General features: G+C 36.9%; 3 protein-coding genes and 1 long non-coding RNA gene across 6 annotated transcripts; 1 reads left to right on the forward strand and 3 right to left on the reverse strand.

The window, feature by feature from the left end:
* Positions 1-33,283: 33,283 nt before the first annotated feature.
* LOC103435418 (molybdenum cofactor sulfurase) lies at positions 33,284-41,520 on the reverse strand. 2 transcript variants are annotated; one of them, XM_029102783.2, is made up of 22 exons: positions 41,229-41,520; positions 40,915-41,013; positions 40,680-40,738; positions 40,276-40,436; positions 39,843-39,997; positions 39,175-39,301; positions 38,573-38,675; positions 38,449-38,494; positions 38,320-38,358; positions 38,089-38,245; positions 37,798-37,894; positions 37,227-37,343; positions 37,006-37,083; positions 36,787-36,888; positions 36,397-36,472; positions 36,087-36,197; positions 35,899-35,963; positions 35,198-35,349; positions 34,468-34,700; positions 34,059-34,195; positions 33,871-33,981; positions 33,284-33,788 (listed from the first exon to the last, which is right to left on the reverse strand). In XM_029102783.2, the coding sequence occupies exons 1-22, from the start codon at positions 41,338-41,340 to the stop codon at positions 33,678-33,680; spliced, it is 2,448 nt and encodes an 815-aa protein (XP_028958616.1). In that variant the 5' UTR covers positions 41,341-41,520; the 3' UTR covers positions 33,284-33,677. The 2 variants fall into 2 exon arrangements, with proteins under 2 accessions (XP_028958616.1, XP_008372033.2); XM_008373811.4 differs by having other exon boundaries at positions 34,059-34,198.
* A 1,935-nt stretch (positions 41,521-43,455) lies between these two features.
* Positions 43,456-45,490, reverse strand: LOC103435419 (scopoletin 8-hydroxylase). Its single transcript, XM_008373812.4, has 3 exons — positions 44,882-45,490; positions 44,286-44,631; positions 43,456-43,813 (listed from the first exon to the last, which is right to left on the reverse strand). Exons 1-3 carry the CDS (start codon positions 45,379-45,381, stop codon positions 43,571-43,573), a joined length of 1,089 nt encoding a protein of 362 aa, XP_008372034.2. The 5' UTR covers positions 45,382-45,490; the 3' UTR covers positions 43,456-43,570.
* A 5,043-nt stretch (positions 45,491-50,533) lies between these two features.
* LOC139196520 (uncharacterized) lies at positions 50,534-52,720 on the reverse strand. Of its 2 annotated transcripts, none has more exons than XR_011581524.1 (4): positions 52,489-52,720; positions 51,957-52,072; positions 51,395-51,494; positions 50,534-50,697 (listed from the first exon to the last, which is right to left on the reverse strand). It is a non-coding gene; the product is annotated as an uncharacterized lncRNA (long non-coding RNA). The 2 variants fall into 2 exon arrangements; XR_011581525.1 differs by having other exon boundaries at positions 51,658-52,072; positions 52,489-52,718.
* Positions 52,721-60,111: 7,391 nt separating this feature from the next.
* On the forward strand, positions 60,112-60,764 carry LOC103427389 (small ribosomal subunit protein eS17w-like). Its single transcript, XM_029103526.2, has one exon. It carries the CDS (start codon positions 60,287-60,289, stop codon positions 60,635-60,637), a length of 351 nt encoding a protein of 116 aa, XP_028959359.2. The 5' UTR covers positions 60,112-60,286; the 3' UTR covers positions 60,638-60,764.
* Positions 60,765-72,089: the final 11,325 nt, after the last annotated feature.

Genomic DNA, 72,089 nt, shown 5'->3' on the forward strand with positions numbered 1-72,089 from the left:
ATTTTAATTTTTGAGTTATTAACCTTTTAACACATATAACCCACCATTTATATAGGGACACGTGGTGTACCACCTCGTGTGACGATCACACTGAAAAATCTCTCCTTGAATGATGAGTTTGATACTTATTATAATGAACATACTGGGCAGATTACATTTTTCACATTAAAAGTATCTTTTTTAACTTAATTGTATTTAAATAAATGTATATAAGGTTTGAGTGTGCACTAAGCACTGGTAGATCCAAAACTTAAAGCCTGTGAGGGTCATATGACCCTTCTCACAATTTGGAAATTTTGTATTTATTTGTGTTATGTTAATGTAGATTGGCTTTTAAATTTATGGTTGACCCTCCTCACAAATGTAATTTGTTCATACTTGAGGGTCCAACACTTCAATTTCACAAAGTCATTCTTTGCCTCTTAATCAAATAAAAGATATTTAATTTCATGTCCTCATACTCATATCCAATTAATTTTATTTCATTCGCACCAAGGTGTATAAACATGAGTGATTTTTTCTATTGTTGTAAATTGTCATCTGCTATAATGTCAAGGTCGGAATCTTAGAATATCTTTTATGCTAAATAAGTTGATACTTATGATTGTTTCTTAAGTAATTTTCATATATAAGCCCAATTTATCATAATTTTATAGTCACTTAAAATTGACTCTCCTTAACAGAATTTCTTACTCCGTCACTAGTGCTAAGCACGGGTCATTTGAGTGTGGGATTAGAGTGGTATTTTTGGCGGGCATAGGTACGCACGGACTTCTAAGGTTCTCTTCATTTAACCTGAAAGTTGTTTTCGTCGCGATTTTCTACATTAATTATTTTTGGGAGATTTTGGATGTGGTCTCTAGTTATGAACAGTCTTTGACTGAAACCTTGTTGGTTTTCAATTTTTGATCCAAGTCCCTGAAATTAATTGATAATTTATTTCTATGTACGTTACTATATTTTTTAAATTAAAAATTAAAATTTATAGTTGTTTATAGTAATGAGATTTTAAATAAAAAACCATAATTTGTGGGATTAAAAATATTAAAATATAAATATACTATTGTGTGTGTGTGTGTGTAAACATGGGTACATTCATAAAAAATAACCAAAAAATTATTGTATCAAAACATGGGTACATTCTTCAAAATGGGTACATTTAGCAAAAATAAAAATGGGTACAAATAAATAAAAAAATATGGGTACAATACAAATAAACTTTAAAAAATATGGGCACAAAAAGAAATTAATATATGGGTACAAATTAAAACTGAAAGGAAAATTGGTACAAATTAAAAAAGGGTTGCAAATTAAAAATGGGTACAAAGTAAAAATAAAAATATATGATAAAAAATTTAGCCATAAATATAAATATACTAATTGTAACATTTTTAATATTAAATGAATATATTTAGAAATAAAAAATATTTTATTATTGAAATAATTAATGATATTATTAATACAAAGGACCTTGATCAAAAATTGAAAAGTAATAAGGTTTTAATCAATAGAGTAGTAAAAATAAGGATGAAAACCTAATTACTCCATTATTTTTTCATTTAGCTGGCCATTTGCATAGGTAAATGATACCCATATATATAGGATCAAGGGACAAATATTTTTACAAATACCTTTAGACTCTTTTTAAGCCTTTTGAGTACATGACATCTAATGGTTCTTATTTATTCATTAAATGACATGGATGCTTATGTGGATTTTAACTAATATTAAAGATAAATAAAACTGAAAATTAAATAAAATCTAGAAAATTAAAAATATAATTAAAAAATGAAGATAATTTATCTGAAATTGGTTCTCCCATTCTGAGATCAAGACTTGGATTCAGACTTTGAACCCTAATAAAAATATCATGAAACTTATTCTTTGCTGATGGGGAAGCTTGATAGAATCTCTTCTTTCATTTTATAAAAAATAAACCCTAATAATAACAAAACAAGACACTTTTTAAATTTAAAAAAAAACATGATACCAGGCATAGGTAATACCCAACGTAAACAAGGATTGAGTTTTTATTTTATAAAAAATAAACCTAATAATAACAAAACAACATACTCTTTTCCTTCCTTGGAGCTTTTATCATATTTATCATCTTGTTTTTGAATTGGTCTGATAAAAACATGCTCAAGTTTATATTTATAGATAGTTTTTTAGACAAGTAATTTTGAAAAATAATCATTCAAATATTCAAGTACCTTCAAAGAAAACAAAACTGAATCCCCATCGTTCAACAACCGAAACACAATTCAAACTGAAATAACATGAACAAGGGTAATATATTCAACTTCATGTAATTGCCATAGGATCATGTATTACCCTTGACAAATAATTGTACCTTGTATGACGAATATATGAAGTCGAAAGCTTCACGTAAACTGTTCATGTTACCCTTGTATGACGAGTATCTGATAATAATTGTGCCTTCTTTTCTTCAAGGGTATTATATTCAACTTCACATCAATCTAGGGTTTCTTCCCTCTTTTAATTATATTTTTAATTTTCCAGATTTTTTTTTCAGTTTATTTTATCTTTAATATTAATTAAAATCCACATAAGTATCCATGTCATTTAATGAATAAATAAGAACTATTGGATGCCATGTAATCAATGTTAGAGTATATAGGATATGGAGGGTGTGGATCATGACACATGTAAATAACCAAATACATAAGGCAGTTAAGAGTGTGGTTGTTAGAATGATTAGTTAGGATTGTTGGTAATAGACTGAGTTAGTTAAGGCAGTTAGCTAAAGACTCATCTATATAGCAACTATCTCTTGTAACCATTCAACTAATCAAGAAAATAGAATTGTGATCTCTCTCTCTCTCTCTCTCTCTCTCTAAACCTCTTTTGTTATCTTCTTCACTGTGATCACTCGGTTCTCCTTATGTTGATTAACATGGTATCATCGTCTTGAAATCCATTCGTGATTTCTCGATCCTTGGTCTGCTTCCGCTACTATCTTCTTCCTCAATATACTGATTTTCTGTTTTGTTCTGAAAATTTTGGGCATCTCTCTTGTCCCAATTCTGTGATTTGTTCTTGGTGAATTCTTGCACACCAGGTGTTTGATTTTTTCTCACTCAGATTCTATCAAGATGATCACTGCAAATCAATTGCAAATATTGCAATCCCCGATTACCAATCTGATTGCATCAGTCTCTAATTCAGTTACTGTGAAGTTGGATGATTCCAATTATCTTCAATGACATTTTCAGTTGCAATTAATGCTTGAAGGATATGGAATCATGGGGTTTGTCGATGGCACTAATGTGTGTCCTCCTCAGTTTTCTTCATCTGGGTCTCCTAATTCGGATCTAACCTCTACATCTTCAACTCCACAAACTGAAACTGATGAGTATAAGATTTGGAAGATGCATGATAGGGCTCTCATGCAACTTCTTACTGCAACTCTGTCATCCTCAGCCATTTCTTGTGCCATAGGCAGCACTAGCTCCAGGGATCTTTGGATTCGGCTTCAAGAACAATTCTCTACTATTAGTCGTACATCCATCTTTAAGATGAAAGTTGACCTTCAGAACATAAAAAAAGGTTCTGATTCTGTGTCCATGTATCTTCAACGTATTAAAACAGCTCAAGATTTTCTTGCAGATGCAGGGGTTATCTTTGCCGATGAAGATGTTGTGATATTGGCCCTCAATGGTCTTCCTGCCGAATATAACACGTTCAGATGTGTTATTCGTGGAAGGGAAAATGTTATATCTCTTAAGGAGTTTCGTTCTCAATTACTTGCAGAGGAAGTCACTGTTGAGAACATTGCCTCAATGCCATTTATGTCTGCAATGATGGCCAAGAACAATAGTCAAGGATCACAGAGTTATGCTGTTGGGAATTCTTCAAATGGTCTTCATAGTCATTCTTCGCCAATCAACAATGGTGGTAATTTTGGATTTACTGGTCAACCTGGACAATCCAATTTTTTCAATGGTGGAAATCAGTCAAAGTATAAAGGGAAAGGGAAGTTTAACAACAATCAAGGACAGAGATATTATAAGCCTGTGGTCCATGATTTTGCACTTGGAATTCTTGGGACTCCATCTTCCTATCATAATGGTGCTTCTTCTTCAAATGTTATCTATCATATTTGCTCTAAACATGGTCATTCTGCTGCCACTTGTAACTATAGAGATGCTGAACCTGTTGAGCCTTGTCAAATCTATGACAAGAAAAATCATACTGCCATAACCTGTTTCTTCAGGAATAAATCTCCCAATCAAGTCCCACACATGGCTGCCATGAATACTACTCACATGTTGTCTTCTCAAATGTCCAACTCTGTTCCTTTGGCCACCATAACACAATATTCACCTGAAGTTTGGCTCACGGATTCTGGGGCCACAAACCATATGACTACTGATATGAGGAATCTAAGCTTGGCGTCACCATATCCAATCACTGAAACTGTTTAGACTGCAAATGGGGAAGGTTTGCAAGTGTCTCACGTTGGCACATCTCTCTTAAGGACTTCTCCTTATCCTTTGAAATAGAACTCAGTTCTTTATGTGCCCAAACTGTCTCATAATCTTTTATCTGTGCATCGATTATGTTTAGACAATAATTGTTGGCTAATATTCGATTCATTCTCTTTTTGGATCCAGGACAAGGCCACAGGGAGAGTTCTATTCCGAGGAGCTTGCAATAATGGACTCTACCTCATTTCATCCCTTCAACCACACCAATCTGCATCCAATTCTAAACTCATGGCTTGCTTGGGAAAATTAGTCAATTCAACTATTTGGCACAATCGACTAGGTCATCCTTCCAACTCAGTTTCTTCTACAATGCTTAAGAAGTCGAACATAGTCACTGTCCATGATACACCTTCCACATTGTGTCAACACTGTTTAGAAGGGAAATTTAGCAAGTTACCTTTTCAGTCTGTTCAATCAAAATATGTGGTTCCGTTTGAGGTGATCCATAGTGATTTGTGGGGTCCAGCACCTTGTCAATCTGTAGATGGTTATAAATACTATGTTCTGTTCACAGATGAATGTACTAGATTCAGTTGGATTTTTTCCTTAATCAATAAATCTGATTTTTTCCCTACATTTGTCTCCTTCTATCATTATGTTTTCACTCAATTAACAACCAAAATTAAAACTTTTCAAAGTGATGGATGAGGAGAATTTATAAGCAAAAAGTTTCAAGCTTTTCTTACTGCACAAGGTGTGTTTCATCAGCTTTCATGCCCCTATACACCTGAACAAAATGGGTTGGCTGAACTAAAACATAGACATATTGTAGAGACTGCCCTTACTTTGTTGCAAACTGCTCATTTATCCCATCATTTTGGACCTATGCCTGTCATACAGCAACCTATTTGATCAATCGAATGCCAACCACTGTCCTTCACAACAAATCACCATTTGAACTTCTATATAACGATGTCCCTGACCTTTCTCACTTAAGGGTGTTCGATTGTTCGTGTTATCCTCTCCTTAAATCATATAACATCTCCAAACTGCAACCTAAAACCTCTCGATGCTTATTTTTTGGATATGCTTCTCATTATAAAGGTTATATCTGTTATCATTTACAAACCAAAACAACCTACATTTCGAGACATGTCCTGTTTAATGAACTTGAATTTCCATTCTCATCACTACCAATTTACCCAACCTCTAAGGTCATTGCTCCCACTCCATCACTTGCTACTGCACCATTACCAACTCCAACCTTTCAAAATATCCTTGTCTCACCAATTTCAACCTCTAGAGTGCAAACTTCATCTTCGGGTAGGGATACTTCATATTCATCACCTCAAGGGCATGCACAATCACCTTCATCCAATTGTCAATCACCTCTCTTGCATACAGGGTCACTTCACAGATCTATTGAGTCCACAGATTTGTCCCACTCTTCTAGCTCATATAAGACTAATACCCCACCCACCTCACAGTCCATTATTGCTGCTCCATCCTCCTCTACACCATCTCTTGTGGCCCTTGATTTCTGTCCTGAGACACTGCAAGTTGTTCTTGAGATTCCACCTATGAATCTCCATCCGATGCAGACTCGATCCAAAAGTGGCATTGTGAAGCATAAAGCCTTATATGCATCAGTTTGTGATTCTGAAGGGGTTGATCTTACTGTAACCGAGCCTGCCACATATAAGTCAGCTTTGAAAGAACCAGTGTGGCTTAAGGCTATGACTGAAGAGATTGAAGCCTTGCATTCTCAAGGAACCTGGAGTATAGTCGATCTTCCTTATAACAAAAATCTTGTTGGCTGCAAGTGGGTCTTTAAAATCAAGAGGAATTCTGATGGGACAATTGCGCGGTACAAGGTGAGACTGGTTGCAAAAGGATTTAATCAGGAGCATGAACTTGATTATGGTGAAACCTTCAGTTCGGTTGTTAAACCAACCACTGTCAGGTTAGTCTTAGCTTTGGCAGCTCATCATGATTGGCCCCTTCATCAATTAGATGTCAAAAATGCTTTTCTTCATGGTTTTCTTCAAGAAGAAGTTTATATGTCCCAACCTCCTGGCTTTGAAGATCATCATCATCCTCTTAAAGTTTATCGGTTACACAAGTCTCTCTATAGCCTCAAGCAAGCCCCAAGGGCTTGGAATGACAGGTTCACGAGCTTTCTGCCTACATTGGGGTTCCATAATACATATGTTGATTCATCACACTTTGTCAAGAGCTCTGGTTCTTCACTTGTGATTTTGTTGCTATACGTTGATGACATAATCCTCACTGACAATGACCCTAAGTTGATTGCACAGGTTATTACAGATTTAACAAAGGAATTTGATCTCAAAGATCTGGGGTCTCTTCATTATTTTCTTGGGATACAAATCACAAGAACAGCTGACGGGTTATTCTTATCTCAAGAGAAGTATGTGCACGATTTGTTGAAGAAAACTGAAATGCTTGAATCTAAACCATGTGCCACTCCCTGTTTACCTTATAATAGGTTATTGAAGGATGATGGGGACCCATTTAATCATCCAACCCTCTATAGAAGTATTGTTGGTGCCTTACAATACTTGGTTTTTACCCGACCTAACGTAGCCTTTCCAGTTCATCAAGTTTGTCAGTTTATGCAGTCTCCAATGGCTTCTCATTACTTGGCTGTGAAGAGGATCTTGAGGTATCTCAAAGGGACTATGACACATGGAATTCGATATACAAAAGGCAGTTTAACAATTCGATCATTTAGTGATGCAGATTGGGCTGGAGACCCTAATGATAGGCGGTCTACAACAGGTTTGGTGGTGTTTCTTGGTAGCAATCCTATCTCTTGGGCTTCAAAGAAACAACAAACCGTCTCAAGGTCATCAACTGAAGCTGAATATCGCGCCCTTTCATCCACTGCTGCTGAATTGGATTGGCTGCAACAATTGTTTCAAGTTCTACAAGTTCATATTCCTTACCCCCTAGTTCTTTTTTGTGACAATCTTTCGGCAATCGCACTATCCTTTAATCCAGTTCAACATCAGCGCACCAAACATATTGAAGTTGATGTTCACTTTGTGAGAGAACGGGTTGCAAGTAAGAAGCTCTTGGTTCAGTTTGTCTCTTCTTCTGAGCAGTTTGCTGATATTCTTACCAAGGTCTGAGTTCGCCATTGTTCAAGACTCACTGCAACAATCTCATGCTTGGGCCACCATGTGCTTGCGGGGGGGATGTTAGAGTATATAGGATATGGAGGGTGTGGATCATGACACATGTAAATAACCAAATACATAAGGCAGTTAAGAGTGTGGCTGTTAGAATGATTAGTTAGGATTGTTGGTAATAGACTGAGTTAGTTAAGGCAGTTAGCTAAAGACTCATCTATATATATAGCAACTATCTCTTGTAACCATTCAACTAATCAAGAAAATAGAATTGTGATCTCTCTCTCTCTCTCTCTAAACCTCTTCTGTTATCTTCTTCACTGTGATCACTCGGTTCTCCTTATGTTGATTAACAATCAAAAGGTTTAAAAAGAGTGTAAAAGTAGTTGTAAAAATATTTATCCCTTGATCCTATACCCATATATATATATATATATCATACTTTATTAATGTACTAAATGATTATTTTTTGAATGAAAGTTTTGTTAGACAAAATCTCAGGCGACGAAATGTGAGTTTAAGCAACAAAATTAGTTTTTCAGAAAAATATTATATTTTTTTAGTGATATAACCTGATTTCCTTTTCGATGCATGATATTAGGATAATAATACATCACACTTATCAAATTTAACAACAGAAACTTCGTTTGACCCTCTTTATCCCGCCTTAATTGAGGTGAGAAGTGGGAATGGAAAATATAAGAGACTGTTGTAGATCATATATAATAGAAATAAAACTGACTTGTATTGTGAACTCTACTTTTATTAGAGAGATATTTAGATGTGGTCTAGAAAATTATTAAGAATATTCGCTTAGGTATATATTATTTAAGTCCTAAGTTTCCAAGTTGTTGATAAACAAGTGGAAAAAAGAAGGAAAATGACAAAATAAATGGACTCTCCCAACTCACCACGTGCTTTTGAATTAGGACAAAGAGATTATCATATTTTACTAATTATATGCTAATTTAAAGTCTACAAATAAAAGTATCTATGATAATTAGTTCCCTTGTCATCAGGGTATTGAATAATTTGAATGGACCTTTTTTCTTTTCGTTTTCCTCTTCAAATAAACGCATGCAGTATTGATTGCATTTTCTTGTGAAATTATAACCAAATAGAAACATGGAGAAGGCATTCTAGAAGAGTAGAAGGTCATTTACATATGAACAATAGAAGAAAAGAAGTCCTTATCAAGCGGCCATTATTTGTAGGGAGGTACTATTCATGCATCCTTTTTTATCTCTCAAACATCACTTTCAATTAAGCTGTCGGATCAAATAATTTAAAAAATATCAAATAACAAAAATTAACAAGAATGTATAAGAGGTAACAATAGGTGAATAAAAAACTCGCCCCATGGCGTGCCTTGGAGGCGGGAAGGGAGAAAAATCACCTCTGTTTTGTGGAAGTCGGCGAAAACTCATCTAACTTTGTCTTAAGCAACAGAGACGCGCCTCAAGGCATTTGATTGGGCGTCGGTTTTGTTTAAAAGTTGCCGAAATTTGAAAAAATTTGATTGAAATCTGGGCTTTTTTTTGTTTATTTTTTCTTCGGTTGCAAAGCAGATTGAAACTTTGAAGAAGATAAAAATGACGCGACTTTTGAGCTGATTTTTCATTTTTTCTTTAACATTTTTTTCTCTTTACTGACAACTGTTATCAACATATTCTTTTTCGTAAGTTTTTGTTTTTTAATTATTTTGTAGATATTAAAAAACTAAAAGATAAGTTGAAAGAAAACGTTTTTATACTTTCTATACGTTTTGATGTATTTTATAGACCTAAAAAAACTCAAAAGACATCTATATGTTTTAATATTATTTATAGATTAAAAAAAGCATGTGACCGGCATAAAAAAAATAGCATAATTTTGTTTTTATTATTTTTTCGTGCCGATATGTATTACTCTTTGTTTTTCTCTTTAAACTCTACATATCCCATCAAATAATATATATTTATATATAATTATACAAATATGTATTAAAAATTCTAAGTTCCGTGAAGGTTCGCTTCATGCCTTAAGCTTTTTGCTTAGGTGGGACTATTTATGAAACGTCTCACATACGCCTTCACCTTTTAAAACATTGGTGCATAGCACCACCCAATTTGTAAAAAAAAAAAAAAAAAAACCGTTTCAGACGGATAAAATACCAAGAATATCCTATGTTCTAGTCCAAAATCATACTAAAAGTAATGTTGAAAACCTACTGCCGGTTAGTGAGTTAATAATAAGGCGCCATTTACCATGTTCGATTGATGAAAATACCAAACTCCGCCTATGTCTTACATGGCCGGTCCCAAGCCCGGATAAAGGAGGAGGGGGAGGGCGTCAGGTAGTCGACAGCCGGCACTCCATGATCACGTCGAATCCTTATGAAAATGAATCCAGAACAAAATCGCGCTAAAGCTAGGGCGTCACCCGTAAGTGGCGCGCTGTGTGGCCTGAGCACAGTGATAAGTGAGCAAGGGTCGCTGCATCTCCATCGGCACCCGGATGCAGTGTTAAATGAGCAAGGGGGCCATAGAAACTTCTTTTCGAACGACTCCACTCAAAGTTGTTTGGGAGCATATGCTCCTATCAATTTTACCCGGGACACACAAAAGAAGTACTTTGATCCTATTAGACGGGGGAGGGTGAAGAAGCTAGGACAGAAGGGTAGAGTTCAAGAGAGCAAAATGCGTTTAGGAACGTGGAATATAGGAACCTTAACGGGAAAATCTATGGAAATAGTGGAAGTTATGGTGAGGAGAAGGATAAATATTATGTGCCTACAAGAAACTAAGTGGGTTGGTAGTAAGGCAAAGGATCTAGAAAACTCAGGGTTTAAACTTTGGTATTCGGGCACAAATAGAACGAGAAACGGTGTTGGCATCATCGTGGACAAGACCTTGGTACAAGATGTTGTAGATGTCAAGAGGGTAGGAGATAGAATCATGGCAATCAAGATTGTAATAGGACAAGAACTTATCAATGTGATTAGTGCGTACGCACCTCAAGTAGGGTTGGATACGAGTTCGAAGGAGAAATTTTGGGAAGATCTTGGAGACTTGGTGCAAGGAATTGCTCAGACGGAGAAGTTATTTATAGGAGGAGATTTAAATGGACACGTGGGCAGGGAGACAGGCAACTATGGAGGTTTTCATGGTGGCCATGGTTTTGGGGAGAGAAACGAGGATGGGGAAGCTATCTTGGATTTTGCAATGGCATATGATCTCTTCTTAGCCAACACCTTCTTTAAGAAGAGAGAAGAACATGTGATCACCTACAAGAGTGGGTCGTCAAAAACACAAATAGATTTTCTTCTAATGAGGAAAGGGGATCGTATAACTTGTAAGGATTGCAAAGTTATACCAGGAGAGAGCGTGGCTAATCAACATCGCTTGTTGGTGATGGATGTACATATCAAAAGAGTAAGACAAAAGAACAAGACTTGGAAGTGCCCAAGGACTAGATGGTGGAATCTAAAAGAAGAAAAACAAGTCATTTTCAAAGAGAAGGTAATCACCCAATGTGTGTGGGATAGAGAGGGGGAAGCTAGCCAAATGTGGGATTCCATGGCTAGTTGTATCCGAAAAGTAGCAAAAGAGGTATTAGGAGAGTCCAAGGGCTTTGCCCCACACCAAAAGGAATCTTGGTGGTGGAATGAGGAGGTACAAACAAAGGTGAAGGCTAAGAAGGAATGTTGTAAAGCCTTATACAAGGAGAGGACCGATGAAAATGGTGAAAAGTATAGAACAGCGAAGCAAGAGGCGAAAAAAGCTGTCAGAGAAGCTAAGTTAGCGGCCTACGACGATATGTATAAACGACTAGATACCAAAGAAGGAGAGTTGGATATCTATAAACTATCTAGAGCAAGGGAAAAGAAGACAAGGGATCTAAACCAAGTGAGGTGCATCAAGGATGAGGATGGAAAGGTTCTTGCTACAGAGAACGCGGTTAAAGACAGATGGAGAGGTTATTTTCATAATCTTTTCAATGAAGGACATGAAATGAGCGATTCTTTAGGGGAGTTGAGTAACTCAGAAGAGTGTAGAAACTACTCTTTTTATCGTCGAATCCGGAAGGAAGAAGTGGTTGTAGCTTTGAAGAAGATGAAGCATAAAAAAGCAATAGGCCCAGACAATATACCAATCGAAGTGTGGAAACTTTTGGGAGAGACAGGTATAACATGGCTCACTGACCTTTTCAATAGGATTTTGAAAACGAAGAAGATGCCAAATGAGTGGCGAACGAGCACTTTGGTGCCTATCTACAAGAACAAGGGCGACGTACAAAATTGCATGAACTATAGGGGTATTAAGCTAATGAGTCATACAATGAAGCTCTGGGAGAGAGTCATTGAGCATAGATTGAGGCAAGAGACACGGGTTTCGGACAACCAATTCGGGTTCATGCCAGGGCGCTCAACCATGGAGGCAATCTATCTCTTACGAAGATTGATGGAAAGATATAGAGATGGGAAAAAGGATTTACACATGGTCTTTATAGATTTGGAAAAAGCGTATGATAGGGTCCCAAGAGACATTCTTTGGAGGATTTTAGAGAAGAAAGGAGTACGAGTAGCATATATCCAAGCTATAAAGGATATGTATGAAGGAGCAAAGACTGCCGTAAGAACTCATGAAGGACAAACCGAAAGCTTCCCCATAACTGTAGGATTACATCAAGGCTCATCCTTAAGTCCTTACCTTTTTGCGTTGGTAATGGATGAGTTAACAGGACATATTCAAGATGATATTCCTTGGTGTATGTTTTTCGCAGACGATATAGTGTTGATAGATGAAACTCAGGAAGGGGTAAATGCAAAGCTTAACCTTTGGAGAGAAGTGTTGGAATCTAAAGGTCTTCGCCTAAGCCGATCAAAGACAGAATATATGGAGTGCAAGTTCAGTGCAAATGGAGGCCAAAACGAGTTAGGGGTGAGGATCGGAGATCAAGAAATACCAAAAAGCGACCGTTTTCGTTACCTAGGATCTATCTTGCAAAAGAACGGAGAATTAGATGGAGATCTCAACCATAGAATACAAGCTGGATGGATGAAGTGGAAGAGTGCATCCGGTGTGTTGTGTGACCGCCGTATGCCATTGAAGCTCAAGGGAAAATTTTATAGGACGGCAATAAGGCCGGCGATGCTGTATGGCACAGAATGTTGGGCGGTGAAACATCAACACGTACACAAAATGGGTGTAGCGGAGATGAGGATGCTTCGTTGGATGTGTGGGCACACGAGAAAGGATAAGATTAGGAATGAGGATATCCGGGGTAAAGTAGGAGTAGCCGAAATTGAAGGAAAGATGAGAGAAAATCGGTTACGGTGGTTTGGACATGTGCAAAGAAGGCCTACTGACGCTCCGATTAGAAGATGCGACTATGGGACAGAGGTTCAGGGCCGAAGGGGTAGAGGAAGACCTAGGAAAACTTTGGAAGAGACTCTAAGAAAAGACTTAGAGTACTTGGATCTAACGGAGGACATGACACAGGATCGAGCACAATGGCGTTCTAAGATTCATATAGCCGATCCCACTCAGTGACTTGGATTTTCCAAGTCTCCAATCGAGAAGTTTTCCTCACTCGGGAAATTAAGGGAACACTACCCCAACCTACATGCTCCACTCAGAAAGCTTCAACATACAAGCTTCAACAAAAGAAAATTCAAAGAACTTAGCGAAGAAGGCTTTGGTGTATTTAACACAATACGTTGAAATGAAGGAAAGCTTATTTATTGATATCCCCGATCAGCTACAAATATGTACATATACATGAGTCAAAATAAACACACAAGACGGAGCCTTCACAAAGGTTGCTTAGGAGAAGTCTCAGCAGTCGGTAGAGCCCCAGAAAGAGAAGGCACCGGAGGGGGATCATTTGGAGCCTCAGTACTGGACAGAACCCTAGAAGGAGGAGGCATCAGAGGTTGATCATTCGGAGCTTCATTACGCGGTACAGCCCCAGAAGACGAAGGCAATAAATGCCTTTGGAACAAACCCACAAATCTCTGATGATCAAGTAAAACCTGACCATCAGTTTCCTTCATCTGGTCAAGCTTCCTCTTCATGTTTGTAGCATAGTCATGTGCGAGCCGGTGCAACTGTTTATTCTCATGCTTGAGCCCTCTAATCTCCTGTTTGAGACTCATCACTTCAGCCGCCAAGGATTCAACTTGGCGGGTTCGAGCAAATAGGCGTTGGGCCATATTAGACACAGAACCTGCACACTGAACACTGAGAGCCAACGAATCCTTAACAGCTAACTCATCAGACCGTTTGGAAAGTAGTCTGTTATCTTTGGGAGTGAGAAGGTTCCTGGCCACCACCGCAGCGGTCATATCATTCTTCATCACGGAATCCCCAACGGTAAGAGGACCAGTAGGGGAAACGAAGGATGGGCGCCATATGTTGTCTGGAGAAGGCGGGGCTGCCTCTTCAACAAGGTTCAAGTCAAAACGACGGTCGGAGGGGCCAGACATTTTCAAAGGTGTTGAAGAGAGAAGAGGTCGGACAAATCAAGATCTTAGAAGTGCAAGAATGAAGCTTCTACTGGTGGAGATTCAAGTGTGCTTTGGAACTTAATGTCAGCCTCTATAAAAATCTGCACTCGACGGAGCTTCGGAAATCGAAGAGGCGCCTGCTCAGAAATCGAAGAGGCGTTTGCTTTCTCAAAAGCTGGGCTGCTTAGAGATCACGAGGGTTGATCTCAGAAATCGAAGAGGCGTTTGCTTTCTCAAAAGTTGGGCTTCTCAAAGACCACGAAGGCCGATCTCAGAAATCGAAGAGGCGCTCGCTTTCTCAAAAGCTGGGCTCCCCAGAGACCACGAGGGCCGATCTCAGAAATCGAAGAGGCACCTACTTTTCCAGCCTTGTCAGCACCCGTCACACGCACACTCAGCTTTGCAGAAATTATGGGCATTCTGTCGAAGACTTCTAGGGAAGTAGAAAACACATGAATCTTACTGTTCAATCACCCACTTCCCACACGCAACAATAGCTCATGGGTACCACAGATAACTTTGCCAAAGTTCTCTGCCAAAGTTGAGCACGTGAAGCTTGCAGCTCCCACTACATCGCTCTGACCAAGAAGGGTAAAAGAATAGCAAAGAAACAGCACTAACAAAGTTTAGACCCATAAATTTTGAAGGTCTAGCTACCATATTATTACCCACAAGGGTAAAGGAACAGTACTATTGCTGGATAATTGGAAAGTCCCTGTGTGTCAACCTCTGTGCTTCGTGGCAAGGTAGACTAGCAAACATGCCCAACCTTTACTCACATTCGAGAAAACACTCCCAATAAGATTGCTTGCTCCAAAATCGAAGAGGCACCGTCCTCCGAATCTCGAGAGCCAGACTCCCAACATGACTACTTTCTTAAAAATCGAAGAGAGGGTAAAGGAACAGTACCATTGCTGGATAATTGGAAAGTCCCTGTGTGTCAACCTCTGTGCTTCGTGGCAAGGTAGACTAGCAAACATGCCCAACCTTTACTCACATTCGAGAAAACACTTCCAACAAGATTGCTTGCTCCAAAATCGAAGAGGCACCGCCCTCCGAATCTCGAGAGCCAGACTCCCAACGTGATTACTTTCTCAAAAATTGAAGAGACACTGCTCCCCGAATCCTCGAGAGCCAGACCCCCAGCATGATTGCTTTCTCAAAAATCGATGAGGCATCGTTCTCCGAATCAATCGAAGAGGCGCTCGCTTTCTCAAAAGCTGGGCTGCTCAGAGACCACGAGGGCCGATCTCAGAAATCGAAGAGGCACCTACTTTTCTAGCCTTGTCAGCACCTGTCACACGCACACTCAGCTTTGCAGAAATTATGGGCATTCTGTCGAAGACTTCTGGTGAAGTAGAAAGCACATGAATCTTACTGTTCAATCACCCACTTCCCACACGCAACAATAGCTCATGGGTACCACAGATAACTTTGCCAAAGTTCTCTGCCAAAGTTGAGCACGTGAAGCTTGCAGCTCCCACTACATCGCTCTGACCAAGAAAGGTAAAAGAATAGCAAAGAAACAACACTAACAAAGTTTAGACACATAAATTTTGAAGGTCTAGCTACCATATTATTACCCACAAGGGTAAAGGAACAGTACCACTGCTGGATAATTGGAAAGTCCCTGTGTGTCAACCTCTGTGCTTCGTGGCAAGGTAGACTAGCAAACATGCCCAACCTTTACTCACTTTCGAGAAAACACTCCCAACAAGATTGCTTGCTCCAAAATCGAAGAGGCACCGTCCTCCGAATCTCGAGAGCCAGACTCCCAACATGACTACTTTCTCAAAAGCGAAGAGAGGGTAAAGGAACAGTACCATTGCTGGATAATTGGAAAGTCTCTGTGTGTCAACCTTTGTGCTTCGTGGCAAGGTAGACTAGCAAACATGCCCAACCTTTACTCACATTCGAGACAACACTCCCAACAGGATTGCTTGCTCCAAAATCGAAGAGGCACCGCCCTCCGAATCTCGAGAGCCAGACTCCCAACATGATTACTTCCTCAAAAATCGAAGAGACACTGCTCTACGAATCTCGAGAGCCAGACCCCCAGCATGATTGCTTTCTCAAAAATCGAAAAGGCATCGTTCTCCGAATCTCGAGAGCCAGATACCACAGACCACTTTTTCAAAGTGTTCTGACAGAGTTAAAACATGTGAAACTGGCAGCTCCCACTACCGTGCTATGACCAAGCAGGGTAAAGGAATAGCATTACTACTTGTTGTTAGGGAGACTCCTATATATGTCGACCTCCATCCCCAACGGACAGGCAGACCTGCAAAAATGCTCAACCTTTCATCATATCTGAGAGGGCACTCCCAACGAAGCCTTTCGAAATATTCAGCTTTCTTTCCCCCCGATAATACCTCTGCAAACAAGCTATACTAGAGCAAGAATATCTCATATCATCAGGGTTAAAAGCAAGAGTATCCCATATCATGCTTTTTCCCTGTCTTTTCCTTTGGCCTTGTTTTTACCTGCAAGACAAGGAGAAAGAGAGCAATCAGTCAGCACTTGGATCAAGCTTCCAGCCAGGAACTGACTGCCTGGAACCCCTTACCTGATTACTTACCTGGCATTGCTCTCGAGTACTCATCTTCAACATCTTATGTTTCCAGGGAAGATTCCGCATCTGCTTGAGGAACAGATAGGGCAAGTGCGAAGGATACAAGGAAGCATGTGGAGACAAGCGTAACAGCACACGTGCCGATACACCCATTACTCTGTCAAAAGCAAAAGTATCCCATATCAGCAGGGTGGAACGTACTCTAGATTTGATGGACTTGTTTTGACCCTCAAATTTTTCAGTCGGCCTTATACTCTGGAGGAAACCAGAAAACCCTCCAGCTCAGTTCAAGAATAAGCCTGTGGAAAGTTACTTCTTCAAAAGCAAAAGTATCTCATATCATCTCTTCTCATTTTTCTTCTCTTTATCCTTCATGCTGCTGCAAGATGGGGAGAAGGTGAACAATCAGTCGGAGCTCTGATTGCTTACCTTGTCTGTCACCTCTTTCAGCAGACCCCCTAGCTCGGCGACTTGGGGGACTCCTACTACATGGTTTGTATCGCGCTTGACCAAGCCTGAGACTACAAGTAAGCTTCAAGTGAAATTGATACATTACCTTGTGCATCTCCACCAGTTAAAGATACCACCCCTGGATGGAGGAAGAGTACTTCCAGAGAAGATGCCACATCTACCTATGAGACAGATAAGGCAAGTCAAGACGACACCACACTCCGATACTTAGAAGTTTCGTGATTACGAGATCATTCTCCCACAATATTTCCTAATGTCATTTGTACTAAATCATTCACTTGTACTCACTAAAGGAGAGCTTGAACCTATGTACTTGTGTAAACCCTTCACAATTAATGAGAACTCTTCTATTCCGTGGACGTAGCCAATCTGGGTGAACCACGTACATCTTGTGTTTGCTTTCCTATCTCTATCCATTTATATACTTATCCACACTAATGACCGGAGCAATCTAGCGAAGATCACAAAAAGCGATCGTTTTCGCTACCTAGGATCTATCTTGCAAGAGAACGGAGAATTAGATGGAGATCTCAACCATAGAATACGAGCTGGATGGATGAAGTGTAAGAGTGCATCCGGCGTGTTGTGTGACCGTCGTAGGCCACTGAAGCTCAAGGGAAAATTTTATAGGACGGCAATAAGGCCAGCGATGTTGTATGGCACAGAATGTTGGGCGGTGAAGCATCAACACGTACACAAAATGGGTGTAGCGGAGATGAGGATGCTTCGTGGGATGTGTGGGCACACGAGAAATGATAAGATTGGGAATGAGGATATCCGAGGTAAAGTAGGAGTAGCCGAAATTGTAGGAAAGATGAGAGAAAATCGGCTCCGATGATTTGGACATGTGCAAAGAAGGCCGACTGACGCTCCGGTTCGAAGATGTGACTACGGGACAGAGGTTCAGGGCCAAAGGGGTAGAGGAAGACCTAGGAAAACTTTGGAAGAGACTCTAAGAAAAGACTTAGAGTACTTGGATCTAACGGAGGACATGACACAAAACCGAGCGCAATGGCGTTCTAGGATTCATATAGCCGACCCCACTTAGTGGGAAAAGGCTTTGTTGTTGTTGTTGTTGTTGTTGATTGATGAAAATACCAATTGATGATAATACGACAAACAAATGCTTAATTAAAAATTATAGGCTAATGTCATGTGTTCTATTGGTTGTATACTTGAATAACTAGCTCCTGGTTTAGGAGAAAATCTCATTGGTGGCTGATAATCTATGGCCTTCTCTGTTGGAAGAAATCTCCAGCTCGAATCTCCTTTATTCGCTGATCTCGAAAGAAATTATTGAACTTTTATGTAGCAGTTTAAAACCTTATAAAGCTTTTAGAGTTGTATATCAAACAATATCTTGGAGTAATTGGCCGAGTGAGGGGGTGGGTAAATAAGCAAGTGCATAGTACTGATACATAATCATTTAGTCTGTTGATATTCAGTTACTACTTTACTAAATTACATAAACATTTGGTATATTGATTTCAGTATTCACTTTTTGGTGATATAGATTTTTTGAACTCACGAATAACTAGTGTTCTAAAAAACGCCCTAGGTGGCCGTCTAGGCGCTGGGCGCCTAGCAACCAAGGCATTTTTGGGCAAATCGGGCGGAAAAATCGGGTTGGGCCTAGGCGGGCTAGGCGGTCCTAGGAGGTTTATTTTTATTTATTTTTTATTAATTGCGTGCTTTTTTCTTTTTTGGTTTCATGGTGGTATACTTATGGAAATGATGTATCTAATTTGCAAATGATGGATTTACTACAAGTTCATCCAATACTTATGGAAATAGTGTACCTAATTTACATTTTATCATTATTTTATTATTCATACAAGTATATATATTTTTTAGGTGTCAATATGCACTTATTTACAAGGTATACAAGAAATTTACCTAAATCCACCTAGGCTGCTTAGGCACCCGCCTAGGCGCTAGGCGTTAGCCCGCCGTCCAACTAACACCTAGCGTTTTTTAGAACCTTGCGAATAACAGTAACTGTTGGATTTAAAAAAAGCATATAGCTTGTATTGCTTAAACAAGATATGGCCCCTGTCAAATACAGGCTTAGATCCTTAATTTGACCATGCCACAGAGTGTCTGACCTTAATATTTTTTACTTGAAATTGTGAAGCCCAGCTGGACTTTAAGACATGAAATACACATAACTTCAATCAAAGAATTAATCTAGAAGTCTAACAAGCCGCCGGGCGGTGGAAGTGAGACATTTGGTCCTGCACTTCAGGAATTAATGGATTTAAAGTAAACACAAATCGAATTGATATGAATACAAAACAGGAATTTACACATGTTTAATGGTAATACTGCTTATAATAATAAAATCATATAAAATTGTAATGTTATTCTATACGCTAAACATTTGTATTAAGATATAGTATTATTTAATTAATTTGAATCCTATATATTTTTTTTTGGAAAATGATTATCACCGGATCCTTTTTCTGGGGATCCTAGGGATCCCGTGATCGTTCATCATACATCGTGCTGTCAATTTTCATTAGGTACTATTCATATTTAATTTTAAGTTTTAAATTTTGAAATAATTTCTGACCGCATGATGTACAATGAACGGTTATGATCACGATCCCTAGGATTCCTAGAAGAAGGATCCAGTGAGGATCATTTTCCTATTTTTTTTTCAAGTATGACATAGATGCATTTTTTTTTCTTTTAACAACAAAAAGCTGTCGCTATCATATGTATTACTTTGATTCTATATTGTGAACAGTGATAGTCAGAAATCGATCTCAATATGTGTCTTTAAGCCATATGAAAAAATATAAACAAAATATAGCAATATAATTAGTTGGAAAAAATGCAATGTTTTTTTTAATTGGCATTTTAATCAAAAAAATGTAATGGAGCTTTGAAGTTTGTTTAAAATTTGATATTAAGAAGATTAAATCATAAGAACATAACTGAATCTTCCTCTAAATTGTATAGACCTTATTTTATACGGACCGACAAAACAAGGATTTGGTTTTTATGTAAGATTGGGTTTAAAATAAGGGTAATGATAGGGACCAAATGATGTGATTGTTGATGATTGAATTACCACTTTAAATGTTGATTAACATATTTATTTCCTATTGCTTACACATCATTTGATTTACATATTTAATTTAAAAATTTAGTCTCCTTCACATAATCATAATGTAAAAAGTTGATGGCTCCATCAAGTTTCAAAACCCCTTCTCCTTAGAATTATATAACTCTACTCACCAACAGACAACAAACTCTTTTTGATTAAAATAAGCAGACAACACCTATATATTGGTGAGTCTTCTGGACGGGCCTGGAATCTGACCTCCGTGTGGCTCCGCCAGTGATTGTGAATCGTGATTCTAAAGGCTATATATTATGACAAGGGTGTGATGTAATTTTCTCAAAACTAGCTAATAAGCGATGGTTTTTATATAAGGCTAAATAGCCAAAATGGTCCCTGAGATTTGCATAACTCATCACTTTGATCCTTAACATTTCAAATCGATAAAGTGGTTCTTGAGATTGTCCACCATTCATTATTTTGGTCATTCCGTTAAAAACTCCGTTAAGTGTCCCAAAGTTCTTGGCCGGAAGTTTGGGTAATTTTCAAAACTTCGTGACTCAATCGTTTCTTAACCAAATTCGACCCATAATATATCAAAATGAAGATAGGAAAGTGTAGAATAATATTATACCTATTTGGAAGCCCAATGGCTGCTGGAGATAGCAAAAAAACAGCCTCAAAGTTGACTGGTCCGAAGAAAAACTGGAAAACTCGCCGGAAACTGGGTAAATTTTAAACGTTCATAACTTCTTCAATACTCAACAAAATCAAGTGCTTCAAAAACTAAATCATACTTCTCGACGAGACGAAGAGAATGGTGCCTTTTTAGAAGGCTAAATCACCGTGGTTTGGCCGGAAAACTGCTCGAAAGTGGCTAACTTGAGACCAAGACAACTACTTTTGAGCCATTTTCCGGCCAAATAACGGCGAGTTAGTCATTGAAAAAGGTACCATTCTCTTCATCTCATCGAGAAGTATGATTTTAGTTTTTGAATCGCTTGATTTAGTTGAGTATTGAAGACGTTATGAACGTTTAAAGTTTACCCAGTTTCCGACGAGTTTTCTAGTTTTCCCTCGGACCAGTCAACTTTGAGGCTATTTTCCCACCATCTCCGGCAGCCATTGGGCTTCCACATAGATATAATCTTATTCTACACTTTCCTATCTTCATTTTGATATATTATAGGTTGAATTTGGTTAAGAAACGATTAAGTTACGAAGCTTTGAAAATTGCCCAAACTTCAAGCCAAGAGCTCCAAGACACTTAACGGAAGGACCAAAATGATGGATGATGGACAATCTCAGGGACCACTTTTATTGATTTGAAATGTTAGGGACTAAAGTGATGAGTTATGCAAATCTCAGAGACTATTTTGGCTATTTAGCCTTTATATAATTCATTAAAAGTCAACTCTCATATTTTATATTTTTCAAAGATTTAGAAAACTTGTGATCTCATTGAGAGGATCGAAAGGTTGCAATGGTTCGGTGGAATGTCTACGAAATTAGATACTGTTGCGTGTTTTCATTTACCACGTAATGTACATGCACATACCTAGGGTTTCTACCATTCAAATTCCTCTAAACCTGAATTTCTATTTAATATTATTTTTCTTTTAATGTAAAGGGATGATTAGGAAGAAGAGTTGGATTCTGCAGTAGTTTTTCGTTATGAAAACATGAGATGGTTTTAGTAAACCCTGTGTTGATTACGTTTGTGCAAATGGGAATCTGCAATAAACTGATACATGTACTAGCTAGCTGGGTTTGTATAATTTACAGATTTATTATTCATTATATGTTTACGGAAAAGGATATTCGCCGGATCCTTTTCCTAGGGATCCCGTGATCTCACCCGTTCATCGTATATCGTACGATCAGTTTTCATTAGGTACTGTTCATATTTAATTTTAAATTTTAAATTTTGAAATGATTTCTGACCGCACGATATATGATGAACGGATGAGATCACAGGATCCCTCACTATCTCGAAAAACAAAGTCAGAAAAGAAAGAATCAGCACATTCGTCACCAATAGGAAATTTTAAAACTAAATAAAAATTTAGTTTATTTAGTCTACTTTTTCTTTTTAGGTAATGCTAGAAAAATTAATTTTTTAAACCAAATCTTATAAAACAAATGATACGGTTGTTGATGATTAGATTATTAATTAAGTGTTGATTAACATATTTATTTTCTATTGATAACACATAATTTAGTTAAAAAAATTAATTTATGCTCAACTACTCTTGCAAACATTTTCATTTTTTAATTTCTCATACCCCACGTCGCAGAATGCATATCAGGCAAAATGTGTTGTCAATGACAGATCATGGCTGCACTAGTACAACTTTCCCAAAAGAAACACGATTAATTAGGATATATATCTAGCTTTGCGATTAAGACAATGCTATAAATAAAATGGAATCAAGCCAGTACGAGCAGTCGCTGTAGCCATCGATATGGAGGTCAACTTAAACTAATTAATTAAGATTTAGAGAAAGGAATTACTGGTTTAGAGGGTGGGAAAGAAGAGAGAAGAAAATCATGGATATGAGCAGCAGCCAGGAGAAAAATAACATTAAGAACAAGTCCACGCGATTAGACAAGACAAAATATTGAACACCAAGACAAGTTAGTAGTTGGAGAGTAATCTACTCCTAGTGGCCTTAATTACCAGGTCAACTAAGGCAAATTTAAGTTTGTATGATTGATTCTTAATTGATGTTTGAAAAATTGCATGAAATTCGAGGGAGCTGATGAGATTTTGTAGAGAGCCACAACAATGTCAAAACTCAAAAGGAACCAAAACATGTGCTGGTCTTTGGTCATGAACCATTTTTCGAGTAAGCAGGAACATGCAGGCCAAATTACTTATACAACAACAACAACAACAAAGCCTTTTCCCACTAAGTGGGGTCGGCTATATGAATCCTAGAACGCCATTGCGCTCGGTTTTGTGTCATGTCCTCCGTTAGATCCAAGTACTCTAAGTCTTTTCTTAGAGTCTCTTCCAAAGTTTTCCTAGGTCTTCCTCTACCCATTCGGCCCTGAACCTCTGTCCCGTAGTCACATCTTCGAACCGGAGCGTCAGTTGGCCTTCTTTGCACATGTCCAAATCGCCGGAGCCGATTTTCTCTCATCTTTCCTACAATTTCGGCTACTCCTACTTTACCTCGGATATCCTCATTCCCAATCTTATCCTTTCTCGTGTGCCCACACATCCCACAAAGCATCCTCATCTCCGCTACACCCATTTTGTGTACGTGTTGATGCTTCACCGCCCAACATTCTGTGCCATACAACATCGCTGGCCTTATTGCCGTCCTATAAAATTTTCCCTTGAGCTTCAGTGGCCTACGACGGTCACACAACACGCCGGATGCACTCTTACACTTCATCCATCCAGCTCGTATTCTATGGTTGAGATCTCCATCTAATTCTCCGTTCTCTTGCAAGATAGATCCTAGGTAGCGAAAACGGTCGCTTTTTGTGATCTTCGCTAGATTGCTCCGGTCATTAGTGTGGATAAGTATATAAATGGATAGAGATAGGAAAGCAAACACAAGATGTACGTGGTTCACCCAGATTGGCTACGTCCACGGAATAGAAGAGTTCTCATTAATTGTGAAGGGTTTACACAAGTACATAGGTTCAAGCTCTCCTTTAGTGAGTACAAGTGAATGATTTAGTACAAATGACATTAGGAAATATTGTGGGAGAATGATCTCGTAATCACGAAACTTCTAAGTATCGGAGTGTGGTGTCGTCTTGACTTGCCTTATCTGTCTCATAGGTAGATGTGGCATCTTCTCTGGAAGTACTCTTCCTCCATCCAGGGGTGATATCTTTAGCTGGTGGAGATGCACAAGGTAATGTATCAATTTCACTTGAAGCTTACTTGTAGTTTCAAGCTTGGTCAAGCGCGATACAAACCATGTAGTAGGAGTCCCCCAAGTCGCCGAGCTAGGGGGTCTGCTGAAAGAGGTGACAGACAAGGTAAGCAATCAGAGCTCCGACTGATTGTTCACCTTCTCCCCATCTTGCAGCAGCATGAAGGATAAAGAGAAGAAAAATGAGAAGAGATGATATGAGATACTTTTGCTTTTGAAGAAGTAACTTTCCACAGGCTTATTCTTGAACTGAGCTGGAGGGTTTTCTGGTTTCCTCCAGAGTATAAGGCCGACTGAAGAATTTGAGGGTCAAAACAAGTCCATCAAATCTAGAGTACGTTCCACCCTGCTGATATGGGATACTTTTGCTTTTGACAGAGTAATGGATGTATCGGCACGTGTGCTGTTACGCTTGTCTCCACATGCTTCCTTGTATCCTTCGCACTTGCCCTATCTGTTCTTCAAGCAGATGCAGAATCTTCCCTGGAAACATAAGATGTTGAAGATGAGTACTCGAGAGCAATGCCAGGTAAGTAATTAGGTAAGGGGTTCCAGGCAGTCAGTTCCTGGCTGGAAGCTTGATTCCAAGTGCTGACTGATTGCTCTCTTTCTCCTTGTCTTGCAGGTAAAAACAAGGCCAAAGGAAAAGACAGGGAAAAAGCATGATATGGGATACTCTTGCTTTTAACCCTGATGATATGAGATATTCTTGCTCTAGTATAGCTTGTTTGCAGAGGTATTATCGGGGGGAAAGAAAGCTGAATATTTCGAAAGGCTTCGTTGGGAGTGCCCTCTCAGATATGATGAAGGGTTGAGCATTTTTGCAGGTCTGCCTGTCCGTTGGGGATGGAGGTCGACATATATAGGAGTCTCCCTAACAACAAGTAGTAATGCTATTCATTTACCCTGCTTGGTCATAGCACGGTAGTGGGAGCTGCCAGTTTCACATGTTTTAACTCTGTCAGAGCACTTTGAAAAAGTGGTCTGTGGTATCTGGCTCTCGAGATTCGGAGAACGATGCCTCTTCGATTTTTGAGAAAGCAATCATGCTGGGGGTTTGGCTCTCGAGATTCGGAGAGCAGTGTCTCTTCGATTTTTGAGGAAGTAATCATGTTGGGAGTCTGGCTCTCGAGATTCGGAGGGCGGTGCCTCTTCGATTTTGGAGCAAGCAATCCTGTTGGGAGTGTTGTCTCGAATGTGAGTAAAGGTTGGGCATGTTTGCTAGTCTACCTTGCCCCGAAGCACAAAGGTTGACACACAGGGACTTTCCAATTATCTAGCAATGGTACTGTTCCTTTACCCTCTCTTCGCTTTTGAGAAAGTAGTCATGTTGGGAGTCTGGCTCTCGAGATTCGGAGGACGGTGCCTCTTCGATTTTGGAGCAAGCAATCTTGTTGGGAGTGTTTTCTCGAATGTGAGTAAAGGTTGGGCATGTTTGCTAGTCTACCTTGCCACGAAGCACAGAGGTTGACACAGGAACTTTCCAATTATCCAGCAATGGTACTGTTCCTTTACCCTTGTGGATAATAATATGGTAGCTAGACCTTCAAATTTTATGTGTCTAAACTTTGTTAGTGCTGTTTCTTTGCTATTCTTTTACCTTTCTTGGTCAGAGCGATGTAGTGGGAGCTGCAAGCTTCACGTGCTCAACTTTGGCAGAGAACTTTGGCAAAGTTATCTGTGGTACCCATGAGCTATTGTTGCGTGTGGGAAGTGGGTGATTGAACAGTAAGATTCATGTGCTTTCTACTTCACCAGAAGTCTTCGACAGAATGCCCATAATTTCTGCAAAGCTGAGTGTGCGTGTGACAGGTGCTGACAAGGCTAGAATAGTAGGTGCCTCTTCGATTTCTGAGATCGGCCCTCGTGGTCTCTGAGCAGCCCAGCTTTTGAGAAAGCGAGCGCCTCTTCGATTGATTCGGAGAACGATGCCTTATCGATTTTTGAGAAAGCAATCATGCTGGGGGTCTGGCTCTCGAAGATTCGGGGAGCAGTGTCTCTTCGATTTTTGAGAAAGTAATCATGTTGGGAGTCTGGCTCTCGAGATTCGGAGGGCGGTGCCTCTTCGATTTTGGAGCAAGCAATCTTGTTGGGAGTGTTTTCTCGAATGTGAGTAAAGGTTGGACATGTTTGCTAGTCTACCTTGCCACGAAGCACAGAGGTTGACACACAGGGACTTTCCAATTATCCAGCAATGGTACTGTTCCTTTACCCTCTCTTCGATTTTTAAGAAAGTAGTCATGTTGGGAGTCTGGCTCTCGAGATTCGGAGGACGGTGCCTCTTCGATTTTGGAGCAAGCAATCTTATTGGGAGTGTTTTCTCGAATGTGAGTAAAGGTTGGGCATGTTTGCTAGTCTACCTTGCCACGAAGCACAGAGGTTGACACACAGGGACTTTCCAATTATCCAGCAGTGGTACTGTTCCTTTACCCTTGTGGGTAATAATATGGTAGCTAGACCTTCAAAATTTATGGGTCTAAACTTTGTTAGTGCTGTTTCTTTGCTATTCTTTTACCCTTCTTGGTCAGAGCGATGTAGTGGGAGCTGCAAGCTTCACGTGCTCAACTTTGGCAGAGAACTTTGGCAAAGTTATCTGTGGTACCCATGAGCTATTGTTGCGTGTGGGAAGTGGGTGATTGAACAGTAAGATTCATGTGTTTTCTACTTCCCCAGAAGTCTTCGACAGAATGCCCATAATTTCCGCAAAGCTGAGTGTGCGTGTGACAGGTGCTGACAAGGCTGGAAAAGTAGGTGCCTCTTCGATTTCTGAGATCGGCCCTCGTGGTCTCTGGGGAGCCCAGCTTTTGAGAAAGCGAGCGCCTCTTCGATTTCTGAGATCGGCCTTCGTGGTCTTTGAGCAGCCCAACTTTTGAGAAAGCAAACGCCTCTTCGATTTCTAAGATCAACCCTCGTGATCTCTAAGCAGCCCAGCTTTTGAGAAAGAAAACGCCTCTTCGATTTCTGAGCAGGCGCCTCTTCGATTTCTGAAGCTCCGTCGAGTGCAGATTTTTATAGGGGCTAGCATTAAGTTCCAAAGCACACTTGAATCTCCACCAGTAGAAGCTTCATTCTTGCACTTCTAAGATCTTGATTTGTCCGACCTCTTCTCTCTTCAACACCTTTGAAAATGTCTGGCCCCTCCGACCGTCGTTTTGACTTGAACCTTGTTGAAGAGGCAGCCCCGCCTTCTCCAGATAACATATGGCGCCCATCATTCGTCTCCCCTACTGGTCCTCTTACCGTTGGGGATTCCGTGATGAAGAATGATATGACCGCTGCGGTGGTGGCCAGGAACCTTCTCACTCCCAAAGATAACAGACTACTTTCCAAACGGTCTGATGAGTTAGCTGTTAAGGATTCGCTGGCTCTCAGTGTTCAGTGTGCAGGTTCTGTGTCTAATATGGCCCAACGCCTATTTGCTCGAACCCGCCAAGTTGAATCATTGGCGGCTGAAGTGATAAGTCTCAAACAGGAGATTAGAGGGCTCAAGCATGAGAATAAACAGTTGCACCGGCTCGCACATGACTATGCTACAAACATGAAGAGGAAGCTTGACCAGATGAAGGAAACTGATGGTCAGGTTTTACTTGATCATCAGAGATTTGTGGGTTTGTTCCAAAGGCATTTATTGCCTTCGTCTTCTGGGGCTGTACCGCGTAATGAAGCTCCGAATGATCAACCTCTGATGCCTCCTCCTTCTAGGGTTCTGTCCAGTACTGAGGCTCCAAATGATCCCCCTCCGGTGCCTTCTCTTTCTGGGGCTCTACCGACTGCTGAGACTTCTCCTAAGCAACCTTTGTGAAGGCTCCCTCTTGTGTGTTTATTTTGACTCATGTATATGTACATATTTGTAGCTTATCGGGGATATCAATAAATAAGCTTTCCTTCATTTCAACGTATTGTGTTAAATACACCAAAGCCTTCTTCGCTAAGTTCTTTGAATTTTCTTTTGTTGAAGCTTGTATGTTGAAGCTTTCTGAGTGGAGCATGTAGGTTGGGGTAGTGTTCCCTTAATTTCCCGAGTGAGGAAAACTTCTCGGTTGGAGACTTGGAAAATCCAAGTCACTGAGTGGGATCGGCTATATGAATCTTAGAACGCCATTGTGCTCGATCCTGAGTCATGTCCTTCGTTAGATCCAAGTACTCTAAGTCTTTTCTTAGAGTCTCTTCCAAAGTTTTCCTAGGTCTTCCTCTACCCCTTCGGCCCTGAACCTCTGTCCCATAGTCGCATCTTCTAATCGGAGCGTCAGTAGGCCTTCTTTGCACATGTCCAAACCACCGTAACCGATTTTCTCTCATCTTTCCTTCAATTTCGGCTACTCCTACTTTACCCCGGATATCCTCATTCCTAATCTTATCCTTTCTCGTGTGCCCACACATCCAACGAAGCATCCTCATCTCCGCTACACCCATTTTGTGTACGTGTTGATGTTTCACCGCCCAACATTCTGTGCCATACAGCATCGCCGGCCTTATTGCCGTCCTATAAAATTTTCCCTTGAGCTTCAGTGGCATACGGCGGTCACACAACACGCCGGATGCACTCTTCCACTTCATCCATCCAGCTTGTATTCTGTGGTTGAGATCTCCATCTAATTCTCCGTTCTTTTGCAAGATAGATCCTAGGTAACGAAAACGGTCGCTCTTTGGTATTTCTTGATCTCCGATCCTCACCCCTAACTCATTTTGGCCTCCATTTGCACTGAACTTGCACTCCATATATTCTGTCTTTGATCGGCTTAGGCGAAGACCTTTAGATTCCAACACTTCTCTCCAAAGGTTAAGCTTTGCATTTACCCCTTCCTGAGTTTCATCTATCAACACTATATCGTCTGCGAAAAGCATACACCAAGGAATATCATCTTGAATATGTCCTGTTAACTCATCCATTACCAACGCAAAAAGGTAAGGACTTAAGGATGAGCCTTGATGTAATCCTACAGTTATGGGAAAGCTTTCGGTTTGTCCTTCATGAGTTCTTACGGCAGTCTTTGCTCCTTCATACATATCCTTTATAGCTTGGATATATGCTACTTGTACTCCTTTCTTCTCTAAAATCCTCCAAAGAATGTCTCTTGGGACCCTATCATACGCTTTTTCCAAATCTATAAAGACCATGTGTAAATCATTTTTCCCATCTCTATATCTTTCCATCAATCTTCGTAAGAGATAGATTGCACTTACATGTGAAGAGGAATACTACTAGACCATAATACTAAGTGGCGATATGGAGATTGCTAGAAGTACGAGAAACATGGAAAGGAAAAGAGATGAGAGACCAAGAGGGGTTGCCATGCCGACCCCAAAACCAACTATAGTGGCGGTGGTTTTCTCTTTCTTGCAGCAAGATTTTTTTCGGAGTTATTAGAATACCTACATTTTTTTTCAACTTGTTTAGATTAAATATGTGTTCTTTTACAATATTTGATTAGGAAGCTTTGATCAATTGCCAACTCAACATTTATTTATTTAAGGTTTTTTTAGCCAAAATGGTCTTCGAGATTTGCATAACTCCTCACTTTGGTCCCTAAGATTTCAAATCAATATAAGTGGTCCTTGAGATTGTCCACCATCCATCATTTTGGTCTTGCCGTTAAAAAACTCCGTTAAGTGTCCCGGAGCTCTTGGCCGAAAGTTTGGGCAATTTTCAAAGGTTCGTAACTCAATCATTTCTTAACCAAATTCGACCCATAATATATCAAAATGAAGATAAGAAAGTGTAGAATAAGATTATACCTATTTGGAAGCCCAATGGTTGTCAAAGATGGTCGGAAAATAGCCTCAAAGTTGACTGGTCCGAGGGAAAACTGGAAAACTCACCGGAAACTGGGTAAACTTCAAACATTCATAACTTCTTCAATACTCAACGAAATCAATTGATTCAAAAATGAAAATCATACTTCTCAAAGAGAAGAAGAGAATGGTACATTTTGTGACGGCTAATTAGCCATGGTTTGGCCGACAAATGGCTCAAAAGTGGCTAACTCGAGACCAAGATAGCCACTTTCGAGCCGTTTATCAGTCAAACCACGTTGAGTTAGCCGCTGAAAAAGGTACCATGCTCTTCGTCTCATCAAGAAATATGATTTTCATTTTTGAATAACTTGATTTAGTTGAGTATTGAAGAAGTTATGAACGTTTAAAGTTTACCCAGTTTTCGACGGGTTTTCCAGTTTTCCCTCGGATCAGTCAACTTTAAGGCTATTTTCTGACCATCTCTAGCAACCATTGGGCTTCTAAATAGGTATAATCTTATTCTACATTTTTCTATCTTCATTTTGATATATTATAAGTCGAATTTGGTTAATAAACGATTGAATTACAAAGCTTTGAAAATTACCCAAACTTCCGGCCAATAGCTCTAGGACACTTAACGGAGTTTTTAACGGAATGACCAAAATGATGGATGGTGGACAATCTCAAGGACCACTTCTATTGATTTGAAATCTCAGGGACCAAAGTGAGGAGTTATGCAAATCTTAGGGACCATTTTGGCTAAAAGGCCTTTATTTAATATACATCCACTTAAGCTAACTAACAACTAATTTCCTAAATTCTAAGAATTTAAATTTTATTTCTGTTATTATATTTAATTAGTCTCTTCTTTCATTAAAAAAATCCTGGAAATACTTTCATAAAAACTTCATTAATTTGTTAAAATTTTACGTATAGTTACATGAAAAATGTATTTGAAATGGGAATTGTTATTGGCACTCCAAAAATCTCATTTTGCACTCTAAGGGGGCGTTTGTTGCGCTGGACTATCTCGGACTGGACTAGCTTCAAGGACTAAGTTGGACTGGCTTAGACTAGACTAAGCTGGACTAACTTAGTGAAGCGTTTGGTGCAGTGTTAGACTAAGAAGCGGATAATAACAAATTCTAATATTATATTATTTAATATATAAATTATTAATATTTTATTATAATCTCGGTGACCGGTGATGACGAGGAGTCTATCGGGAGTGGTTGTTGAGCATGACGAGGACGAGAGAGGATAGTCTTAGCTAGTCCCATGGTTATTGGGGGGTCTCGCTAAGACCTCTTAGTGAAGGGTTTTGTCCATGCTAGTCCCCTTTAGTCTCATTAATGTTAGCCCCAGCATGAAACAAACACAGTATTGGACTAACAGCTAGTCCAGTCCAGTCCAGTCCCACTTAGTGAGGGCAAACAAACGCCCCCTAAACTTCTATAATTAGAAAGAAAAAAACACTTCTGAGGAGTGTAGAATGAGATATGTAGAGTGCTAATAACAATTCCCTTTGAAATTATGGTACATGAAAAATAAACCTAGCGACTTTTGGTACGTTTAGATTCTAAATATACTAAGAAACAAAATGTACCATAAAATCAATTGGACTAATATTATAAGTAAACAAACGTACCTCTAATAAAATTGTGAGTAAATTGTAGCAATGGTCCCTCAACTTTAATCAAATTTGAGCAATGGTCCTTCAATTAAAAATTCATTAACATTGGTCCCTCAACTCATGAAAATGTGTAACTATAGTCTTTTTCGTCAACTTCGTTAGAATTTTGTCAAAATAAGTTGTGTTGGAAGGACCATTGCGACAATTGGGGTCCCTCAACTCATCAAAACGTGTAGCTATGATCATTTTCGTCAACTTCGTCAGAATTTTGTTAAAATGAGATATGTTGGAATGACTATTACTACAATTGGGTTAAAGTTGAGGGACCATTGCTCCAATTGGATTAAAGTTGAGGGACCAATGGTAATGGATTTTTAGTTGAGAGACCATAGTTGCACGTTTTGATGAGTTGAGGGACCAATGGTAATGAATTTTCAGTTGAGGGACCATTACTCCAATTGAGTTAAAGTTTAGGGACTATTGCTACAATTTACTCTAAAATTGCAAAAAAAAATATTTAATCAAATTCTTAAATGGAACAAATATTTAATTATCGACATTGAAAAATGAAGCGCTTATATCAAAATGTCTTTTTCCCTCCAAAATTTCCCAATGTATTACTGACTTTGATTCATGGAGAGCATCTTCTTCTTGTTTTTTTTCTAATTAGTCCATTTTGGTTTTCCCCGCTCCCTATTCTACGTTGAAAATGATAGATTTAGGTTTTTGTTAACTCCCGAGTTTTGGGTGCCTTAAACTAGAGAGTGAAACCTAAAACCCATCTCCCTAATTTCTTGTCTTTCTCTCCATTTTCTGAACTGCATACATTTTATATCCTAATAATGTGCAACTATGCCACCAAAATGGATCGAAACTACCAAAAACAAAAAAAAACAAAACAAAACAAAATTTGCTGCCCAGTCGATTAAACTATTGCTCGTTTGTGCCAAGAGCCAGCCACCCTCTCTCAAATGAAGCGCTTATATCAAAACGTCTTTTTCCCTCCAAAGTTTCCCAATGTATTACTGACTTTGATTCATGGAGAGCATCTTCTTCTTGTTTTTTTTCTAATTAGTCCAATTTGGTTTTCCCTGCTCCCTATTCTACGTTGAATATGATAGATTTAGGTTTTTGTTAACTCCTGAGTTTTGGGCACCTTAAAATAGAGAGTGAAACCTAAAACCCATCTCCCTAATTTCTTGTCTTTCTCTCCATTTTCTGAACTACATACATTTTATATCCTAATAATATGCAACTATGCCACCAAAATGGATCGAAACTACCAAAAACACAAAAAAACAAAACAAAACAAAACAAAACAAAACTCGCTGCCTAGTCGATTAAACTATTGCTCGTTTGTGCCAAGAACCGGTCACCCTCTCTCAACTGGGACGAGACTAGTGCCTCGTCTCGACTTTAACATAGAGAGAGAGGGTACATTAAACGATTTTTTAAACTTCATCTTTGGTCAATCAAGTTGTTTTGCAAATCCAAAAGACAGCTGTGTTTGATCTTCCATTTTGCTTTGACCAAGAAACAAGTCCTTATGCTAACTACCCGAGAAAGTCTTGAGTACATGGTCCACATACGGGCTGGGAGCCTGTGAGGGCTTTCCTTGTATCACAGCCTCACTCAAGAATTTCTCCAAATACATAGCGCAATACTCCCTGAGGCTTAATACAAAGTTCAGACTGCAATACGAACTAGAACGATGCAAATCTGCATCTATTACCCGGGTCACTCAAAAGGATGATCAACTATCTTATACAGCAAAATTTCTCCAAAATTACTTTTTTAAAGAGAGAATTTGAGTTGCTAATGAAACAGAAAATCTGATTATATGTCTCAACTAGTACATTGTTGCTTTTCATAAGCAAGACATCTTTAGCTAGAATGGACAAACCCTATGTTCCTGAGAATTGCCGAATCCGATTGCATAAAGCAATGTTGTAAATTAGTACATTTATGCGTACACACGAGTATATATGGCATTGAACCTCAATTTTCCGGGCGGCCATAACCGTATACGGAACGTATTAAATCAGTCGAATGCTTCTGGAGGAGCATTGCCAAGTTCTTGCACCAGACCACCCCGCATTCATACCAATGTTAGAGAGTCCTGTGAGTAGGAATACCTAACTACATCCCAATGCAACTTATACTTGTTAGATACCGCCCGAGGCTGCTCCATACACATGTCATGAAGCTACAAGATATTCGGCTGTACATCTTGTCCCACTCGGAGCCACAGATCATCGTCCCTACCTATGACTTCGCTTCTTTCGTATTTCAGAAGTATCCCAAACAAAATCTTTCCCTGCATCAGTAAAAAATTTGATCTGTGAATTAAAAAGATAATAATTAAATAAACATAACTTTCAAAAATCCATCAGGATTACCTTCGCTCTCCTATACGATGCTAGAGTAGCCAAAGGTTCATTTGACTTCTGCACTTGTCCAGCTTCATGAACAATGTTGATCATCTGGCAACGATTACATCCACCCAAAGACTAGGAAACAAAACATAAACAAATTAATGAGACAAAACGAGAGAAAAGGCATCCTTATGTTTAAAGTAATAACTTACTGTGAAGTATTTATTCCCAATTTTAAGATTTCTCCATCCATCTTCAACATATGGTTCACCCCCAGATAAGACGAGGTTGGGCCGAAACCTCATTGGATCGATTTGACCTGCAGCTCCACGAGCACCCTTTTGTACGTCTTCTGCCATCAATAACTCAGCAGCATGAAATTTCAAATATCAAGGGAAAAGGAAATTTTATACACCAAACGACCACTAAATTGAAAAGAGCATAGACATTAATTGTTCGTCTGAAGAAACCTTTCTGTATGTGCTAACTTGCCCTCGGTTAGATTGGAATATGTTCTCCAGCTAGCTAGCTCATGGAGGGGTTTAACCACAAATTAAAAGCGACATCTTGACATGGTTTTTACAGTACAGTAAGAGGTTCCATTACTATGTAAGAACTTACTTGTGCTTACTCTGCGGTTGAGGTCAGATACGCTTTCCTCAGATATTAATAAGAACTGAGCTTCATTCGAAAAATTCAATATGCCCTGCGCATCTCTGCCCATGCACATACTTTTGCTCTTATTCAAGCAATGGTTGTGATTCGAACTATAACAGTGTAATAAAGTGCATGGTCGGCCAATGGCATTGCTGAACCAAATATTGGCTTCATTGTCGTAACACTGTACTTCATATCTAAGGGAAGAAAAAAGACATAACTTCAAAAGCTTTATATAAAACTTAAGCGAACTTTCTAAACTTCATAATTTCACTACATGGAAACTGTCGTAATAACAAATACTCACAGAAAATAACTAACAGATACATTATTTGATCTTTCAAATTAGAAAAATGGACCCAGAAACAAATAAGTGCTTAAGAAATTATGCTGATTTCAAGCCACCAAGATCTACATATGTATATATACATATATGAATGCACACATCTGCTCTGGTAATATTTTTGTCATAGTTACTTCATCACAGTCATTGCTATAGTAATTGTCGATATCTGTGACTTGAATTAAACCCTACTTAAATCAGGTAATAATGACACTAACATTCCACCGGTATAGAAAGCCATAGTGCTAACAAGGCCATACTAATCTAGAAGTGAAGATTAAAAAGCAGTTAAATTGACCGACCGGAAAATCTAAAAGATCATGGGATTTCAGTTTAAATTTTTTCTCTTACCTCTGGCCATTTAACTTAATTTCTTCTCGCACACCATTGCATGAATCTGTCAGAATGTTGATTGGCAGTCTCGCTTGGCATCGTGGTGACTCTACAAACAATATTCCCTCATTGAGGTCAATAAAAGTACTGATAAAGCACATGTCAGGAACCTGCAAAACCAAGTTTAGAAGAATTAAGTGAATATTTATCAATTTTATTGGTCAAAAGATAAAACAATTTGATGTTCACATACTCCAAATTATGAAATCTCCCCCGAGAACGTGTGTTCGTATCCCCCTCCCCTAATATTCCTTGTATCAAAACTATGAAAAACTCTATGAAGAATAGATCAGACACTTGGAAATTATAACCGTGTGGGCCACATCTAGAATGCTGTTTAACATATTTTTTTTTATATTTCACCTAGAAATACCCTCATCTTTTAGAAAAAAGCTAATCCTTTTAACAAAAAACCAACTAAATAAATAAATACTAAAAGGACTAGCTCAAAATAATCTACATGGTACTCATTTATTACTACTTTAGTTATGTCCGCCATTATGGATTAAACATGGCTGCTTTAGCAGGGTGGATTTAAAAAGCTTGAAATGGGAAATGGACATATGGTAGTAGATGGAAATACACCAGGTTTCCCCATAGAGTTGTGTTTGTACGTGGCATGCATGTAAAACTACTTCTGCATCAGAAACTACTTTCACCTTTTTCTGTGTAAGAATTTCACCACTTGGGCTTGTAAGAACCCATTCTCGATCATGAAGCAGACCTGCTCAAAAATCACAGAAAAAAGAATAAAATTCAATCTGTAAATCAACTTTAGAAGCTCCAACCCAATCAAAAAATTTAAATTTACGCAACCCATGGAAATGAGAAGATGGTAAATAGCTACCAGTACTGCTCAAAGGCCAACTTTCCACGGTGAATCCTGCGCATGATTTTATTGGGTAGACAGTAATCGACTTGAGATACAAACTAGCAGCTGGTAGTCTGCTTTCAGGACCTACAATTTTTTAAAACTTAATTTTAGTAAGTTGACAAAGTTTACTGTGAAGGCAACACATCTACACAAGAATCACTCAGAAAAGTGTAACGAAGAAAATTTGACATCAGAAATAAAAGACATTGATCTAATTCCAGTTTTCAACTCATTCGGCCGATAATACAAAGCAGCATACTAATTAACCAGAAAGAGGATGAACCTTGGTTTATTTGATAACCCCTTTCATTCCAATTTGGTAATGCCACAAACGAACTTGTCAGGAAATCAACGAATTTCTGCATATCATAAAACAAGAAAGAGAGAAGAAAATTGGACAGGAAAGAAAACCCCAAATTAGTGTTTTCGGCTATATTTCTCTCATTGTGTGTATACTGTATATTATATATTCCACTCTTTTAAATTAACACAGAAATGGCCTTCTAAAAATCTAAGAAAATGAGCATCTTAAAGCCGGAATATTGAACTTCAAGTTCATTTAGAATCCTTACATTAGCTTATGGATGAAAGTAAAACTAGAAACAAAATGCAGCGCCACTGTACACTCAAAATTTTGACTAGAACCCTCTATGGTTTGAGAACGAATATCTACCTTTGCATCTTCAAACGTTGACATATAACCAAAGGATACTCTCACAGCTCCAGTAGGTTTGCCATGAATTATGTCATTATCATCCCAGCAAACATGGCCAGCCTAATTTCAAAAACCTAATTGTTATAAATATTTCTTAACACTCCAGAATCCAAAATAGACGTCATGAGTGGACCATGTAAATATAATAAAAGAAACTGATTGAGAAGCAAGAAACACCTCAATATTTGAAAGAAGATCTGAGTGAGACAAGCCAAGATATTTTGCACATGCACCGGGATTGCAAAAGCATCCTGTCTACACAGAAAGCAGGATATAAGGGACTGTCAAAACCTATCCAAAGGGGAGTGAAGTTACTGATCTTATAGAGTAGAGTACAAAAAAATTGATAAGAACAATAGGATCAGTTGAATGCCAAAAGAAAATCTCACAAATTTTACCCGTAACTGAATTCCAGATAAAGATGCCAGTTTTTCCACTTCACGGTATCCACACCAAGATCCATCCAACCTTTTCAAGTTGAAAGTGACTGTAGGGCCAAATCCATGAAATGATGCCTAATAGAGGAAAGTGTCAAATCACAGCAGATGGTTGTTTACAAATCCCAAAAAACATAGTAGAAAGAGATTGAGTGTCAGTACTCAGTAGAGTATACTCATCAGATGTAAGACTTCCCAAACTAATTAACGTCGACAGATAAGAAGCCCATAAATCAGAAATGTTAAAAAGTATAGCAAACATATTCATCATGTTAACCAGACTCGCTGAACGTCAAGAAACTAAAAAAATGGATCTTGATACTCCAATAAACTTGGTTTTCACCTTCTACTTTCTTTCCCTTGAGAATTACATGCAGAGAGGCTCCCTTAAAAATCCATGTCTACTTGTAATAAAAATAACAATATAACCATCCCCGCCCCAAAAGATAAAGCCCTTCATTCGGGCCCTGTTTAAATAAAAGCAGCAGCTTTGTTAAGAACAATAGAAACACGATAAGCATTAAATTACAACCTTTGAAGTTCCATAGAGTGAGCAAACACTGGCTCCATTTTCATGCCTCAAGGCCAAGAGCTTCTTCCTCACATAAGTTGCAAGTGATGCTGTATGCCTGTAATGTAAAAGGGTTACGCGGTAGAGCATATCAAATGTGTGTAGGCAGAAACAACTGATGAAAGATTATAACGAAAAAGTATGAAAACCAAGAAGAAAATACACTTCTGGACAAAAGAAACATTAGTAAGAAAAAGGTTTATTTTTCTCACTGTACAAAATGCATTGTGAAAGTAACAAACTATAACATACCGAGATATGGCAGATTCAGTTAGGGAATTGAAAATTTTGAACCCATGGTGAATAGATGCTATGCTCAGGAATGAAATGGTACCGTCCTCAAACAGCTCTTCCACACCTTTTCTTCTTCTAACGAAGTCAATATCAGCAATTGAGGCTGCGACTGTGCCTGAAATATTCTAATGATTACCCACTGAGTAACAATCCCGATGGTGATAGAAAATTAGGTAAAAAGGTGCAGACCTCCACTGAAGTATGTCTTCTTTAGTAATCTGGAAGCATCTGAGGTATAACATAAACAATATGTAAGATTAGAGAAAACTTCCAGCACACCATTAGAAGCTATGGATATATTCATGATTAATTACTTACCCTTTCGAGCAATGAGCGCTCCAAGTCCAGTTGGATAACCAAATAGCTTAACAAGAAACATAAAAACCAAAAATCAATACCCAAAGGTGATTGTTTCTAATACAATCCAAACAAATATATGTACCTTGTAGAAAGACATAACAACAAAATCTGCCGGATATTGTGATAAATCCGGTGGTTCTGTGGCAGATCCTTTTGCAGCATCAATCAAGACCATCCAGCGGCCACTTATGAGATACAAAATAAAAAAGAACCAATATTTAATGCATAACACCCAATATGAAGAATTGTTTGAAAAATTCTCAAAATTTCTATAGTGTATACTACCCACATGTGCAATATAAACAAGAAAGTATACTAGAATGGGCATAAACTACGCTGTCTAACAGAGAAGCAATCAAAGAGTGATCATCAACAAAGATTCTACAAGAACAAATTTATTATACTTGTCTTCCAGGAAAACCCTCCATTGAAAAAAAAAAGAGACCAGATGACAGATAGAGAGACTCAGAGGATAAATATCTATCACATTCTTCACTCCAAATATGTGTTCTACAGACATCCATAAAGGACTGATAAGCATAATATAAACTGATTGCAGTAACTATTAATAATAATTTTGTCGAGATAAAATATGCCATCATTCACTAATTCAAATTAGACTTGAGTGCAAATGGCAGAGCATATATAAAAGTTAAATGGATAACAATGGCATGACTATCATACTTGCAAAATGGGGAGCCATCCAGAATTCTTGTTGGGTCTTCTTTAATTGTCTTCACCAAATCAAGATTAAATCTCAACCCTGAGAAATTGCACTCTGAGGGGAAGGCAAATAAGTTATATGCATCACCTGTATCAGGTCAATTAAATGAATCAAATTCCCATACGTTATCATGAATTCTCAAGAAAATATCAGTATGCAAAACTGATGTTTATATAAGAGTATAGAACATAACCCTCTATATATCTATATCCATATATGCATCTATATATGCATATGAAGTAACTTAGAAAGGAAAGACAGACAGCCAGTGTGTGCACGTGTGTCTTACACAGAGACAGAGAGAAATAGCTTAATTCGAAACGATCCATGAAGAATATAAATCAAGATTTTCTATGAGTTCAAACAATCCTCACAGGTCATGTTCCAACTTACTGATGTTGCAACAGATATCCAATGCGAGATTGCCATAATCTTGAATGTCACGAGGACTAACCGTGAAAAAATTCATAATTCAGCCAAACTGTTTGGACCCCCTCTTTCTCTATCAAATGTGTGTGTGTGTGAATACATATGTTGGAAACAACCATTCAAAGATTCTTGGATGATGTGCTGCGATAAAGTTCAGGTCAATTTCCAGTCGATATCAAAAGTGTCCACTTAGAAATACCTGTTGGTTCTCCCTCCAGGGATCTAGCTTCACTTCTCCTTTGTATGGGGTGCTGCAATGCCTTTGTGGATGCTACAGTACCATTAGATACTCCATGATGCGCAGTCTCTTCAACATCTATTGCAAAAGCTGCAGCTCCTTGACCCAGTGCATATCTAAACTAATTAAGGGCTACATTTATATGGATTTCACACTCTTAAGAAGGTGAAAAAGGCAAAAAACAAAAGAATAATGACTTCAATTAATAATTTAGCAGTATGTGCAAACAATCGCAAACGAAAGGAACAGACTTGATTTCAAAAAGATTTCAGGGATAATAAAATCATCTGACAAAACTGATGTGTAACTATGCCAAACATTAAGCACAAACTTGGAAGCTGTAACTTATAACAGAGATTAAAAAATGATGATTTTGTAAGGCATGATAGGATGCTCTCTAATCCCAAGTACACTATTGTGATTCTCCATCGTGTAAGCAAAACAGCTCTGACAGCTCCATGGAAAGGCCTCCCCTACCAGTTTCAGCGCCGCTGTAGCCCCAGAAGTGAAAATGCAGCTGTAATCTTTTGGGGATGCTTTACAATAGTCCAGGACCTATACGAGTGTAACAGGGCTATCAAAAAACTCAAAATACAAAATGTGGGACGAACTATTGATTTTGCACATGAACCACCAGATGTTAAATATCACTCGCTAACACAATTCAGAACAACAATTAGCACTCACAACATTTGACAATCTATCTAAATACTTGGAAAATTAGAAAAAGATTGAAACTTCGAAAATACAATAAATTGGGAAAATAATACGGAAGCAGATGGAGATAACATGGTATACCTGTTGCCGGGCTTCCCTTACGATGTCACTCGTAGCAGAACTGGTATCACTTTGGCTATCTAGATACAAATTAAGGCACTTAACGAAAAAAAAATACAATAAGATTACACGAAAATCTGACTTCAAGTTTTAAACAACAAGGAAAACAAGACTATTCCAAATTCTGTTCCAGCAACCATTAACTACATAACGATTTCTAAAACCGAAATCATTCATTTTACACGTAATAGGATACGTGGGTTTCCATAAGCATTGGAAGTGAAATCTTTGAAGATTGCTTCCATCTGCAACTCAGAATACATAGTTGCACCAGCATGATCCAAGTACACAAGTCCTACATTTTCCAAACCCAACAGCATCAACAACCAAAACCCAATAATAATTCAGTTAAAAGATTGAAAATTTTCACTTGGGTCAACTAAAAAGATTGAAAAGTAACAAATTTCATTCTCAGAAGCTCTGTTGTATCGTTTTCCAGCTCAAATTTCTCGGGAAACAAGCAGAAATTAAAAGGGACGGAACATAGAAGGGAATTAAAGAGATGCAGACCATCTAATCGTTTGAATTCGGTAGCTCGGATTTCGTCGATGGTTTTGGGTCCGTTGGGGTATCCGTAGTGCTCTCCAAACTCTCTCAGAAACGCTTCCTTGCTCGCCTCCATGCTCGATTACACGGTGGGACAGAGAGATGGATTAAGCGGTAAATGAAACTTTTGTGCCTTCAAGTTTCAAGAGTTTGTGAGTGGCCTTAAAAGGTTGAAAAGTAAAAGCTTTATTAGTTTTCGCTACTTTGACAAGGCGTCCATCCACCCAATCCAACCATTCTACTTCTTGTTCTAAATGCCAATTGATTCGGCTTACCATGTGTCTACACTTCAGCAAAACTCAATATTTCTGAATCTGACTTTTTTTTTTTTTTTTTTTTTGAGTTTTAACCAAACACTTTCGGTACTGTTCACTTTTAACGAAAAATTATATTTATATCTTTCTCTGGTACTATTCACTATACCTTTAAAAAAAGTTTTTTATTAAAAGAGAACTTTTTTTGGACTTTTCGTTAGTTTTTTTTTTTCTCTTCTGTATTCATCGAATTGTGATGCAATGCTTAGATGTATTTATCGGAACCGGATTCCCTCCCGACCCAAAGGAATTAAGCCTAAGGATCAAATGATTTGGGCCATTGAAATTTGATCTAATGGCTACAATTATTATAACTTTTAGAGGGCCTCTTGTTTGTAGCCGTTTGATCAAATTTCAATAGTCCGGATCATTTGATGAGGAGGCTCAATTCCTTTGGGTCCGGAGGGGATCCGGTTTCATATTTATCATTATGGCTGTCAGTGATTTATTAAAATATATATATTGATATGAACAATATCTAACAGTCTGAATAGTAATTGTATTTAATACATGTAATTATTGTGCTCAATCGCATTTTAATTTGGTTTGATTTGTTTCGTTTTACTTTTCTATGAGTTTTTTGTTTGGCTTTTTCTTATTGGTTCAGTTTTGACGTATCACAAATAAGAAATAAGTACATTAATCAACGTAGTAGTTAATCATTAACAACTATATCATTTGGTTTAAAAATTTCAAATTTCAAATTTATTTTTCCTAGCATCACATTTTTTTAATAAAATCTAAAAATTAGAGATGACTTGTACGCGAGGAGTGTTGGAGATGACTCGTAGCAAAAAGGGATTTATGCACTAGGATCCTCATGCTGCGTTCCGTGTCTCTCCTCTCGCTCTCCTTCATCTCCATGAAGCGTCAAGCCTCTGACCAATATACTTTGCGCATAGTCTTTAGGGATGTGATATTCACACACTCATTTTTACTTCTCCTACATATTTTTGGTTTTCGGCGGTCGGATCGAATGAATTGAAGAATATCAACGGACAGAAATTAACAATGAGTGTGTGAGAAGTAAAAAGGATGTGTGGATAGCACATCCCTAGTCTTTATTCTTTCTTTCCTAAAAGAGTATCAGTAGAATTAAGAAATTACATTGAATTTTATGGCAGCAAATTTGGAAGAAGTTTCAAAATTTCTATGCGAGATTGGCACTGATATTCGAGAAATAGAGATTGAAGTTTGAAAAAATTTCTCCGCAAAATTTTTCTGGGGATCAAATAGTCATCGGCCCACCTGCTCATGCAGATATAGAAGATAAATAAAGTGGAGTCTTTATTCTAAAGTCCTAAAAATGTACAATGGTCAAAGTTTTTCCTTGTGTGTTCAAGAGTGCAATGTTACATCAAAATCAAGCAAAAGACAAAGCATTTACAGTCACAAGAAGTTACAAAAAATATACAAGAGAAGCCGGTCAAGCATACCAGTCCATGCAGAGGAAGAAGGTGGGAGAGAAGAGAGAAAGTTGGCGGCAAGGGGATAAAAAGAGATGACTTTTAGACTTTTCAAGAAGTATGGGCTTGAAGTTTGGGTTATATAGATTTTTTTCTTATTTGAAATTGGACTTGAAAAATGAAAACGAATTTAATAAATACAAATATATTAATTTATATTTGGTTAATTCAGTTCGATTTTTTGAATTTTTCAAACCGAACTAATGGTCTTTGGTTCGATTTGGTTTTTTAACTTCGGTTCGATTTTTTTTTTTGTTTCAATTCGGTGAATGGTTTGATTTTTGTTCATTTTTAATTTTTCTAGCCCACCCTTAAATTTTCATGGTTCTCGATCTGCCTGTTTACAAAATAAAAGATAACCAAGATAACTGAAATTACAAAACAGTTAAAAAAAAAGAGACTCGAGGAAAGTGAAAGCACAAAGAGAAATACAACCCCTCCTTATTACATGGATCAAGGGAGCAAACTTAATTTAAAGTTGCACAGTCACTTATATGGTTTGAAATTACGGGATATCTTTTGCAGATCAAGTAGTGGCGTAATCAAGAGACTTCTTCCCGTCATGCGCATTGCTAAAGAAGTTGTTCATATAATCCTCAAACACCACCTCACGGTAACGAGCAACTCCATCGCTTTCCACCACCTCAGGCAATGGCCCAATTCTTTCTGTTGGCTTTGGGATGCTAAATATTGGGACAGACACTCTTGATTGGCTGCTTGTAGTTCGCACTCTGTGCTCAGCACTTTTGTACCTTCCATTACTAAGTATCTACAACAGAACAATATCACAAGTGAACACATGGTTAAATCCATAATAATTTGAGCTTTTCTAGCCACACTTGTCTACCATAAGCAAGTGCAAGTTATTTTCTGCATGGTTAAATAAATCTCACATTCAATTTATGTTCTGATTCATTCACCACACCCAGAAGATTATGATTAACATTTTTCGTACTAAAAATTGAAACACATTTGATAATGAATTTCTACAACTTACCCATTTAATTGTAAGGATAAATATAACCATCTACTTGTAGTTTATGTATCTGATATTATGGTTATGGTCAAAAGACTCAAAAGTAGGGTTAATATATAACTAAACTGTATTCAAATACTTCACAAGATTTTACAAGCAAAAGCCATAATCTAATTAAATTAAATATGCACGACGAAGAAATATTTTCCATGAAACAAATATATACAAAGCTTAATCTTATGAATTTTGTAGCTAGTGAACTAACCTGTAACGTATCACCAATGTTGATGACCAGAGCACCAGGGACAGGAGTGATCTCAATCCATTCTCCTTTCTTTTCACCATCCATGTCTTCTTCAAGTTTCACATACAAACCTCCAATTCCATCTTGCAGCAACACAGTTAGGGTGCCCATGTCTGAGTGACGCCCGACACCAACAGTGAGCTCAGGATCAGGGCATGTTGGGTAATAATTCATGTTAACCATCCTTAACCCAATGAGTGCCTCAAATTTTGAGTCTTCTAGTGTCACTCCAAGCTTTGCTATCAAAACTTTCACTATTTTCTTTACCATATCTGTTGAGGTTTTCAGATACTCGAGTGCAACGTTCCTGTAAATATATCATATTAAGCATAGAACGCTTGATCAAGTTGGTATTTTAATTTGTCAATGATTGTTAGAATTTGGGTACGTATTAAGAGGCAAACATTTTATTACGAGACTATGACATATCATATGTTGTAAGACTGTAAATATAAACAAACAAACTATTGATTAGATAAACTGTTAGTAATTAATTTGAATGTGTAGTTCAAATTAGCAGGCAATATATATGAAAAGAATAATCAATAATATCATACTTGCATTCATTGGGCCAATAACTGAGAGCATCAGCATCACTAGTATACACCATGCTCACATAGTCCTTCCACTCCAATGCCTTCTCCTTCTCCGGCACAAAGCTCGTCCCATACTTTACGTGCGGGCTAGGGCTCAAACCTTTCTGAAACGCAGCCTTCTTCTCAGGCGCTTGTCCGAAGAAATCATTAGCAGAACTTTTAAGGGATTCTAGCAACTCGAGAGGTATGCCATGGTTCAAAACTTGGAAGAACCCAAGAACCTCAGCAGCATTGGCAATGTCATTTGCCACTTGGTCATGATCAGGTCCATCCAGCTTTGACAAATCAATTGGTGGTAGCTCATGAACTGATGCATTCAGCTTCACTATGCGCTCATGTGGTGGCTGTATGTATTGCTCAGGGACTTTGGACAAGCCTAAGTCCACCATGCCCTTCACACCATTGCCATCTCGAACAACAAAGTTGAATAGTGATTTTCCATCTTCAAAACTAGGAGCCATTGATTTTTTGTGTGTATTTGATGATATAGGTGTATAACTAGATTGATGAATATTTGATGAAACGGATGGGCAAAGGGTGACATTAAATACTAGCTAGAAGGTCGATGGAATTTGGTTGTGGTTTTAATATAGCATGCAGAAGGCAAGATTCATGGCTTTCTGAGTTTTTAGTAGGTTCGTATTTTTCTTCTTTTAAGGAAATAGAATTTCATTAAGCTAAGATACTATACGCATATCATCATTTAGAGTACACTCTAACACCGAGGAACGTCTTCTATTCCGATTTTACAAGTATTAAAATATTAGAGAGGAAATTTAGTTAGGCTATGAGCTATTCTATTACAAATTTACGAGGTCTCGGTGCACGGTTACGTTTAAACGAACATTTTTTTAGTTTCATCCACAAGGTGCACATTATGAGATAAATCCTTCTATAATTTATCACATTTTGAGAGTATGATCCTAAAATAATGAGAATCCAACATCAATCGTCATTTTAGCCTAAGTGAGGTCGATAAAATTTCATGTTTGGAAGAAGTAATAATGTTAAGGAAAGGCCACCTAGATGGCTAATGGGTACACATTTAGTTAAATAGAGGTCCGTTTAAGTGTAGATATGTGTTCGTTGTGGTAGTGAGTTGTGATTTTTGTGCTTGTGATGATGATGGTGATGATATATGGAGTATACATGGGTACCCATTGACCATCCCTTACCACCATTGCTTTCCCCCCTTAGATTATGAATTTAATATGCCGAGAAAATTGAAGCAATAGTCTTTGAACTTTGGCCCCATTAGAGCTTGGGTCTCTAGACTAAAAATCCATGAACTTGTTACAATGTGAAGAAATGGCCCTGACAAAAAATGGATGGATGTTCTAACAAAGTTAGACTAAAGGACCATTGCTCTACATTATAATAAGTTCACGAACCAATACTCACAGATTTTTAGTTCAGGAACCCAAGCTCCAATTGAGCTAAATTCAAGGACCATTGCTCCGATTACCTCTTAATATGCCGAGTCATGCTCTCCTAAGGTCCTTATTTTAAGGACCCCTAAGACCAAATGCATATTAGCCATAAGATTACATTAGTTTATATCCAAAAGCTTAAAATATTTGACAACTTAATAAAACAAAGACATGTCATTTACAAGTGAAGAAAAATACCAATAGATCGTAGTACTAAGTGACAAATTTATTTCTATATTAATTAGTTAATATACTTATAATTTCTTTTATTTATGATGATTTTTTATCCTTTATTCATAGAATTATCTTATGCTTATGATAGGGTTAATTATAGTAATTTAAATCCGCTTCATCTTCTTTCATGCTCCAAAACGATTCTTATTTCTTCCTTCATGAAATCTGCTTTTTTCCCTCCTCTCTGCTCCCAAGCATAGATGATCAAAGATGTCCATCATCTAATTTCCATTGAAGGTTTGATTTGCAGAAATTAGCTAATCTTGTCTTCTTTATCCTTTTGTTTTTTCTTCATGTTTTTCAATTTTTTTTTATAAAACTCTTTTTTTTCTTCTTCATATTTTTCTCCCTCAGTATCATCTTTTTTATTTATCATTTTCTATGAATTTTGTTGATGTCTATTTATCACATGTTTTTTTTTTGTTAATCTACTTCTATAATTTTTATATTACCTATATCATGGATAAATTGTATTATCTACATATACATATCAAATATTTTTTTATAAATATGTTTATCTACCTGTATCATAAGTTGTCTTTTTCAGTCTACATATACCATGGATTAATAGTGCATACATGCACACACATCATTTGCTGATGTTCTCACACAAATTAATTGTGTTTATCTTCCTGTACTATAGATTTTTGTTCATAATTTAGCTATATCACAAATTAATTGAATTATCTACCTACATAGAAAATGTTTTTTTTTTCCTTTAATGAACAAATTATTTTTGTTTGTGGATTTTATATATTTTTCATTTCAACTGAAGTCATGGCTTTATAGTCATACACATGAACTTACTTTAAATTATTTTTCCTTAAATGGTGGCTTACACGGAAGGAATTTGAAGATTCAAATTTTGAAATTTAAATTTAAGTAAATAATGCATAAATTAAGAAATTTAGAAATATCAACATTTTTACTAAAAGGACAAAATGAGAATAAGACAAGATCAATTAGACCTAAACCGGTAAGAACATGCTATTGAACTCAATCTGAGATTACCTGATTTTTTTGGATCTGGATCTGAGTGCTCCTAAAAAAAACTCAAATTAATACATTCACATAGTTAGTATAATCATTAATTAACAATCAAATATACAATAATGACAGCTAACAATCACATATGACCGTCAATGGATGATTCATGATTGTATTAAATACTTCAATCCCGAATTTTTTTTCACCTTATTAAGTGCTTCAATCCCGATTTTTTTCCCCTTGTAAGTGAGATGTCTAAAGTTTCATTTTTATCAAATGCGAGTTTGAACCATATTATTGTTAGCCCATTGTGAGACTTATCACACGCTCCCCAACCCCCTTACTTAGTGTAGATAATATCGTTTGTTAAAAAAATTAATAATAATAATCCCAAAGTTCGGTAGAAATCTTGAAGGAGAAGAGGAAATTCAGGAAATTTTTTTTTTTTTTGCTATAAACGATTATTGTTTCGTCAATTTCGCAATAAAGAGGCAAGGTTATCATAAATGTAAGAGAATTTGGTTGCTTTAAGGATTCTACAATATTATTGTTAGTTTATTGTGAGGTCAAGTTCACCCCTTCCCTTCTTAGTAAAAATTGCTAAACTAATCTATCTCAAAAGATGATGGTCTATCAGGGTAAAACAATGAGTCTAAGATAATGAGCTAATCAGCTTGGTAATCAAAATTTAACTCTTTATCATATTAGGCTTAAATTAAACGGGTTGCTTCTCATTTGCAAGAGTGAAAATACTTCCAAATAATCCCCATGGTTATTTGTATACCCCTGTTAGAATTTAGTGTTACAACATACAGACGGCTTTCCGATTGTAGAGAACCTTTTTTTTTTACCTTAAAATTGAACACAAGATTAAAGCACCCTATTCAATTCTCTTTGTACGAATTATTCAATGTCATCAATGAATATCGTACTACTCTCAAACAAACAAAAAATTGAATACAAAAATTCCTGTATATCGGAAAGTCTAGTTTTTTAACCGAGAAAATTATCTTTGATTTATTGATTGATAAATTATATATATGTGGTTGGTGAGGATAGTAAAATTATAATTTAGACACCAAAGTCATCCAATAATGATGTTACTTGTCTGTAAACTGAAGTCTCTAGATCCTATTTACTGAATATACATGGCTGGCGGGGTTTCTATTTTATTTTCTTATTTGCTGGTGAGGATTTCACAATCTTACAACACTTGTATTTTTGGATTAATTAAAAATAAGTAAGTATTTTACTTGTACTATATTGTATATGATATTTGGATGCATGAATAATGCATGTGTACCATGAACTAGGAAGAATCAAATTGATTAGCGTGTTGATGTAATTAAGCTTTCGGTGGAGTGAGACAGCAAGGGCGCAGAGGAATTGAAGGCATATGCACCACTCCCCACAGACAAAGCCTGCATGCATATATATGTGATATGTATCTGTGCGATGTGATAAGGCTCTTGGATTGTACCTAAACCACCAATTACAAGCTCCGAACTCTTTTTACGTTAACTATTTATTCATTTTGTTTTTGCAAGCTACTAATTTGAGAATCAAAATAATTTAGGGTATTAAACAACCAAGAATCCATCCACCAACCAACTTCACATTTTATCTGCCATAACATGCAGCTTTAGCATTGTAATTAAATAATTCGTTTTATTTAATTTGAAGCATTTAAATAGTATGCTTTGATTTGAAAATCTATAATCTATATAATATGATTCAACCAGATAAACGTGTGAATGAACCAACCACTATATTAAGAAGCTAACTACATGACCTTAATTTTGTTTAGTTTTGCTTGAGAAAAAAACCACCGAATAATGGAAACTGTACTTCAAAGTCAAGTTGATGAGTAATATATAAATACAAAGTCAAATCCATATAAGTCCACAGAAGTAACCAATGAAACGCAAGAAGCTGGTTAAGATCATTGGAAAAAGATTATGAAAACTGCAACTTATTATTAATTTGTTGATCTCCATTCTTCCTCCTTCTAGAGTCGTCGATCGACTTTATCATAATTATCATAACTCAATACCCTATATTTCTTTTCCTATTTTGGATGAAATACATTGGGTAATTAGGGTAATTAAATCGTGCCTATAGTGTACGTGGAGAAATTTATCTTTGATCAAATTGCATTAATAGTCCCTATAGTTTACCTGAATTTTCATTTTCATCCTTATATGGTTACTTTTGTTATATTTTTGCCCTTTTAGTCTCATTATGTTTTCATTTTAGTCCAATCCATCAACTAAAGTTGGTTTTTTTTCTTCATTCATTTTTGTGCACACACATATTCTCATTTGAAACACCCAACTTGAAATATTGTATTTTTACTTCATTTGACAGGTTGGAGAAACAATGCTAATGGAATAAACTATATTGGGACGAAAATGCAACAAAATAAAACAACAATGTGAATGGAAGGTGCAAGTTTAAGTAAACTATATAATTGATAAAGTATTTACAAGTATCGTAGCCAAATCCACTCACTACAAATGTTAAACTATGAAACATGAACGATGGGATATCATGAGAGCGTTGAGAATAAATTTCACATTAATAGAAGGATGTATCTTGCATGTCACTACAAAAAAAATGACCACTGTACACAATAAATTATATGTGCCATTTGAGGTCAAAAAGCACCAACAATTGTGGTCATAGACCAATAGCAACAATGCAGCTACTATTTTTATATTTGTGCCCTCTATGGGCGTCACCATTTATAAAAGAGCACAATAGGGGTGTTTGTGCCAGAAAGGCAAGCACAAATAATGGCCCATTTGTGCCCCGTTCTGACAACTTTGTCAGATCAACTTTTCCAACCATGTTGGCACTTATATTGTAACTGTGCCATCATGAATTAATTAATAAAAAAAAATCAAAATTTGAAAAATTGAAACTAAATTGAGGAAATGGAAAAATTTTAATTTTCACGAACTGAAGAAAGCCTACAACCATGAAACCAACTTTCACTTTCTGAATCTCACAAACATATATTGTAGTGTTACATATTTTCTCTCTAATACAAACAAAAAACTTGAAAGCAAACATTTTTGGATAGATGCATCTTCCCAGCAGGGCTTGCACCTCATCAAATTTTTGCTGCTCCATAAACGAATTAATCAAATGACATGCAGTATATGGACTCTCACAGAAGTCATGAATAACAAATGCAAAGATAAAGAAAAGCCACACACTTTACAAGAGCAAAGAAAATGAAGGGATAAAGAAAGTAAGAAGGGAATACCTTTGTGGGAGGACTCTTATTTGCTTCTAGGGTCTTTCCACCACTTGCTTTAAGATGATTCTTATATGACAATCCACCCTCAAGAACAACCAACAATGGATGCGGAAAGTATACAAATATTCCTCATGAAAAATAAGTTCACAAGTATTACAAAATAAGTCCACCCTCCATAATAACTGACTGTGCTTTACTAAATTGTTCAGACTCATCACACTTTGCATAAGGTTACATGGCTAATTGTTCAAGGTTCAGATTTGGTGCAGAAATATTATCATCTTCATTTTGATTCCAGTATTCAAACACAAAGATCAGGGTACATTTTGTAACAAACCATAGAAATTGACCAAATGGAATTAATGCTATTAACAGCGACCATGGCTAAAAACTGTTGAAGACTAACTGACATAATCTCTAGCTTGATGTCAGTGAGAAAAGACTCACTCAACTAACATAGACTACAATATATTCATCAGAAGCCAACACAAATATAGTCGAATTCAAAACACAATCAGTCCAAAATTACACTTACAAAGAGTTAATTAAAATCAGTACCTACAAGTTCCAGATCTGCCATCTCAAAGATTCATATTCCTCACTTCGAGTTGTAAAAGTAACTTTTGGGTTGGGGATAATACATTCAGCTCATGGTCACCTGAATCAAAGAAATATATAAGTATGCATATTATTTATGGTCAAAGTGAGTTGCTTATTTTAATCACATACCTAGTAAATATTTGTTTAAGTTAGCATAGACAGTACAACGATATTGCATTTTCCATGATGAAACTTGTACTAACATGATTAAACATTAGCACCTTAAGAACTTCACATCTGAATACATTTTTTTTGTATTTCACTTTTGGTTTCATCTCTACCTGGATCCAATTACTAAATCCTCTTCTTTCAATGCTGCCACACCATAAAAGAAAAGTAAAAAATGAATAAATACTTATTGGGGGAGGGGTGGAATCAAGACAACTCCTAATAAATCAATAAAAAAAAACTTACGCTTTTCCAAAAATTGAAGATCCAAAATCCTAAAATTCTAAGCAACATGGCTCCGTAAATATAATAATAGATATGAAATTTTTCCATACAAATACAGAATACGAACCAGCAATGGGGGCGTGACAAGGGCAGGGCCTTTGAGGTTACAAAGACAGAGAGAACAAGGCCCTAAACCGCTCCAATATGAGTTCGATCGGGTTGACCAAACCAGTCACCGACAAACTTCACAGTATGAATTAACCAAAAATCCATCATATTCATATCCAAAATTGCATGCAGCGGGCAAGTTGAAAAAAAATGTAAAATAAATTCAAAACTAAAATCCATAAACAACGAGGCGAGATACAAAATATTATGTTAGATCTCACAAGACATAAACTCAAAACGAAAAAACACGAACTCAAATATGATGCATGGGTGGTGTTGGTGTTTTTCAAAGAAAAAAAACAAAGGAAAAACCCAGATATGAGAGGAGTGAGAGAGAGAGGGAGGTATAGAGAGACCCTAATCCAAAAGCCCTAATTCAGAGACCATTTTCAAAAGTCCTAATTCAGAACCCATGTTCAAAATCACTAACCGAATTCAAAATAAAACAATATCCATGAACTTTGGTTGAGTTTATTGCATGATATTCTTACCTTATAGAGTGAGGAGGAGTGAGGACTAAGACTGAGAGCTCGATTCGGGCAAGGTGGTGTGGACAGTGGGTGGAATCGCAATTCAGGGGATGAATTCACGAAGTGAAGACTGAGAATTGAGGACCGGTGTGGGTGGAGTCACGATTCAGGCGACGAATTTGGATGATCCCACTGATGTGGGAGGATAGAGGAAGACGGAGAGCTCGATTTGGATTTGGGCGAAGGAGGCGAATTGTGTCACAGCCCGTCCCGGAGGTACTTTTGACGGGAATGTGAAATGACAGAAATACCCTTGTCATTTCTAAGGTGCGTAACGTTATGTTGATTTTAGCTTTGATTAATTGGGAGAATTGCATATTAGTAAGTTGGATTATATTAAAAAATTAACTTGGTTGTTTTGATTAGGATGAAAAATGGATGGTGTGGATTTGTTTAGACCACACACAAGACCCTCCCTGTTTCTCCTTCCCCGTGCCTTCCCTGTCTTCCTCTCCCTCACGAACTCACACCCTCACACACCCATATTGTACGGCATTCACCCAAAACCCTTCAAAACTCGACGGATCGAGGCAAATAAGGTATGTATCTTCATCGTTTTGACGTCCTGAGTTCATTGGTACTAGTTTTAGGAAGTGAAACCTTCGATTTCACGTAGATCCCGAACCTCCATTTTTGAGGTACTGTTCATGCAGTCGTTAAATGTCGCGTTTCAGGGAATTTCAAGCTTGTGGCGAGCTTTAGGAGGTCCTAAGGAAGCTCGGGGACGTTCGTTGGAGAATTTTGGACGCCGGGATCGTAGGTTTCAAGTTTGGCCGAATCTTTGGTTTTTGCTAGGTGAGATTTCGTAGTTTTTAGGCCCTAAAACTAGTCCAACGTGATAGTACACTCTTAGGGCTTCAATTTGGTATAAAATACGAAGAAAATGGGTGAAAAACGAAGGAGAACAGTGGGTTTGAAAATCGGCCGGAGGTTGGCCGGAGTCCGGCCGTCGGAAAACCAGTCCGGCGAGGCCCTGCGAAGAAGACGACACGTGCGCTGCACGTGCTGCGCGTGGCCAGCGCGTGAAGCCGTGCCACGTGTGGCGCGTGGGGGCGCGTGGGGCTTCCAAAAATTTTTCTAAAAATATCCCGACGCTCGTGACGTCGAGTAGGTCGATATGGTATATTCATATACCAAAATTGAGCATCGTATGAGAAATTATTTCGAATTATTGGTGATATGTTTAAAATTAACGTTTTTATAGTTATTTCGCATATAGGTGAGACGTATCACGAGGACGACCGCATCCAGGGACGCCACGGGGGTTACGACCCGTCGACTTATCAGTGAGTGGGCAGTTTTGTTTTCGTATTACCTTTATACTATCGATTTTTCCCAGAAAATGAATTTATACGAAATTATGTTCTAAAAATGCCATGCATAGAATTAATTAATAAATATGAATTCCACATGAGATATATGATTGATATATGATGCATACATGTTGCATGGTGCCGTGGAGGCACAGGTAAGTCAGGTGAGTTCATTTATTCATTGAATGGTTGTTGTTGAGATGTTTTAAGCTCATAACCTGCACCCTAGGTGTTAGTGCTTATTTTATTCACCACACCGCACGCTCGCCTTGGATCCAAGTAGGTGGATGTCGTACAGACCATGTGAGGGTTCCGACATGCCAGTCGTACAGACCATTAGAGGGGTTCCGACTGGTGGGTGACCTTAGATATGCGCGCTGATGATATGATGAGTGAAGCACTAGAGCGTATTTTTACACCTTTCATCGTATAGACTACCTTACGTAGTTCCGAGTGATGTGCAGAGTAGGGCCGTATAGGTCACTGTGGTGACTCCGGCTTAGTGGGATTTGAGCTATTGAATTAATCGTATAGGACCAACTGCAGGGTCTCCGATTGATTCCTTATTTCACCTGATTTATATTTTGATTTATGGCATGGCATGTTTTCTTGAAAATGTTAAAGATTTGGGATTTAAGTTTTGAGATTTTATATGGTTATATATATTTCTGGGAAAGTATACAGGTTTTTACGGCGAGGGGATATAACTGTTTTAATGAACTGTTTTGGAAAACTAATTTGTTTTACTGACCCACTCATTTTGTTTTGCGCCCCTCCAGGTTCTAGTTTAGCGGTGGTTGGCTCACGAGGTCTTTTCCGGCTTTCTGACAGACTTTCGACATGTAGGACTCACCTGAGGGTGATGTATCTTATTTTAGTCCTACTTGACTGCAGTTAACCTATGCTCTGAACTTATGTGTTTACCCTACGACTCGTCTGGTTATGTTTAAGTTGGTTTGAATTTCTGCTGTTTAATATTGTTTCCGCCTCCGTGTTGTGCTTATGGTTACGTCACGCCTACGTGACGGCCAGCACACCTGGATCCTCCGGATCGGGGTGTGTCAAATTGGGTGAGAGAGACAGTGATAGTGAGGTGAGGTGAGAGTGAGGTTACTAGGGTTGTTTGTACCATACTTAGGGTCTTCGTATTTAGACCTCATATAAATACTTAGGGGACTCAAATGTAATTATGTAATAAATGAAGGGGCAAATATGTAATAAGTGAGGAGCCCTTATTCTACAAAAGGACCCCTTACTCTCCTCATTGAAGGAGACCAATTCTTAGGCCATTGGAAGAGCTCTCTCACCCTCTCATCCTCTCACAAACAGAGAAATACAATATTAGTGTGGACGTAGCCCAAACATTGGGGTGAACCACAATATATCTTGTGTTATTTACTTTCTTGCAGATTCACGGTCGGATTTACATTGTTCCAAGACCTCCGGTTTTGTGCACCAACATTTGGCGCCGTCTGTGGGAATCGACACAAAAAACTATATCGGTTCTCTTTCATTTTTTCACCTCCACCGTGAATCTGTAAAATCTGCAAAAACACTTAACAACCCAGAGCTTTTCCAGAATACTTTCGCATACCTCCAACCACCTCTTTCTCCTATCTCAGTTAGTCACACATGGAAGCCAAAACAAAAAAAAAAGAAACTTTCCCATCTCTGTAACCAAACACAAATCGATGCTTTAAACCCGTGACCAAACACAAAGCTTCATCCTCTCCAACAAGTCTACGTAGACCTTCATAGCCGGCGACCTCGTTGGCTCCGCCATCATCTTCCAGATACAAGCCATTAACTTCACTTCACCAATCTTGTCCTCAGCCACGCCGAGCTCGATCTCACTCGCCAAGATGAAGTCGGGTCCTTCACCAGCCTTGCTACCAACAAACCCACATAGCTATAGATTTCGTAGCTGTGATTCGTACTGCATCGATTGAATCAACAGTTGGAAGAAGGACTGGGGCGGTGATGGAATCAGTTGAGAAGAAAAGATGGATGAGAGAAGGTTTTTCAGCTTGAAGAATCTCTCTCTGTACTTGTGGGATTGTATTTCTGCAAATCTCAGGTGGATTTATGGATACATGATACGAAATCGGACCGCGGGAATCAGCCAAGAAAGTCGTCGTATTTCCTGCAATCCTTTCTAAATATCAACTGTCGGATCAATTAACACCCCAACTCTCTGATTTCCTCCACCCGATTTCCAGTACTTTTTGCTGTAAAAAATCAATTCTTTTGAGAAACCCATCTCGCAATGTCGGTTGGATTGGTTTCCCAGTTCAAGGAAGCGACACAAATGGCAAGGGCCACGCTCCGGCCATGGGGTGAGCTCTGTCCAGTGAGTATGGAAAGGCTGCACGCGACCTTCCTTGAGTAGCACGAACATGCTGCCGTTGTCTTTCCTCATAATCTGTAGCTCTCCATCGATGTACATTGTCAGCAACCACGACTCGGCATTGCCATTTGAGATGGGTAAACCTTTGAAAAGTGTGAGGCTGTCACCGGCTGTGTAAATAACTCTGTCTGATTTTCTGTATAATTGGATAAGTCAACTTGCAGCACCAAACAAGCCATTTTAGAGGAATGGAATCCCTCCATAAGAATTGGAGAATGGCAGTAGCAGTACGGGTGGAAGGTCCCAGAGACAAATGACGTCGTCTTTGCAAGCCAACAGCCACCGCACACGGCCCTCTTCTTCCAATTCACGGCGCTCCGTCATATGTTAATCAAGCTCTTTCGGCACTTAAACTGTGGCAATAGCCACTGTCAACTCAGCTGGAGCAACTCCTGAGCTGGGCTTCCGACTGTACCCAGATTCGAAGTCAGCTAGCGGTGCCTCGTACCCGGGCTCTCTTCGAACCAAAGCTCCACTCAGGTTCACCATGTGAGGCAGGACAATCAATAATTCAGAGAGCTCAGTCGCGACCCATTCCCTGCATCTTCTTTACAGGGTGGTAGCAATTCATTTTCTGAGAAAGCAAAAGTGGAATAAAGGAAAAAGAGGAAAGAGGAAAACACTTGGATAAGTATACTGACCTTTTACAGCTGGAGTACACTAGCTGGTGTTCAGATCTCCTATATACTGACATTTCATCATGCATATTCCCATTTTGAAAAACCCATCCGGAGAACATGCAAAAGTATCAAAGTATGAGAGACCATGCCTGCTGACCAAACATGCCTTCACGTAAAGGTTTCCTCTAACAGCTGAACCGCTGAGGTTGATGTGAAGGGAGAAATCTTGCTATCGCAAGTCCCAGTAATTCTTCTTTGAATGATGTAATTTATTTTTCTTATCTTTCAGATACATCTATATAAACCCCATCAGAAGGTAATCATAAAAAAAAAAAAAAAAAAAGGTCAAGCCCAAAATAATGGGCTGGAATGTTATGTGGAGGGCCAAGGCCCATATGCCCAAAAGAGCCAGGCCTTATGGCTTCAAAATTATTCGGCACCATGTTGCTATTATCACCAACCAGGTGATCAACAGTACGCCCAGTACTCCAAAATTATTCGGCACCCTGCCGCTATTATCACCAACCAGGTGATCAAAAGTACGTCAAGTACTCCAAAATTATTCGACACCCTGCCGCTATTATCACCACTATTATCACCAACCAGGTGATCAAAAGTACGCCCAGTACTTCAAAATTATTCGGCACCTTGCCGCTATTATTACCAACCAGGTGATCAATAGTACGCCCAATACTCCAAAATTATTCGGCACCCTGCCACTATTATCACTAACCAGGTGATCAAAAGTACGCCCAGTACTCCTAAAATTATTCGGCAGCCTGCCGCTATTATCACCAATCAGGTGATCAAAAGTATGTCCAGTACTCCAAAATTATACATGAGCATCACTCATGTCAATCATACATAAACATTCATGAGCATCACTCATGTCAATCATACATAAACATTAATGACCATCATTCATGTCAACATTCATGAGCATCACTTATGTTAACATTCATAAGCATTACTCATGTCAACATCCATGAGCATCACTCATGTTAATCAACATAAACATTTATGAGCATCACTCATGTCAATCAGCTTCGAAAGCTTCATTTACAGAGCTCCAGTTTCAAAAGCTTCATTTACAAAAGCTCCAGCTTCGAAAGCTTCATTTACAGAGCTTTAGCTTCAAAGCTTCACTTGCAAAGCTTCACCTACAAAGCTTCAGTGCAAGGTATACAAATACCGCCTCCGAACAATCGCCACTTCGACCCATACATGGATTCAATTTGAAGTCTCTAGCCAAACAGACCATATTAACTGAAGACTTGGGGGACTACATTATGTACCATATATTGGGCCTCATCAAAAATACTTGGGGGACTTAGCCCATTATTTATGTACTAAGGAGCGAGCCCTTATTTTATAAAAGGGACTCCCTCACTTTCATTAGAGAGCACATATTCTTCATGTACTGAGGAGCGAGCCCTCATTTTATAAAAGGGACTCCTTTACCATCATTAGATAGCATCGGCGCCAGCTGAGCAACCGCCTCGCCGCCAGTATCACTCCTAACCTATCACTTATGTAATGAGGAGCGAACCCTTATTCTATAAAAGAGACTCCCTCACCATCTAATTGAGCATCACTCTAGCCCATCACTTATGTATTGAGGAGCGAGCCCTTATTCTATAAAAGGGACTCCCTCACCATCATTAGAGAGCATCGCTGCAAGCCGAGCCAACCAAGACAACATAAGCCACAAGCCGAGCAGCCTCGCAACATGTACTACTTCTATTTGAGCATCATTTCACATTGAGCACCGCCTTATATCAAGTATTCAGTTCTAGACGACATCTAGTTACTTCGGCTTACACATGGACTGAATTTCAAGTCTCCAGCCAAAAAACTCTCTTGACTGAAGACTTGGGGGACTAATGTTTGTACCATACTTATGGCCTCCGTATTTAGACCTCGTATAAATACTCGGGGGACTCAAATGCAATTATGTAATAAATGAAAGGGCAAATATGTAATAAGTGAGGAGCTCTTATTTTATAAAAGGACCCATCACTCTCCTCATTGAGGGAGGCCAATTCTTAGGCAATGGGAAGAGCTCTCTCACCCTCAGACTCTCTCACCCTCTCATCCTCTAAAAAACAGAGAAATACAATATTAGTGTGGACGTAGCCCAAACATTGGGGTGAACCACGATACATCTTTTGTTATTTACTTTCTTGCAAATTCACGGTCGGATTTACATTGTTCTAAGACCTCCAGTTTTTTGCAACAACAATGGTTAATTATAAAACAACGATTTGAGATTTAAATCTCAACCAATCGATCCACATAATTTTAAAATTAAATACATATAATATATATGTGTGAGACCAAAGTAATCCATTTGGTAAAGAGAGCAAGGTCTAAAATATCGATGATATCAGAAATATCGGTAGTCCAAAAACACGGAAATTTCGATGGAAATATTGGGATATTATCGATATCGATAAAAAATGAACAAAAACCACGGAAATTGTAAGAAAAACTTGGAAATTTTTATTGAAACTTTGCAGGATGTTTATTTAATCAATTATCTATTAGTTTATCACAAAAAATTGGAAGGAAATGCATTCATGATGGATTTAACTGATTTAAGTTGATTATATAGCGAGCTGACAAACATTGTGAGTGTAGAAAATATGTAGTAATTAATGAAAGAAGTTTAAGCACACCATAATCATTTATATATAAGGAATTAGTACAATATTTTACACTTTATATATTGCATGGTAAGATACATGAGTGAATTAATACCATATAGAGTTCCTATGAGGATCAAAATTTTCACTACCTACTAGCCCCAATAGTTTCTAGATTATGTTCCAGAAAAATAGTTTCTATAACCTAAAGCATTGTTAAGTAAAATGTAATCAGAAGAGTACTTAAAAATGCTTTTGATTGTTAACCATTTGATTAGCAAATTCCAAACAAGAGAATGATTTATATGGAATGAGTTAACTGCCAAATGAAATTTCGATCTAATATTGCATTACGATGTGTAAGTATTTTCTACATAACAATGTATTATTTGATCGAAATGTCACGACAAAGTTTTTTTATGTAAGTTTTTCTCCCAAACAGACTCAATTTAACAAACAAAGCCCAGGATTCTGACAATACAGTGGCCCAATTTCATCTCCAATTTCTGTACATTAGCCCAATAACCTCATAAACCCACCAACAGAGATCTCCTATAAATATCCCAAAACCCTAACTTCCCTTCCCTTACCCTCTTTTTGCCTCTCTCACGAACGCACACACTCACCCGCCGTTCCTCTCCTCCCAACTTCGTCGCACAATTCCACCACCACCATGGGTCGCATCTGCACAATTCCACCACCACCATAGCTCGCGTTCGCACAAAGACAGTGAAGAAATCCTCTCGCCAGGAGATCGAGTGCTACTACTCGCGCATGATCCTGGACTTCCACACCAACAAGAAGATCCTCGAGGAAGTCGCCATCATCCCCTCTAAACGCCTCCGCAACAAGATTGCCGGATTCTCCACCCACCTCATGAAGCGAATCCAGAAGGGCCCGGTTCGTGGCATTTCCTTAAAGCTGCAGGAGGATGAGTGCGAGCGCCGCATGGACTTTGTCCCCGAGGAGTCCATCATCAATATCAATGAGATCTCTGTCGACAAGGAGACATTCGACATGCTCTCCGCTCTCGGTATGGTTGACATGCCTGGTGTCAAGCGGGTTGACCCGGAAGCTCAGACTCAGAATCTCGGGTACAGGCGTGGTGCTCCCAGGAGGTACTAAAACGGATTTAGAGAATGATCGGGTTTTGATGCTATAATACATTTGGTTTTTGAATTAGGAAGAACTTTGTTATGTGTTTAATTTTATTGTTGAAATCATGCGTGTGACATTTTTTGTTATGGGATTATGTCAAATTTGCATAATATCGCGATATTTTGACAATAATTAAGTGGATAAGTGTAAAAATATCGTCATCTAAAAAAAAGGATATTATCGGCGAAATATTGCTGATAATATCGATTTTTATTCCTTGAAAGAGAGAAACGGGTGGAAGAGAGAAGTGAGTGAAACGGGTGGAAGAGAAAAGTGTGGGGGGTGGGGGTGTGGAGGGAGAGAGAGTGTGTCGTGGGTGAGTTAAGGGAGGGAGAGAGAGAGATAGAGAGAGAGAGAGAGAGAGAGAATGGGGTGTGGATTGGTTAAGGGTGTTTGGTGGGTTGAAGAGAGGGAGAGAAAGTAAGCTGTGAGTCATAAGTCTTAGAAAAAAAAATATAGAAAAATAATTGTGTCTTTTGAAGTAATATATAGACACAAATAATATATTTGAATCCTTTGTTTTGAAAAAGTTGAGAGAGAAAATTATTTGTGCCAACTTTGTAGAGAATGGGCACATTAGTTGGTGCCCTTATAGAAAAGGAAACAAATACAATTTTTTGTGTGTAAAATTTGTTCTATACCCACAAAATAAATAATTGTGTCCTCAATTTTGTATCCATAGGCCATTTTTGTTGCAGTGTGTACTTATAAGTAAGTTGGGCTACTCACCATATTACCAATTGGTTTTACGGTAAAACCTCAACTTCCTTCATGGTATCAAAGTAAGTTGTCCCACATGTGAAGCCTAAAAAACACATATGCTCCGTACGTCAGCTAATTTATGTTGTTCACGTATTAGGTTTGAAAGTTTGTCACATGTGAAAAGGTGTGTTGATAATGAATCTCACATTGATAGAAAAGTAGTTCTTGCATGAACTTATACATAAGTTGAATTACTCCATATATTTCTAATTAGTTTTATGATAGAACTGCAACTTCCTTTAAAAAGCTCGTGTACACCCTGTCGCAGTGTGGCTCTCATCACAAATTTGGATTAAAAGCCACAAATTAGGTATGTGGCAAATCAAGTGAGATTTTCTAGTAGCGAAACATTCCATATATTATAAACTCTAGTTGAATCCTGAACAGTGGTCCCATATTCATTTTATTTTATGGAAAACTAACCAAAACACCCTCAAAAGTTTCACTTTAATCATCAGGACAAAACTTAGCAAAAATGCCAATCATGCCCTTCACACATCCATACAAGATTGCTCAGCAATGAAGATGACATTTTCAGAAAAATTTTGCATGCCAAAGATAAGGTGGCAAACTTTGCACCAACCAAGACAATATGGATTCACGTGGCCTTCAGCAGCTTTCAGAAACAGTGCTGACAGCTTTTAGAAACAGTGTGTTGTCACTATCAAAAAGTTGTAAATATTGAAAATTTATTTTGTTGTTTAGGAATCAGCTTTTGTATATAAGGGAGCCTTTCCTCCCATACAGAAGACACCTGAATACCACACATATCTCTCAATATCTGAAAACACCATACACTCAAGCATTCGTAGCCTTCATAACATCCTTGTAAACACTTCTTTGTAATCACTTTCTTGTAAACAACCATCTCTGTAAACATTCCATATATCAATAAAAGTTCAAGTGTACATATTCAAGCAATCTCCAAGTCTTAAGTAAGTTTTCTTTTCCTTCTTTAGTATGTTTGTTTAATTAGACTTCTAGTCCAAAACAGGGAAACACTATTGTGGTTATATTATTAACTTGTTAAACTGACGATCATACTTTGTTCGAGCACTCTATTATAGTTGAATGTTTGCCATACAAATAACTGGACATCAACCAGGGTACCTCTGAGTTCTTCGTACCTCTGAGTTCAGCCGTTAAGGCCTTATACTTGTACTGTGAGTGGTCGTCATGCTGAAACATGTCGAGTTCCATGTGCAAGGTTCTATGTCTAGTTGTTATAATGGTCATCCGACTATTTAACCGAGCATGCGTTGCGAATTTGGTATCAGAGCCTAGTTTAACATTTTAATAGTATAATTATAAAAGTAAAGTACATTGAGGATAGAAGTCGTAGATACAACTGATATCATATTTGTTTATTGTATATGAACAACAGATATTATTGTCCCTGTAGACCCTGTCAACCACAATTACCAGGTATTTATTGTCCCAGACATCCAACTATAACTAGCATAAAGAGAAGATTAGCATATATATCCAAAAGAATTATTAGTACTTTGAAGAAGCAAAAGTTTTATCTTGGATATCTTGAACATCCTTCATTTATTAGTAAATATAATAACACAGAATTGCAGCATAAAGTTTTAGAAGCAAAAAGAACAACATATCAAGTTTTAGAGACATTGAGAGAAGAAATAGAGTTTTTAAGAAATTAGTGAACCTCAAAAAAGAAAAATAACTTTAGACCAAAATAGTTTAGTTTGTTATTTTCCATCAAGAAAGCATAATCATATTTTGCAAAATGAAGAAAATTCACAAGCCAATACTATTGTAAATCTTATTATTAGTCAAGCAGAAAATATAAAATTAGAAAATAATAAGCATAATCATTTGTTAAACCAGTTGTTAGAGCATTTCCAGAAAAACTCCATAAAAATAATTAGACAAAATTTAGACTATATTACATCTCAGTTAGAAGATAATAATAGAAATATTCAAAGGTTTCCTAGCAAAACAGAGATAAAAGAGCTTGTTGATCTTATAGATAGTAAGCCGAAGCAAGTAGAACTTAGATCATTAGAAATAGTTGAACAGCTAAAATCAGAAGTTCAAAAAATTCAATTAGTACAAAAAGAGTTAAGTGAACAAGTAGATAAGTTGCATAATAAAATAGATAAATTATTAGTTTAATGACAGATTCTAGAACTAGCAGAAAATATATTCAAGCTTTAAAAGAAATTAGTAAATTAGATAAAGAACCAGTAGGATTAACAGATTTTTCAACACAAGTATCCAGTAGTAATATTCCCATTAGGCAAAATAATTTGATTATCCAATTAGTTTTAAGTTTAGCTGAAAAATTAGATCAAGTTGAAGAACAAATAGCAGAAATAAACCAAGTTTTACATAACGCATCTTCATCACTTCCACCATTCTTACTAGATAAATTAGAAAATTTAACTTTGAGTGCAAATAATAATAGAAGACCTAAGCTAAATCCTTTCGATAATAGAAAATGGAACTCTTTAGGAAAAAAGGAAAAGAAGTAGTTAGAGCGGAATATATTTATCCAAATGAAGAAGAAGCACAAGAATTCATTCGAAGAGGTTTTGAGAGAACACAGAAAAATAAATATAACTTGTATCAATTAGGTTTATTTGAAAACAGAAGTAGAATTGTAAGCAACATCAGTCAACATGAAGTTAGCTATATTGATAAAGAAGTCACACTTAATCTAATTAGTAAAGAAGCAGTTACTCATTTGAGAAAATCTCATTTTAGTCAGATTCATATAGGAACAATATTAATTGGAATAGCAGGATTAACCAGAGCACAAGTAGGTACAAAAGCTTTAGTATACATATATGATGATAGATGAGATAATCACCAACAAGCAGCAATAGCAACAGCTGAAGTAGACTTAAGTTCAAACTTAGCAGTTATAGGTTGTATTCCAAATTATTTTATGACGATTAATGAATTTAGTAAATATATTAAAGTGAGCATAAGAACAAAAAATTATAATATGAAAGGAGAGTATAAAAATTTGTGTGTTAGCTTAATGTATATAGATAAAGTGTCTGATAGATATAATCATAAATTTAATTTAGAGTTTCAAAATTTAGTTTAAACATTTGGCAGTAAACATGTAAATATAATAGAAGCAAAACCCGTAGATAATAGCTTTTTAGAAGGAACTCAGTGGACATTGTCTAATTTACAAGTAGCACCAAATAGACAACCAGATAAAGTACAAATATATGAAACTAGTATAAGTCAAGCAACAATTAGGTTTAGTAATTATAAGCAACTAGAAAAAATAGAAGAGGATGAGAGTGAAATTGAAAATGAGAGTATACATATGGATTTTGATAATTTAGATATTAATTTAGTTGAGCAAAATTTTGATCATATTGTAGATAAACTTATAGAAGATATTGATCATTTAGATGAAGAACAATATTTGGAAAAATATAAGATATATGATTTAGGACTACATAAAATTTCAGACGAAGAAATGAAAATTTTAATCTTAGAAATAGGAGTAGAACACATTTTAGGATCAAAAGAATATAATAATTTATTAAAATTGAAAGCAGAATGTAATCCAGCAGAAGAAAGTAGTACATCAGGAGTAGAAAATCCAAGACACGCAAGCAGAACCGATCAACAATTTTTAAGACCAACAAATGAACAATATAATGAAAAAGCAAAAGTAGACTATATGGAAGAAAGTATGATAAAACCTAGAAAAAATAGGATTCCATATTTGAGAGGGTTAGAACAAATTAATATAGCTGGTAATATATTAAATTTAGATAATGTAGATCCACAAGATTGGGAAAGAACGATTGAGAGATGGGAAAAATGCTGCGTACATGCAGCATTAATGTTAGATTTTAGTAATTCACAAAACATGTTAGATTACTTTGAACATACTTTGGATGATTTAGTTTTTTATTATTTCCAATTATGGAAAGTTCAAAATCCACAACAACATCAGGCAGCTAAAACACATTTTAATATTGATGGTTTTATTACTTTGATTAAACAAGAGTTTTTAGATCATAATAGGTTAGATGGTAGAAGTGAACAAGAACAAATAAGAGCAATCAGAAATTTAGAACAATTACAAATTTGCGATTTATAGTATATAGCTGAGTATACCATAGATTTCTTTAAATATTTAGGAAGAACATGTAGAATTAGTGATATTAATTTATTAGATACTTATATGACAAAAATAAAATGACCAATAGGTGAAAATATTTGGAATGAATGGCAAAAGCATTCGAAGAAAAATGATATTGCTATAGGACCTAGAATTCAACATGTATATGATATACTTAGACAAGAGTGTAGTCAAATAAAGGCTAAGAGACAAATTAGGAAGCAATTTTACATGAGTTGTAAAAATATAGACTTACCACAACAGTATGGTTGCCATAAGAAAAATAAGCATAAGAAAATATACAAAAAGAAATATAAGTCATATAAACCCTACAAACAACATAAGAATTTCAGTATAAGACCTTCAAGAACATATAGGAAAATAAAATATATTCCATAACAATTTAGAAAAAGAAGTGGCAGACATTGGATTAGGAAATATAAAGCACCAAAAGATAAGAGTAGTTGTAAATGTTATTCATGTGGAGAAGCTGGACATATTAGACCTAAATGTCCAAAATTAGATAAACAGTCGAAAGAAAAAGTACATTTGATGGAGTTGTTTAAGTTAGAAGAAGATGAGGATATTCAATCAATATACAGTTTAGATAATTTAAGTGATAATGAGAGTATTTATAGTATACAGAGTATTAACATGATAGATTCAGACTCGGAAAATTCAAGTAGCACAAATAGTGATCTAGAAGAATATATGTGTGCATTCATAAAAGAAGAATATAAATACATTAATTTAGGTTGGCCAGAAAAATGTCATAAGTGTAATAAATTAGTTGCAAATAAATACTACAATACATACTCAATATTATGTGAAAAATGTTATAGTAATAGGTTATTAGAAGTTAATTCAGCAGAATCTGAAATATTAGGAAATATTGTTCATAGTATAAAAAAACCAAAAAATAGTTCTTTAATCACTATAAATTGCGAAATAGAATTAGCAAAAGAACATAAGATACAAACCATAGCTATGATAGATACAGGGAGTACAAAGAGTGTCATAAGAGAAGAGTTAGTACCAGAAAAATATAGACAAAAATTAGCAAAACCAGTAAGAATAACACAATTTGATGAGAGACCAGTTTACTTAACACATTGTATAAATAATGAGTTTATTAAAGTAGAAAAACAACAATTTAATTTACCATTAACATTTGTTTCACCAGTAGGATCATATCCATTTATTTTAGGATTAAACTTTTTGAAAAGTTTGCAAGGTTTTTTATTTATGAACCCTAACATAACATTTTTCAAAAGAGGCATTACAATAACTGATCAAAGTAATACTGTAGAAGCATACAAAAACATAAGTATAGAAGAGACTAGTGGCCAAGATAGTTATCATTTAGAAAACTCAAAAGAAAATGATGAGCATAATAACGTAGAAGAGTTTGATGAAGACATTTTTGAAAATGAATACCCGATTTTAGAAGAAGGAACCTGTATAGAAATATTACAGTTAGATAGACCGAAGAGTTTAGAAGAATTGTTACAATTAGCAGAGCAAACTAGGATTATAGGAGAAGACCCACAGTTACATTGGAGCAAAAAAAAATACTAGCAAAATTAGATATAATTAACCCAGATTTAACAATTAAGACGGCTGATATGCCTTGTAGTCTAATAGATAAACAAGAGTTTGAGCAGCAAATAAAAGAGTTGTTAAATTTAAAAGTAATTAGACCATCTAAGTCTAGACATAGATCAGCAACATTTATTGTAAGAAAACATTCGGAATTAAAAAGAGGTAAGGCTAGAATAGTTTATAATTATAAGAGATTAAATGATAATACATACGAAGATAGTTATAAATTACCAAATAAGGATGAGCTTATAAACGAAATTCAAGAGAGTAAATATTTTAGCAAATTTGATTGTAAATCAGGTTTTTGGCAAATAAGATTAGCAGAAGAATCAATTGAGTGGACATCCTTTACTTGTCCAGAAGGACATTTTAAGTGGCTCGTTATGCTATTTGGACTTAAAAATGCTCCATCGATCTTTCAAAGAAAGATGGACCAAATTTTCAAGAAATATGATAATTTTTGTAGTGTTTATGTAGATGATATTTTAGTACATAGTAAAAATAAAAATGAACATATGAAGCATTTAGAGATAGTATTACAAGAATTTATCAATAATGGAATTGTAATTAGTAAAAATAAAATAGCATTAGAAAAACAAGATATAGAATTTTTAGGAATATATATCAAGTCAGGTACAATACAATTACAAGATCATATAGCTAAAAAGGTGTTAGAATTTCCAGATAAATTAGAAGATAAGAAACAGTTACAAGCATTTTTAGGATTGCTAAATTATGCAAGAAATTTTATCCCTGATTTAGGAAGAAAAATAGCAGTATTACATAGTAAAACTAGCAAAACTGGACAAAAATATTTTAATAGTGAAGATATTAAATTAGTTCAAAAAATAAAAGAAGAAATTACTAAACTTAAGCCATTAACATTACCATTAGATGATAGTTACAAAATAGTCGAAACAGATGCTTCATCATTAGGATTGGCAGGTATACTATACCAGAAAAGGCATAGGGAGTCTCCAAAGTCTGACGAACAAGTTTGTAGATATTCCTCAGGAAAGTTTAGTGATGTACAGTCAAGATTACCATCAACAGATTTAGAAATTTTAGGGATAATTAATTAACTTGAAGCATTTTCTTTATTTTTACATAATGAAGTATTTACGATTAGAACAGATTGTCAAAATACAGTTTCTCATTATAACAAGATACATGCTAATAAACAGGCAGCCCGAAGATGGGTTAATTTTGTTGATTCAATTACAGGAAATGGTTTTAAACCAATTTTTTGAACATATAAAAGGTAATGACAATACATTAGTTGATATCTTATCAAGATTAATTTGTTGAACAGGTATGGAATATCGTGGACCATCATCAGCAAATAGCACAAGGCCGCAAGGCAGAAGAGTTTCTTTCAATGACATGATGATGCACCATCAACCTCCACCATTCAGTGGATTTCAAAATAGCATGAGCAGACCAGCATCACCACCAGTACCCACGTTCAACTTTAATGGCAATATTGTTGAAGGAATCAGAAATCCAACTCTGAGATACAGGTCAAGGGTACCAGGGCTTTCTGATAGGCAGCAGGTTCTCTTAGATAATTTTTGGAATATCCAAATTAAGCAGCCAAGCATGAGGTTAGGTCATGAAAAATTAATTAGAGCCTTAGAACAAGAGTTTGATAGCTTTAGTTTTAATTTCCATCAAAACCAGCAACATATTCATTCTCTTGAGCACAACCTTCAAGTCATCTCTAGGGACCATGAGTCATTACTTGGTAAGTTTACCAAAATGAACCAAGAACTCCATTCTCTTAGAATGCAGCAAAAGGCAAGTGACACCTTGAAAAGAGAATTAAAAATAGGTTTAGAAATTGATCAGCATAAGAATAAAGGAAAAGAGGTTATTGAACCCATAGAACAAGAGGCTAATGAGCCCATAGAAGAAATTAAGATTGAGCTCTTAGAAGAAGACGTTGAAATGGAGCAATATCAAAGTAATTAGCAGCATCAGGTTCTGAGTGACAAAGAAAAACAAGAAAAATATGAAAGTTTTCTTAGGAATATATCTTCAGACTTAATATTAGACGATGTTTTATTAGAAGAAATTTCAAAGGCAAAACTAAGAATAATGCCAACAGATATGCAAAATGAGATCCTGAGCAGAGCATCACAGTCCATGAAAGAGTTACAATTACAATTACAATGCGCCTTGTATCAGTCCATCTTTGATCCAAAACCAGGGATGAATATTATTACAAAGATGTATCCTCCATGTCTTTGTGATAGTATAGAGAATTATATTTGTAAACCAGAGGTTAGCATAACTATGGCCAGGATTGACATGAGAGATTTTAAATCATGGCATTTTAGTTATGAGTATCAGAAAAAGCATAATGAGGTAGAAGTTACCCCTACCTTACTATTAGAGTTTGGTTATCTCGATAAAATATTTATTAACCGTATTTCTCAACTAGAATCATTTCCTGAAAAGCTTATTAAAGTAGCAGAAGATTATCTAGAAAGGTGGAAAGAAATTTGCATAAGTTTTATTAGTAGTCCTCCAGATTGGTATGTACACATGCACAAGGAGAAAGCTAGGCATATAGCCATGATCAATGAAGAGTCCTTTAGACTAAACCCTATCTCCTCACATAGGTGGACTCCTTCATACAAAGATATTTTAAAATTTAGAAGGATCCAAATGTTTGCTTTAGATGAGTTTGAAGATTTTAGGTATGATATGGTACTAGTAGCAGAAGAAGAAGAGATGTATATTAACAGCAAGACAAAAATCAGTCATTAGCCTTATTGGAAGCCCCAAAATTTCAAAGAAGAAACAGCGGAAATATATTACAAGGTGAAAGAAGATAGAGAAAGAGATGCGGAGCTAGTAGAAAGAGATGAACAGTATTGGAATAATTTGTCAGAAGAAGAGCTGCATAACATCGACAACATGATGGAAGCCTGAAGAATTAGCTGTAAATTAGCATAAGATGAATAGCATCATAATGTATTTCCAGACAGAAATGTCAACATCGTTGTGGTCCGCATGTAATGGCATAAGAATAAATAAAGAGAAGAGTCTGATCTATTATAGACTTTTCATACATAAAATGTCCTTATGGTTAAGAATGAATAGTACCAAACCATTTTCGTTAAAACTCCCTTTATTATAACTATCTAGAACCTCATAAGAATATTTGGTGTACGTATCATTGTACCAATAATTTCTATTTCAAAAAATGAATTTAACCCTACGTGTTAAATCAATGAAAGCTAGCTCTCCAGTTGTCATTTATCAATTATCTATATGATTATCTTGATCATTATAATCGGCTCATAATTGCTATTAACATATGTAGATGCTAATTCACTCCACTCGATATATGTCCCACCTACTCGTGCAGGTTGGCAGAACATTCCAGACTCCATAACCCAGTTCTTCAGTACACAATCTCCCTTTGACAGCAATAAAAATTAGGTAAGTTCATCTATGCCATGGTGGGCTCGTAGTTGGATTTGTGCACATACTTTTTCTATATGTTATTTAAAGCTACACAAGATAATCAGCTGTATGTTTTCACAAGCGTAAAATCCAGATTTATTAGATGATTCATACTAAGCTTTGCTTAAGACTGCAGCACTAATTATTTGACTCATTCAATATATTAATTTTGAAGACCTTTTAGTAGTGCAGGATTGCAGTTGAAACTAGATAATAAAAAAAAATGAGACTTTGGATCCGGTCCTTAGCCACTAACATTTTTTTACTAAACCATTAATAGTAAACAATTTTTTTTTTTATCAAAATCCCTTGACTTTGTACACCTCATTATTGCTATTAATATGTATTCTCATATGTTTGATATTAATTACTTGACATGTTATGGGATTTAAAATCCCATATTATATGGCATATAAATTAAAAACGATTACAATAAAAAAGAAAATACTCAAAAAATTTGATTGAATAAATAGATTAAAATAGGTAACAATATACATTTGAAATAATAAATGTCAAACGAATGTACCCATAATTTTCAAAAATTTTGAATAAGGGTACAGTTTATTATAAGTATGTACACATTCTAAACAAAAAATAAATAGATTTTACATTAAAAATGGGTATATTTACAAAAAAAAAAAAAAAGGTACATTTTACATATAATAAAGTGGTACATTTATAAAGAAAAATGGGTACATTATAAATAAATTATGAGTATAAATAAAAAAATTTAAAAAATATGGGCACAAAATGAAATTACTATATGGGTACAAATTAAAATTAAAAAGAAAATTGGCACAATTAAAAATGGTACAAACTAAAAATAGAAATATATGATACAAAGTTTAACTATAAATATAAATGTACCAAATGTAACGTTTTAACACTAATTGAATATATTTTAAATATAAAATTTAATTATATTGATATATAAATAATTTATAATTGAAATAATGATGTTCATTAAAAGTTACAGACTTTGATCAAAAATTAAAAAAAAAAAGATTTTAATCAATGCAATAGAAGAAAGAGAGATGACAACCTAATTTTTTCTGAAAAAACACTTGGTGTCAAAGCACTCGCTCTCACATGATGTTACTTGCCTGGAAAAATCATTCCGTATTGATAAGATCTGCCAAGCATATTATAAGATAATCATCTTTGGCCAAAAAATTCCCACTAATCGAAGTGTGAGTCTGTGTGTTGCATTTGCAAATTTGATTCCCATCTTGTCATTCATATCTTATCAGTTGGAAATTAGTAATAGGGTTTATATTAGCTATCTGTTTCACCAAATAAGTCCATGTACTATGTGTATATAAAAAGCTCCTGGCAATGGAGGCAGATTCTCTGCCCTTATACTTTCCGTGTCTTTCTGTGTCTTTTTATTTATATAGTTACGGTTAAGTTACGTTAATATTTTATATTAATATTTCTTTTTGTTTTATTATCTCTATAAAA

Source organism: Malus domestica, chromosome 05 (assembly GCF_042453785.1).
Source record: "Malus domestica chromosome 05, GDT2T_hap1".
In the NCBI taxonomy this organism is placed as follows: domain Eukaryota; kingdom Viridiplantae; phylum Streptophyta; class Magnoliopsida; order Rosales; family Rosaceae; genus Malus; species Malus domestica.

Coding starts and splice junctions, on each gene's coding strand:
- LOC103435418 (XM_008373811.4), bottom strand. CDS start 41,340: ATGGAGGCGAGCAAGGAAGCGTTTCTGAGAGAGTTTGGAGAGCACTAC. Junction 36,198..36,396: donor GGGTTATCAAATAAACCAAG/GTTCATCCTCTT, acceptor AAAAAATTGTAG/GTCCTGAAAGCAGACTACCA. Junction 34,199..34,467: donor CAACCGCAGAGTAAGCACAA/GTAAGTTCTTAC, acceptor TATTGATGGCAG/AAGACGTACAAAAGGGTGCT.
- LOC103435419 (XM_008373812.4), bottom strand. CDS start 45,381: ATGGCTCCTAGTTTTGAAGATGGAAAATCACTATTCAACTTTGTTGTT. Junction 44,632..44,881: donor TATTGGCCCAATGAATGCAA/GTATGATATTAT, acceptor ATATATTTACAG/GAACGTTGCACTCGAGTATC. Junction 43,814..44,285: donor ACATTGGTGATACGTTACAG/GTTAGTTCACTA, acceptor GTTCTGTTGTAG/ATACTTAGTAATGGAAGGTA.
- LOC103427389 (XM_029103526.2), top strand. CDS start 60,287: ATGATCCTGGACTTCCACACCAACAAGAAGATCCTCGAGGAAGTCGCC.